General features: G+C 38.4%; 1 protein-coding gene across 1 annotated transcript; it reads right to left on the bottom strand.

The window, feature by feature from the left end:
- Window positions 1–16,374: 16,374 nt before the first annotated feature.
- Window positions 16,375–63,272, bottom strand: LOC119525941 (ribosome maturation protein SBDS-like). Its single transcript, XM_037824724.1, has 2 exons — window positions 63,121–63,272; window positions 16,375–16,982 (listed from the first exon to the last, which is right to left on the bottom strand). Exons 1-2 carry the CDS (start codon window positions 63,270–63,272, stop codon window positions 16,418–16,420), a joined length of 717 nt encoding a protein of 238 aa, XP_037680652.1. The 3' UTR covers window positions 16,375–16,417.
- Between the last annotated feature and the right edge of the window lie 8,817 nt (window positions 63,273–72,089).

The raw sequence follows: 72,089 nt of genomic DNA, 5'->3' as shown, positions 1-72,089 counted from the left end.
GGATTGATTGTCATTAAGTAATTGCCCATCTTTGGTCCAATTATAGCCACCCTTAAGGAATAGCCTAGAACCACTTATTTCAGAAAGGGATTATGAGAGGAATAATTTTCCTTACCTGGGAATAGTAGGCATGTCTGATACTGAGATTGATATATCTAATAGAGGAGAAGAGAAGCTTCCTTTCTCCATCATTGGCTACTCTACAGTATATTGGCGTAAAGAGGCCAACATGAAATTCACATGCAGGGTTAGATGAATTTTTCTTGGCTCTCTCACAAACATTTCAGATCTCAAACTTAACGTGTCCAAAATTTAACTTTGCCCTGCTCCAAAGTCCTCCACAACCCCCACCAGCCTTTCCCAATATCAATAAATGGCACCACCATCCACCCAATTTTTAAAGTCCAAAACTAAAAGTCATCCTTGGTTCTTTCTTCCTACCTAGTCCGGACTGTCTTCCAAACTTGTTCCCTTACTTCCATTCTTGGCTCCCTATAATCCATTCTCTACAAAGCAGCCATAGTAATCTTAGAAAAACATAAATTGGATTATGTTACTATTTGGCTTAAAACTCTTCAATGGCTTCCGATTGCTTTTAGTAAAGTAAGAGGGTCAAACTACAAAATAGACAATGTCTTCTCTGGACTAAAAATATTGCACTTCCTGTGAGGCAAGTCTTAGATGTGGTGATAAGAAAGGTATATTTGGGGGATAATGAGTAAATCAGCCCAGCTGGGAAGGAATGGACAATGACATAAATAATTTGAAACATATTCAAGGGTCAGGTAAAGGCATTTGACTTTATTCCATGGGGAGCCTATGAGGATTTCAAAGAAGAAAGATGTGATATAGTCTTTGGAAAAGACTTAGCTGACCACAATGTGTAGTCTATAGCAATCAACAAGGACTGAAAAATAGAGAAGTGACTGTGGGAATGAAAATAAAACAATTGATATTGTACATTATGAAGAAAGAACCAAATGATCTCAGGAATGCAAGAATAGTTCAACACTGGAAACTCTTTTAATATAAATCATCACATTAAAGGATTAAAGAGAAAAATATGCGATCATACCAATAGGTCCAGAAAAAAAAAAAGCATCTGATAAAATTCATCACTCATTCATGATAAAAACTTAAGCATGCTTGGAATAGAAGCTAACATCCTTATATTGGGAAAGGGCATCTATCAAAAGTTATGGCAAATAACATCCTTAATGTTAATACTTTAGACACATTTTCATTAATGTTGGATTTGTTGCTATCATTCAACATTGAACTGTGGGTCCCAGCCAATGGAGTAAACAAGAAACAAAAGCGGTTTAAGAATTGGAAAGGAAGAAAAACACTGCTGATACCTGCAGATATTATGATTCTGTACTTAGAAAATCCAAGACGATCCATAAACTATTGGAATCAATAAGGGAATTCATCAAGATTGCTGGATACCAGATTGACATTTAAAATTCAATAGTGTTCCATCCCAGAGTAATTTGGGCAGATAATAAAAAATATATTTACAGCCCCCCCCTCCCCAGCCCCGAGGATCTGGGGGAAGGGGTGGATGTGTTGGACATCCTCACCTGGACTGGTGTTGATGTTGTCACAAACATTGGGACTGGCGGTTTGATGTGCTGAGCCCTCGAGCATGGGACTTGCCCTTATGAAGCTCATTACCATAAAGGAGAGTCTAAACTTGCATGTAATGGTGCCTAAGAGTCTCCGCCTGAGTACCTCTTTGTTGCTCAGATGTGGCCCTCTCTCTCTGTAACTAAGCCATCTCGACAGGTGAACTCGCTGCCCTCCCCACTACGTGGGACCTGACTCCCAGGGGTGTAAATCTCCCTGGCAATGCAGAATATGACTCCCGGGGATGAATGTGGGCCCGGCATTGTGGGACTGAGAGTATCTTCTTGACCAAAATGGGGATGCAAAATGAGACGAAATAGTTTCAGTGGCTGAGAGATTTCAAATGGAGTTGAGAGATCACTCTGGTGGACATTCTTATGCACTATATAGATAACACCTCTTAAGATTTAATGTGTTGAAATAGCTAGAAGTAAATACCTGAAACTACCAAACTCCAACCCAGCAGTCTGGACTCCTGAAGACAATTCTATAATAATGCAGATTACAAGGGGTGACAGTGTGATTGTGAAGACCTTGTGGATCACACCCTCTTTATCTAGTGTATGGATGAGTAGAAAAATGGGGATAAAAACTAAAGGACAAATGGGGTGGGATGGGGGGATGATTTGGGTGTTCTTTTTTCACTTTTATTTTTTATTCTTGTTCTGGTTCTTTCTGATGTAAGGAAAATGTTCAGAGATAGATTGTGGTGATGAACGCATAACTATGTTATCATACTGTGGACAGTGGATTGTATATCATGGATGATTGTATGGTGTGTGAATGTATTTCAATAAAACTGAATTTATTAAAAAAATAGCTTTAAAAAATTCAATAGTGTTCTATAATCAACAATGACTAATTTAAAAATAATATAGAAAAAAGATCTTATTCACAATAGGACAAAAGTCATTAAATAAATTTAACAAAAGATGTGTTAAATTTTATGGTGAAAATTATAAAAAACCTTAATCACGAGAGATGTAAACCATGTTCAGTGATGGGAAGACTCATGGCATAGAGGTCACTTCTCCAATCAATCTATCAATTCAATACAATTTCAATGAAAATCCCTAAAGTTTTTTTTTTTTTTGGTGAAACTTGAAAAGTTGATCCTACCATTCATATGGAAGAGAAAAGTGCCAATAACCAATAGGTTGAAAAACAATATGTGAGGCTATTCTTACCAGATGTGGTGAATTATAATAAAAGTACAGCAATGAAGAAAGTCAGTGTGGTCTTGGAATAGAGATAGATAAGTAGTTCAATGGAATAGAACAGGGAACCCAGAAACCTACCCACCCATATGGAAACTTGATATTGACAGAGGTAACTTTAAAAATAAGAGGAGAAAGGATGGAATAACTGGTTATCCAAATTTAAAGAGATTCGTAATATTATACCACTACCACACACGTTGCACAAAAATAAATCCCATGTAAATTACATACTTACATGTGACAACAGAACTTCAATGTTTTTGAAAGAAAGGCTGATAATACCAAGTATTCATGAGAATGAGAAGGGGAATTTTCATGAATTGCTCATGGGAGTGTAGCACCACTTTGAAAAACAATTTGCCAGTTTATGGGAAAGGTAGAGATGGGCCTGTCTAAAATCATAAATTTTATTTGAGAGTCTAAACACCAAGTAAACTATTACATGTGTGCAAAAGGAAGCATGTACAAGCATGTTTGTTACAACATTTTCTGTAATGGTGAAAAACTGGAAATAATCTAAGAGTCAAAAGGAGAGTGGATAAATAAACTGTTGTAATATGCCTACAATGGCTTACTATATAGCAGTTCAAACAAATGAACTAGATATATATGTGTTAATATGAATTACACTCATAATCATAATTGAATTAAAAAAGTTATAAAATGAAATGTGCAGTACAGACATGAAAATGAGGGTTGTGCCAGTTTGTTTATTTATGTAGCCCAGAAAAAGCCACATTCTTTAATGCATTCTTGGGGAGCAGATGTATTAGTGTGGATTGAGTTGTAACCTATTGGTTCAGTGTTCATGGAGATATGATCCACCCAAACGTAGGTGATAACTCTGATTGGATAATTTCCATGGAGGTGTGGCCCCATCCATTCAGGGTGAGTCTGAATTAGTTCACTGGAGCGCAATATGACATCAGAGAGAAGGAGCTCATAGTGAGCTGGAGCTGAGAGATGTTTTGAAGACGTCCATTGGAAGCTGATGTAAACATTTTGGAGAACGCCATTTTGGAATACAACCTGGGATCAAGCAGACACCAGCCACGTGCCTTCCCAGCTAACAGAGGTTTTCCGGATGCCAATGGCCTTTCTCCAGTGAAGGTACACTTTGTTAATGGACACTTTATGGCCTTAAGACTGAAACTTTGTAACCAAATAAACCCCCTTTTATAAAAGCCAATCCATTTCTGGTGTTTTGCATTCCGGCAGCATTAGCAAACTAGAACAAGGGTGAACTTAATGGTATATGAATGGTCAGGTGTGACTATTGTTCATTAATGGGAATATAAGTATCAATGATGCATTGAAGTAGAACATATTTGTAAATGATTGTTTAAAGGCATGTAACCCACAGAATAGCACTACAAACCTAAATAACTGTTAGCGTATGCTTATAAGATATGACACTGGTGCAGATGGTTAACAATGGAAAAACTACCCATTATGTATTAAAGACTATATTTAATAGGAACAACTTACCAACAGTACACTAGTACTGGTGATGAATAATTAGCAGGTGATAAGAGCTCTGGGATGCATTATGTTAAGATAATTTTTTAAAGTTGCAAGTGATGATGATTATACAACTTAATAAATCAAACCCTCAACTTGAGGCTTGCTCTTGTGAAACTTAGGGTTGTAAATGGGAGGCTGAGCCCTCCTATAATTAGGCCTATGAGGCACATCCAGGGAAACTCTGAAGGAAATTGAAGGAATTTCCAAGGGATTGACATTTAAACTAAATTGAAAAGAGATGAGTGTGGTATGGGAAGGTATGTTTGTGGATTGAGGTGGAAATGTAGGATGAAAATAGTCCTCAGATGTGACCTTTCTCTCTCTAAGCCCAATCCAGCAAATAAATCCATTAATCTCCACCCCACAAGGGACATGATTCCCAGGGAATGAGCTTGGCCCTGGCAAAAAGGGATTGAAAATGCCTACTTGACCAAAGTTGGGTGGGGGAAGAGAAAGGTAACAAGCTGAGGTCACAGTGGCTGAGAGATCCCAAATAGAGTTGAGAAGCTATCCTGGAGGTTTCTCTTATACAAGCTTCAGCTAGACATCAAATGGCCACAGTATGCCATGCTCTTACCAAAAGTAGTCCTCAAATCCCTAGGTCCCTACCTGAGATTCTATAAAGTATTCAGCCGCTAAGTTTTATCTCTCAGAAATGTAAATCCACCAGAGTGTTCCTATGCCAGAAAAGTCCTAAGAGATTAAGTGAGAGGAAGGGGCAACAGCAAACAAGATAAGACTTAACAAAGGTCTCTGAACACTGAAACTTTATATAAATTTATAAAAAAAAAATATAGATAGATAGATGCTGGGGTGATGTAATAGCTGGAAGGAGATAAATAACATAGTGGAACTGTAACCTATAATATCCTTTGAAATTTGCTCTACAGCTACTCATTGAATTCTGATTTGAATGTCTTCACCTTTCTGTATATACCCTGCTTGTTGAACTATGTATCAGAAGTTAACACCTTTCTGTATATATGTTATATTTTACAATAATGGAAATGGCTGAAGCTGTGGAACAGTGGCCCATGACTTTCTTTGAAATGTGCTCTCAAACAGGGCCCTACTCAAGTGCCAGATCCCCTTCAGGGAATTCAGGCCCCAATGGCTGGAAAAAAAATACAAAACAGAAACAGTGTAAGCTTGGCTTCTGACTCACCCTAGGTCTAAACCCCACCCCAGGGAAAGACAGGGTCTGCTGAGAATTAAAGGCACTGCTCCTCTCTACACCAGTGAGGAGCTCTGGGGTGACAAGTACCACCTGCTAGCCAGGATGGGAAAAGCACAGAGTCTAGAGGCCTCACAGGAAACTCTGACAAGCTTCTGGGTCTCATTCTCAGGGAAACTTTTTGTTGATTACACTCTCTTCCTGAGACCTAGGCCTGTCTTGTCTGGGCAAATATGTTTGGGGATGATCATATGTGGGTAGACCCTCCTCAAAAAAAGTTTCCATATACGCAGGGCAAGAACCAGAAAAACAAGAGATGAATAATTCTGGTCAATTAAACAGAAGCTGGGCTAGAGGTCTAGTATAAGTTAAATTGAATGCCAAAGAACAGATAGGCAGCAAAGTCAACCAACAAGAAAACAGTAGGTAAAAGAGTGAAAACAACCTCTAGAATAAACTAATCAAGGAAACCAAATACCTAGACAATAATAAAAAATTATGAGTCACACTAGGAAAAAGGAAGATATGGCTCAGTCAAAGGAACAAACTAGCACTTCAAATGAGATACAGGAGTTGAAACAACTAATTAAAGATGGTCAAACATGCTAAATCAATTAAAAAATCAAATCAATAAGTTGAGAGAAGATATGGCAAAAGAGATGAAGGATATAAAGACGACATTGTGCGAACATAAGGAAAAATTTGAAAGCTTGAAAAAACAAATGACAGAACTTATGGGAATGAAAGGCACAATAGAAGAGATTAAAGACACAATGGAGACATACAACAGCAGATTTGAAGAGGCAGAAGAAAGGTTTAGTGAACTAGAGGACTGGACATCTGAAATCCTACACACAAATGAACAGATAGGGAAAATAATGGGAAAATATGAGCAGGGTCTTAGGAAATTGAATGACTACATGATACACACAAATTTATGTGTCGTCAGTGTCTCAGAAGGAGAAGGGAAAAGGGGCAGAAAGAATAATGGAGGAAATAATCACTGAAAATTTCCAATCTCTAATGAAAGACATAAAATAACAGACCCAAGAAGTGCAGACTACCCCAAACAGAATAGATCTGAATACACATACTCCAAGACGCTTACTAATCAGATTGTAAAAATGTCAAAGACAAAGAAAGAATTCTGAAAGCAGCAAGAGAAAAACAATCCATCACATACAAGTGATGCTCAGTAAGACTGTGAATTTCTCATCAGAAATCATGGTGGCAAGAAGACAGTGGTATGATATATTTAAAATACTGAAAAATAATTCTATATCTGACAAAACTGTCCTTCAAAAATGAAGGAGAATTCAAAACATTTTCAGACAAACAGATGCTGAGAGAGTTTGTGAACAAGATACCTGCTCTACAAGAAATACTAAAGGGATCACTATAGGCAGATAGGAAAGACAGGAGAGAGAGGTTTGGAGAAGAGTGTAGAAATGAAGACTCAGTGAGGGCAAAAGAAAGAGAAATAAGAATCAAATAAGATGGGGCATATAAAATTCAAAAGACAAAAAGGCAGACAGTGGCACAATATTCTATGTACACTGAACAAAGCTGAGTGTGAGCGGGATTGAGAGATGAAGCTTAGCAGCATGTATGACACCAGAAGGAAAGATAGAAGATCAAGACTGGGACTATATACCTTAGCAAAACCTAGAGTGGACACTGATGGTAATTAAATGTACAAATATAAGAGTGTTTTTATATGAAGGAGAACAAATGAATGGCAACATTGTAAGGTGTTAAAAATGGGATAGTATTTGGAAAAACACAATGCAAATTAGAGTCTATAGTTAACAGAAATATTGTAATATACTTCCATGAAATATAACAAAGGCAATTTGCAAAACTAAATGTCAATAAGAGGGGGATATAATGGAGGCATTTGGGATTCTTGGTATTATTGTTGTTTCTCTTTTTTATTTTTTAATCATTTTTTCCTCTTCTTTCTTTGTGAAAGAAATGGTAAAGTCCTCATATAGATTGTGGTGGCTAATGTATAATTACGTGATTATACTAGGAAACATTAATTGTTTACTTTGGATGAATTGTATGTTGTGTGAATGAAGCTCTTTTAAAAATAAACAGAAATGAACATTTGCACACTGGTGTTTATGGAGGCAGTATTCATGATTTGCAATGGGTGGAAGTGGCCTAAGCGTACACTGAGTGAGGAACAGAATGGTGAACTGTGGTGTATGCATACAATGGAATATTGAGCAACTATGAGAAGGAATAAATCTGTGAGACACATAACAAGGTGAATGGATCCTGTAGACAGCATGTTGAATGAAGTACACCAGAAACAAAGGCAAACACTATAATGCCTCATCAATATGGACTAACGACAATGTGTAAACTCAGAATTAAATCTTAGAGCACAGCCTAACAGTGAAATGGTTATTGTAATGGTCCCTAGATTGTAAGCTCTTACAGCAGTCAAATTTATTCCTGAATTGCAATGGCTATCTCCAAACTCTGAGATGTTGGCCCCTTAATGTATAACTTGATTGGTCTCTGGAAAATTGAGTATCTGTGTAACACCTGAAACTCAGAGCTAGATTTCGGCAGATATGAATATCAGTATTAACGCATACAGCAACTGTTAAAAAGAAAAACTGAAATAGAGCCCAGACTTCAATTAGAGATATGAATAAAGCAGATCTGGTTAAGACTAGAGCAAATTGGGCCAAAGAGTAAAGGTTGAAACTGACTGTGTTCAAGCTTCAACTTCCATGTGAGGCCAAGGGAAGAGATGTTTATTTGGTGTAGGATCTATATTTTCTAAACAATGTAACTTCTACAGTCAGTTTGTTCAAACACAACAATTACATGGAACTTTGAATAGGAAGTGAGCTATGGTAGGTCTGTATAGATTCAAATGAAATAGCAACACTTCCTAAAATAATTTGGCTGGAGAATAAAAATATATATTCAGGGCCTCCCTGAAGAGCTGGGGGAGGATGCAGAGGTGTTGGACTTCCTCACCTGGATTGTTGCTGATGTTCTCACAAACATTGGGGAATGATGGCTTGATGTGCTGATCCCCCTGTCTTGGGGCTGACCCCTACGAAGCTTGTTGCTACAAGGAGAGGCTAAACCTACTTATAATTGTGCCTGAGTCTCCCCCTGAGTGCCTATTTGTTCCTCAGATGTGACTCTCTCTCTCTAACTAAGCCACCTTGGTGGGTGATCTTGCTACACTTCCCCCTATTTGGGACCTGACTCCCAAGGGTTTAAATCTCCCTGGCAACACAGGATATGACTCCTGGGGATGAATCTGGACCCAGCATTGTGGGATTGAGAACATCTTCTTGACTAAAAGAAGTATGTGAAATGAAATGAAATAAAGCTTCAGTGGCTGAGAGATTTCAAATGGAGTTGAGAGGTCACTCTGGTGGACATTCTTATGCACTATATAGATAATACCTTTTATGTTTTAATATATTGGAATAGCTAGAAGTAAATACTTGAAACTATCAAACTCCAACTCAGTGGCCTTGATTCTTCAAGATGATTATATTACAATGTAGCTTACAAGGGGTGACAGTGTGATTGTGAAATCCCCGTGGCTCATACTCCCTTTATCCGGTGTATGGATGGATGAGTACAAAAATGGGGACAAAAACTAAATGAAAAATAGGGTGGGATGGGGAGGTGATTTGGGTGTTCTTTCTTTATTTTTATTTTTTATTCTGATTCTGATTCTTTCTGGTGTAAGGAAAATGTTCAAAAATAGATTGTGGTGATGATGCACAACTATAAGATGGTACTGTGAACAGCTGATTGTACACTATGGATGATTATATGGTATGTGAATATATCTCAATAAAACTGAATTAAAAAAAAAACAGAAAGACACAAGTGCTGGAGAAAATGTGGAGAGAGGGATATATTTATTCACTGTTGGTAGGGAAGTAGAATGGTGCAGCTGATCTGGAAGGCAGTGTGGTGGTTTCACAGGAGGCCCAGTACAGTGTTGCCATATGATACTGCAAATCTGTTGTTAGATATATACTTGGGAGAGCTGAAAATGGGGACATGAATGGACATTTGTACACTGGTGTTTATGGCGGCAGTATTCATGATTTGCAATGGGTGGAGGTGGTCTAAGGGCACATCAATTGATGAATGGAGGGGTGAACTGTGGTGTATGCATACAATGGAATATTGAGTGACTGCAAGAAGGAATGAAGTTGTGAGGCATGCAACTAGGTGAATGGACATTGAGGACAGTATGTTGAGTGAAATAAGCTAGAAAAAAAAAGACTAATATTATAATGCCTCACTAATATGGACTAAATATGATGTGCAAACTCTGAGAATTGGATTTGAAAGCATAGGTTATTATGGGAAAGCTTATTGTAATGGTCCCTAGATTGTAAGCTCTAACAATAGTCACATCTATTCCTGAGTTGCTACGGTCATTTCTAAATTCTGAGGTGCTGGGATCTTTGTATCCTCATCAGTCCGTGGAACTTCAGGGATCTGTGTGACACCTGACACTCAGAGCTAGAGTTCTGCAGCTACAACAATCAGTATCACTCCAAACATAAAACTATTTAAAAAGCTGAAAAAGAGATCAGACTTCAATTAGAGATATGACTGAAGCTTATCTGTTTAGGACCAACACAAATCAGACTAAAGGGTAAAGGCTGATATCGACTGTGTTTTTTTGTTTGTTTGTTTTTAATTAAATTCAGTTTTATTGAGATATATTCACATACCATACAATCATCCATGGTATATAATCAACTGTTCACAGTACAATCATATAATTATGCATTCATCACCACTGACTGTGTTTTAAAACTTCAACTTCTATGTGAGACCAAAGGAAGAGATGTTTATTTGGTGCAAAATTTATGTTTTCTGTAGCACATTATCTAATTTAACTTGTATGGTCAGTTTACTTGAACACCCTAATTACATTGAATCTTGAATAGGGAATGAGATCTTGTTGGTTTGTACAGGTTAGTGTGATGCCCTGATACATCCCAGAGTGATTTGGGCAGATAATAAAAAAATTATTTGCATAGCCCCCTTGAGGGATTGGGGGAAAATGTGGAAACATTAAACCTCTCCACCTGGAGAATTCCTGATATTCTCACAAACATTGGGGACTATCAATTTAATAGGCCAAGCCCTCAATATTGGCACTTGGTCTTATGAAACTTATTACTGCAAAGGAGAAGCTAAGCCAACTTATGATTACGCCTAAGAGTCACCTTCACAGAACCTCTTTTGTTGTTCAGATGTGGCGTCTCTCTCTAAGGCAACTCTGCAGGTAAACTCATCACCACCTCCTAGGGACATGACTCTGGGGATGAGCCTAGCCCTGGCATTGTGGGATTTAGAAAGCATTCTTCAACCAAAAGGGGGAAGAGAAATGAAATAAAATAGAGTTTCGGTGGCTGAGAGATTTCAAATAGAGATGACAGTTCATTCTGGAGGCTATTCTTATGTATTATATAGACATTTCTTTGTGGTTTTTAGTGTATTGGAATATCTAGAAGGAAATACTCATAATTATTGAACTGTAATCCAGTAGCCTTGATTCTTGGAGATGATTGAATAACTACACAGCTCTTAAGGTGTAGCTGTGTAGTTGTAAAAACCTTGTTACTGCTACTCCCTTTATCCAGTGTATGGACAGAAGAGTAAGAAAACAAAGATGAAAAATAAATAATAGGGAGGGATAAGGTGTATAGGTTGTGTTGGGTGTTCTTTTTTATTTTTAATTTTATTCTTATTGTGCCGGTTTGAATGTATTATGTCCCCCAGAAAAAGCCATATTCTTTGGTGCAATCTTGCGGGGCAGACAGAATAGTGGGGATTAAGTTGGAATGTTGGATTAGGTTGTTTGCATGGAGATGTGCCCCACCCAGCTGTGGGTGGTGACTCTGGTGGGATACTCCCATGGAGGCATGGCCCCACCCATTCGGGGTGGGCCTTGATCAGTGGAGCCATATAAATGAGCTGGCTCAAGGAGAAGAAAACGGAGTGCAGCTGTGAGTGATGTTATATGAAGAGGAGCAAGCTTGCTAGAAAGGAACGTTCTGGGAGAAAGCTGTTTTGAGGCCGGAGCTTTGGAGCAGACACCAGCTGCCTTCCCAGCTAACAGAGGTTTTCTGGACACCACTGGCCATCCTCCGGTGGAGGTACTCGATTGCTGAGGTGTTACCTTGGATGCTTTGTGACCTTAAGACTGTAACTGTGTAGTGAAATAAACCCCCATTTTATAAAAGCCTGTCCACCTCTGGTGTTTTGCATTCTGCAGCATTAGCAAACTAGAACACTTATTTTTATTTTTTCAAGGTAATGAAAGTGTTCAAAAATTGATTGTGGTGATGAATGCACAGCTATATGATGATATGTGAACCACTGATTGTACACTTTGGATGATTATGTGGTATGTGAATATATTTCAACACAGTTGCATTAAAAAAAAATTACTAGGGAGAACCTAAGAGGGCAGCTAGGAGAGACAGGGCAAAAAAACACCTCCATGAAAAATACTAGATAAAAGCCAGAAAGTGATCCAGAACACCAGTTCCAGAGATGCACCAGCTGGATAAGGCCTGCTAAATCCACAGGGACTGTGCACTTGATGAAATCGGGAGTCTGTGTTCTGAAACGAGTGGGTAAACCTGCTGAACATCCAGCAGCCACACTGCAGTGTGGGGAAACTGTGGGCTGGTGTTTGGAGATGGACTAGCTCTTTTAAAAAAAAAAAAAAACAACAAAAGCAGCTGCAGACACAGAAGCAAGAACTGCACAGTGAAGCGTGGAAGGAACAGGCTGTGCAGATGCCTCAATATCTGGTGTGAAAGATAGCCTTTCATGCACCTGCTGCTAATTGCCTTGGAGCGAGAAAGGCAGAGGTTAGGCAAAAGGGGAAAATAACCACAACCCTTGCAACCATCTTCCTGGTGGGCTGAGAATGCTCCTGCCCGGTGCAGGTGCCATAGCCCAGAGCTGCACCAAAAAAACCAGTGTGACAGGAAGTGTTTCCAGCAACATGCACACATGCCACAATATTGGGCATGGACAATAGCCTTTCGTGCACCCACAGCGAATTTTCCCAGAGCTGGGAAGGTGGAGCTGTGTGAAAAGGGGGAAATTAACACGTCTCATACGGCCATTCTTACAGCAGGCTGGGAACGAAACTACACAGCTCAGTGGCTGAGAACTTCCATTGAGGGATGGCGCACACTTGTGACAAAGCACAACCTTCCCTCAGCAGAGGCCCTAGAAGGGCGCAGCTTGGAAGAGGGACCCACTCAGAAATCCCAGGGACCATACACCAAAACCAAGGACTTGTGGGTCAGCAGCAGAGACAATCTGTGGCAAGACTGAACTGAAGGTTTCGACTCTTGCAACAACCTTAAATCTCCAGGAACACCTGGGAGGTTTGATTATTAACTCTGCCCTGCCTCCCTAACCACTCAGACACACGCCCCATATTCAGGGCAGACAACACCAACAACACACCCAAACTTGGTGCACCAATTGGACCCCACAAGAATCAGATGCCCACACACCACAAAGACAAAGTTGGGGAGAACTGACTTGAGGGGAATAGGTGACTCACAGGCACCATCTGCTGGTTAGTTAAAGAAAGTGTATGCCACGAAGCTGTAGATCTGACAAATTAGAGATTAGCCTTTGAATAATCCTACATGTCCTAAAAGAACCCTATCAAGCAAAGCAAATGCCAAGAGGCCAAACACAACAGAAAATTTTAAAGCATATGAAAAAACCGGACGATATGGTAACCCAAAACCAAACACCCAAATCAAAAGATCAGAGGAGACACAGTACTTGGAGCAATTAATCAAAGAACTAAAGATAAACAATGAGAGCAAGGCACAGGATATAAAGGACATGAAGAAGACCCTAGACGAGCATAAGGAAGAAATTGCAAGAGTAAATAAAAAAATAGATGACCTTATGGAAATAAAAGAAACTGTTGACCAAATTAAAAAGCTTCTGGATACTCACAGTACAAGACTAGAGGAAGCTGAACAATGAATCAGTGACCTTGAGGGCCACAGAATGTAAAATGAAAGAACAAAAGAAAGAATGGGGAAAAAAATTGAAAAAATCAAAATGGGCCTCAGGGATTTTACAGATAAAATAAAACATCTAAATTTAAGACTCATTGGTGTCCCAGAAGGGGAAGAGAAACATAAAGTTCTAGAAAGAGTATTCAAAGAAATTATTGGGGAAAACTTCTCAAAACTTCTACACAATATAAATACACAAAGCATAGATGCCCAGCGAACTCCAAATAGAATAAATCCAAATAAACCCACTCCAAGACGTATTCTGATCAGACTGTCAAATACTGAAGAGAAGGAGCAAGTTCTGAAAGCAGCAGGAGAAAAGCAATTCACCACATACAAAGGAAACAACATAAAACTAAGTAGCGACTACTCAGCAGCCACCATGGAGGCGAGAAGGAAGTGGCATGACATATTTAAAATTTTGGGAGAGAAAAATTTCCAACCAAAAATACTTTATCTAGCAAAGCTCTCATTCAAATTTGAGGGAGAGCTTAAATTTTTCACAAACAAATGCTGAGAGATTTTGCTAACAAAAGACCTGCCCTACTTCAGATACTAAAAGGAGCCCTACCAACAGAAAAATAAAGAAAGGAGAGAGAGATATGGAGAAACGTTCAGTACTAAAGAGATTCAATATTGGTTCATTAAAGGACAATAAGACAGAGAGGGAAAAAATATATCTGATAAACATAAACGAAAGGATAGTATGGCTGATTCAAGAAATGCCTTCATAGTAATAACATTGAATGTAAATGGATTAAAATCCCCAATTAAAAGATATACATTGGCAGAATGGATCAAAAAATATGAACCATCAATATGTTGAATGCAAGAGACTCATCTTAGATACGGGGTCACAAAGAAATTGAAAGTGAAAGGATGGGAAAAAATATTTCATGCAAGCTCCAGCCAAAAGAAAGCAGGTGTAGCAATATTAATCTCTGATAAAATAGACTTTAAATGCAAGGATGTTATGAGAGACAAAGAAAGCCACTACATACTAATAAAAGGGGCAATTCAACAAGAAGAAATAACAATAATAAATGTTTATGCACCCAATCATGGTGCCACAAAATCCATGAGACAAACACTGGCAAAACTAAAGGAAGCAATGGATGTTTCCACAATAATTGTGGGAGACTTCAACACATCACTCTCTCCTATAGATAGATCAACCAGGCAGAAGACCAATAAGGAAATTGAACCTAAACAATCGGATAAATGAATTTGATTTAACAGACATATATAGAACATTACATCCCAAATCACCAGGATACACATTCGTCTCTAGTGATCACGGAACTTTCTCCATAATAGACTGTATACTGGGACATAAAACAAGCTTCAGTAAATTTTTAAAAATTGGAATTATTTAAAGTACATTCTCTGACCACAGTGGAATACAATTAGAATTCAATAACCATCAGAGACTTAGAAAATTCACAAACACTTGGAGGTTAAACAACACACACCTAAAATAAATCATTTATAATGTAGAATGTAGGGGAATTAGCGATAGAGAGCAATTAATGAAGGGGGAACGATAACCCAATAAGAACAGATAAGCTATCATGGGTAAATTTAACATTCTGGGAATTCCCAGGAATGGATATGCTTTGTTAATCTCTGATGGTTATAATAGGAACAAGTTCACAGAAATGTTGCTTTATTAGGTTATTTTCTTGGGGTAGAGTAGGAACATGTTGGAAGTAAAGTAATTATTTTAGGTTAGTTGTCTTTTTCTTCCTCCCTTGTTATGGTTTGCTTGAAATGTTTTTTATTGTATATCTTTTTTTTTTAATTTTTTAATTTTTTAATTTTTTTTATTTTTACTTCTGTCCATTTATTTTGAGTGAAACCATAATTTACCTTCTAGAATATCTCTTTTGAGGATAAGAATATTTTTAAAAACTTGCATCTTGTCCATATTAGTGTTCAAATGCTAAAAAGTTATATTCAATTAAATCCCAAATAATATTAGCTAAGATTTATCAGGCGTTTATCTCAGAACAGGCCCTGTACTAAACAATCTGCATACTGCTGATTTATTTATTCCTAACAACTTCCCAACCCTATTAGACAAAAGACAGAGAAAAGAAAAGGAGTTATTAGGAAGCTGTCTAGACACACAAGCCATAGTTGAACAAAAATAAGAGTGGTTTTATTTATTACATATAGTTTTAGCTATTTTAATATATATTATAAATTTTAAGAATTAGAAGAAATGACTTTATTTTTACCAAGAATAATCTAAGTCATGGCAGCATGTTCAATGAAAATTATTTAAGTCCTGTACTGTTACCATATATCTATTTTTCAGATAATCAGGAAGTCTTCATTCAAACTTTTATATTAGGCTACAATTCAGTTAACCCTATATACACATTTCATTGAGCAGAAATAATACATTATGCTTTTTCTCCCAGCAAATGCTCCCTTCTTGTCACACAGACACATCCCCCAAATATTACTTACTGTAATGTGCAAACCTGTTGACTTTATACATCCACAAGAGTTGCCTCAAATAAAGGTTATGAGACAGCAGAATGTCAGTCTGGATTACGTATCTTGGATTTTTCATTTTACCCTAACACCCCAATTTATAATTAAAACTAAATTAATCCCACATTATTAAACTGATGTAGGAAAGTCCTCTTGTGTAGATGTTTAACCCAGAGATGGAAAATGTCAAACAGTTTGAACAAGTATTTGGCGGGCCACAGAAAGGAAACAGTACCATGGGAAATGAAAACACTTTTGTGTTTTATAGCTGAAGACACTGATGAATGTCATTCAAATTTCTCATCTCCTTCCTCCACATCTTTCAAATTGAGTACTTCCAAGGAACCTTTGCCTTTTGTCTCCTTTTTAATTAGCTCATCAATTTCTCTGAAGCAGCCTGGGTCAATCAGACATACAATTTCTAACTGTTGACTGTAGTCTTCACTTTCTATAACCTTGATCAATGGCTTGAGCTTTTCTTTCAGCTTCTTCCCTTCATTCACTGGAAGAATGAATCGAAGTCTCATGTGGGCACGTTCTATCTTCATTTTCTCTTTTAACTGTTTTATCACTTCCAAAGCCTGCTGTTTCGTACTTTTGTTGGGTTTGACTGAATAGTGGATATCCTTCATGGCTCTCTCAATAAGGATAACAGTGTATGGTCTCTTTGTTTCAGGATTCACACATTTGTCTGCTACAATTGTTGCAATGTCCCTAAACATCTGCTCCAGCTGCGTGTGCCGTTCTTTATCTGATACTTGAACCTCTCCTTTAGTCAAAATCTGCTTACAGATTTCAGTTTGGTCATCTGTTCCAAACGCACTGATGAGATAAGTGGGCCCCTCTTCCAGGCTGTGCACCCCGGGTCCTCTGTGGAGGGATGACTGTGCTATGTCACAGGTGAGTGCCGTCCCCCCAGGGCAGTTCTGGGCTGCTGGGCTGTGTAGGGAGGCTCCCAGTCTGCTCAAATGATGGCTGAATGGGGCTTTGTTAATTCACACTGCTCTACCTTCCCAACTCTGGGACAATCAGCTGAGGTTGCAGGGAAGGCTAATGTCCATGCCCAGTTTTGTGGTGTGTGCCTGTTATTTGAAGCCCTTCCGTCACACTGGGTTGTCTGGGGCAGTCTGGGTTATTGGGCTGGCGATGGGCAGGAGTGTTTCCTGTCCACCAGGATGATGGCTGTGAGCGGACACCCCCCTTTTCTTGGGAAGTTGTGGTGTTTAGTGAATTTTCTCAGCCACTGGATTATTGCGTTTTGTCTCAGAGCTCTCCTAGTTCTGCTCTTGACTTGACCTGCCCAAATTGCAATTCTTTGAAGCTTTCTGATTGGGCTTCTTAGAGTAATTGTTTTAGAAAAGGAAAAAAGGATTAAAAAAAAAAAAAAGGGCCCTCCTCAGAGATCTAATGGGTTATTGAAATGCTAATAGACAAAGCAACCAGGGCCATTAAGGAAAGGTCCACAGGGCAGAGAGATCAGCTTTACAGATTTCGCTGATCTCAGCAGTTCGACATTTTCATGACTGTTGTATGAAGTATGCCCAAAGACAGATTGCTCTGTGATGTCGAGTCCACACAGTTCCTGGCTTTTTACCTACTTTCCTGGAGGAGTAACTAAAACTTACAGCTCACCAGTCTGCCATCTTGCCCCACCCTATTGTATATCTTTTAAAAAATTTTTTTTTGGGATATAGTTAATTTAAAATAAAAGTTAATTAAAGAAAATGAAAAAAATATATGCAGAATCCCCTTGAGGAGCTGGCAGAGAATGCAGGGGTGTTGGGCTCCCCCACATCGATGGTTGCTGATGTGCTCACAGACATGGGGGACTGGTGGTTTGATGGGCTGAGCCCTCTACCACAGGATTTGCCCTTGGGAAGACTGTTGCTGCAAAGGAGAGACTAGGCCTCCCTATAATTGTGCCTAAGAGCCTCCTCCCAAATGCCTCTTTGTTGCTCAGATGTGGCTCTCTCTCTTTACCTAAACCAACTTGGCAGTTGAAATCACTGCCTTCCCCCACCACGTGAGATTTGATACCTAGGGGAGTAAATCTCCCTGGCAATGTGGAATATGATTCCCGGGGAGGAATGTAGGCCCAGCATTGTGGGATGTAGAACATCTTCTTGAACAAAACGGGGATGAGAAAGGAAATGAAATAAGCTTCAGTGGCAGAGAGGTTCCAAAAGGAGCCGAGTGGTCACTCTGGTGGGCACTCTTATGCACAATATACACAACCCTGTTTAGGTTCTAATGAATTGGAATAGCTAGCAGTAAATACCTGAAACTATCAAACTACAACCCAGAACCCTTGAATCTTGAAGACAATTGTATAAAAATGTAGCTTATGATGGGTGACAGTGTGATTGGGAAAGCCATATGGACCACACTCCCCTTTGTCTCGTTTATGGATGGATAAGTAGAAAAATGGGGGAAGAAAAAAAAAAGGTACCCAGTGTTCTTTTTTACTTTAATTGTTCTTTTCCACTTTAATTTTTATTCTTATTATTTTTGTGTGTGTGGTAATGAAAATGTCAAAAATTAATTATGGTGATGAGTGCACAACTATATAATGGTACTGTAAACAGTTGAATGTGTGCTTTGTTTTGTATGACTGCATGGTATGTGAATATATCTCAATAAAAATGAATTTAAAAATAAATAAACAAAAATAAATAAAAAAAGATTACTAAGTGTCAGACCTAGACATATTATGGTAAAAATTGATACTATTAAAAGCAAAGTGAGGAATGAGCCTGGCCCTGGCAGTGAGGGACTGAAAATGCCTATGGGACCAAAGAGGGGGAAAGAAAGGCAACAAGCTAAGGTCACAGGGGCTGAGAGATCCCAAATAGAGTCGGGAGGCTATCCTGAATGTTTCTCTTATGCAAACTCCAGCTAGACATCCCAAATGGCCACTGTATGTCATGCACTTACCAAAACTAGTCCCCAAAGATCTAGGTCCCTACTTGAGATTCTATAAAAGATTCACTCACTAAGTTTTATCTTTCAGAAACTTTTATCTACCAGAGTGTTTCTTTACCAGAGAAATCCTAATCTCAGAGGTAACAGCCTCTTTAAGATCAACTATCATATGAAGCCCCCTTCCCCATACTGTTGACACCCCCTTTCAATATGAACAAGTTAGGGTGCTCACTGCCTAGACACCCTGAAAATGGAGAAAAAGATTAAGTGAGAAGAAGGGGTAGCATCAGACAAGATAAGATTTAACAAAGATCTATGTATACTGAAACTTCATGTAATTATATATATACTTTTTTGGATGCTGGAGTGTTGGAATGGCTGGAAGGAGGTAAATGACATGGTGGAACTGTAGCCTATAGCATCCTTTGGGATTTGCTCTATAGCTGCTCATTGAATTGTGCTTTGAAAGTCTTCACTTTTCTGTATATACCTTGTATTGCATAATAAGGAACTAACTGAATCTGTGGAACTGAAAGCCATAATAATTTTTTAAATTACCTGTATAACTGCTTGTTGAGCTATGCATTGAGAGGTGACACCTTTCTGTATGTATGTTATATTTTACAATAATGGAAGTGGCTGAAGTTGTGGAACTGTGACCCACGATATACTTTGAACTATTCTCTCTAACTACTTGTGAAATTGTACTTTGAAAGTTATCATTGTTATGTATACATTTTAAAGTTCAAAATAAAAATTTGTTTAAAAAAAAGCAAAGAGAAATGATCAACACATCCAGGCAGAATGACGTGATTGTGTAGAAAGGAACAAGAATTAAATTAGCAATAAATGGCATAGCATTAACACCAGTACAAAAAGACAATGAAGTGATATTTTCAAGGTATTCTGAAAGAAAATAACTTTACAACTTGAACGCTTTATAGATAAAATATAATAAAATGAGAGGAAGCAATGCACATTCTAAATATAAAAGGCCTCAGAATTCCTGCCACTCAAAAACCTACACTGAAATTATTCTTGTGAGCATTCAAACAAGAAGAAAAATAAATCCAAATTTTGTAAAAGACAGGAGTACTAAATATATTATCATAAATTTTACTAAGATATTTTATCTTACATATATCATCAGAAATAGGAAAAAAAGATTATTTATTGAGGGAAAGATAGAAGCTACAGGTACACACATACACACACCACCACCACCATATATCCATAATAACCAAAAACTGAACCTTTAATATTTGCAATATGATGGAGCATAGGGGAAAAAGAAAAGGAACAGGAAAGCATGCTTAAGGCTGACTTGTTGGTGAGAAGTTATGGATTTTAAGTATAAGGAGTTAATATGAGAATAGAAAATGAATCTTAAGGGTAACAACCCTAAGGATAAAAGGTGATTAAAAATGAATGAATCAAGAAGACTAGGTGATTGATGGAATGTGGATGTGAAGTCAAGAAAGGAGACAAAGATGATTCAGGTTTTCACATCATTGTCAGAACAAGAGAAGCTAGGGAAGATCTTTATGGAAGATAATGAACTGTATTTCAGACATGTTAAGTTTGAGAGGATAGCAGAACATTCTGCTAGCTATGCACTTAAGAAACTGTGAAGCTAGAGGTAGGGACACAGAACTAGCCTGCAAAGAGGAAGGGGAAAAGCAGAATATTTGCCTTAGGCCCCACCCTTTCATCACATTACAGAGACCAAGCCAAAAACGTGTGTAATGGAGAAGAAATTCAAGAGGAAGGAGATGAGGAACAATGAAGGGGTTATATAATGAGCACTGAGGAGAGGTTACTGAACATGATGGTGTCATTTAGATGAGAAGATTTTGTCAAGCGGTGATGAGAGGCCAGGTGGCAGGCAGCTAAGGTAAGAGTGAATGACAAAGGCAGGGGAGCAGTGGCAGAAACCATTCATGTTAAAAGATGGGCAATGAACAAAAGGGTATGTGTGTGTACATGTATGTATATTTATATGTGTGTATGTGTATATATAATGGAATACGTGTTAGTCATTCAAAGCACTAATTAACAGACTTCAGAATCTGTTACGATGAACAAATATATCAATAAATATGTACAAATATGATATTCACATAACGATAAATATGTATGTTATATATGTATAAATTTTGGGCTGGTGCAAAGAGGGTCTAAGGGAAGAATTTAACATTTAGGATGACTTCAGTCACAGTTTTCAAACAGACTACCGGTCCAAATTACAGGGAAAGAAAAGCCTCAAAAAGATTTTCACATGAAACACTGTGAAAAAGACAAGAAGTAAAAAACAAACTGACTCGTTTACAGCTATTTCAAGATAAATCTGAAACCGAAGTCAATACCCGTTGAGGATTAGATACAAAGAGTGAATCCACTGAGAAGGAAAAAATGAAAACTGCTCTGTAACTACTACAAGAAAAGCAACACAATAGCAAGGCAGGAGTGATTTGGGCTCTCTTACATTCACAAATCATGGGAAGAAGAGCAAGTCATCCTACAAGGTTGCCGAATTGGAAAATTAATAAAGGACCAAGGAGATGGAGTAGTTTCCACAGAACAATAGACTAAGTAGCATTTCCAAGTATTTGAACAAGGGACACTTCAAAAATTATTGCTTATGGCTGGAATTCCAACAGGAACTCAAGACATAATGCTCATTTGGATTAAAGTAGATAACCATACAACAAAAATAGTTTCACTGGGAAATTAATTGCAACCAGAAATGATTACAATTGGATTCATGTTTTAAAATTTTTCATGCTATCAAAATATCTGTAACAATATTAATTATTTTTATTTTACAAAGAACAAAATATTTTTTGATTTATTATGAACTACTAAAACCAATTTTAATAAAGCCAGGTGCTATTTGGAATCAAGAACCAATGTACATATCCAGGTCCAAAGTAGTGAGTAGGGTTCTCAGCAAAAATAGCCAACTGAGATAAGCATTTCTTTCAGAAATATCACTTGCCTAGTCATTAAATGTTTCATTCTTTTGAAGTAAAAAAAAAAAAAAACACCTGTTCACAGGTAATTTTAAACTCCTCATTTTCTCTTTTCTAACAGAATAGATGCAATTATGATCACACAATCCACATTTCTACTTTGGGCCTTGATTGGTCTGAGCCAATCAGTATAAGTGCTTCCACTCCCTTGCTAGCCACAGGTTGGGTTCAGGGGTGCTCATTTAACCCAGTCTAAGCCACACAGAGGCGCATTGCTTCCCTGATCAGTGGGGGCAGACTGACTTACGTTTTTCCAATCTTAGTCAACTCAGGACTATTGTTCAGTGTTTGGAAAAGAGAGAAATGGAATTTTACTTCTCCAATTATGTATACATGCATGTTTACCTAATACTATAATGATTTGGATTGGGTAGTACCTATAAAGCAACAAAGAAAGTGGGGTTTTGCTAACCTTGAATGAATTTGAAAATACAGACAGCCAACTAAATAATTCAATCTCAGTGAAATGAAAGCAAAAATAGTTCTCTGCTTTCTTTGAGACTATCTAAATACAGATTTAATCAAAGCATCAATAAAAACCTCACTAGTCAAACCTGTTACCATTATAAAATTAAGTTTCTCTTTCTGCTACTAATATTTGAATAAATAATTTGATATTTTGTTAAATAATCTTGAATCAACACTGTAGGTCAGTAAAACTGTATTCAAGTATGACAATAGGTATCCATCTAGTATTGTCAATATCCACAAGCTTTGCTTATACTGTTTTATTTGAGAAGATCCATGATAAGTGTTGAAACAATACATGGATTTCACTTCCACACTCATTAAATGAAATTCCTGGACATCATAGTGTGGACAAAGTGTTCAAAAATAATAATTTCTTGCATTGGCAAAGATAGCAGTAAAAAATAAAGCCATTGGATATACCTGTTAAATATTTTTGCTTGGTAACAGCAAGAATATTGGAAGTTACACGATCTATCAATTTACTAGTTTTTCCCCCACTTATTCAGTATTAAATATATCACCCATAGCAGAACAATATTTAAGGTTTCCTTGATTCTTCAAAATTATTCAAACACCTTTCTTATCACCATGCCATTTCAGAAAACACAAAACCCATTATCTTTTCCTCCAGACTCTAGTTTCTGTAATAATCTGGACTCATTTTTTTGCATTTTTAAAAATTCAGTTTTATTGAGATATATTCACATACCATACAATCATCCATGGCATACAATCAGCTGTTCACAGGACCATTATATGGTTGTGCATTCATCACCACAGTCAACTTTTGAACATTTTCCTTACACCAAAAAGAATAAAAATATGAATCAAAAATAAAAGTATAAAAGAACACCCAAATCATTCCATCCCTCCATCCTGCCTGTTCCAGGTTGCTAATGCTGCTGTTTTGTAAAACACCAGAAATGAATTGGCTTTTATAGAAGGGGTTTATTTGGTTATACAGTTACAGTCCTAAGGCCATAAAGTGTCCATCAACAAAGGGTACCTTCACTGAAGAAAGGCCATTGGCATCTGGAAAACCTGTTAGCTGGGAAGGCACATGGCTGGCATCTGCTTGCTCCCATGTTGTGTTTCAAAATGGCATTCTCTAAAGCATCAGCTTTCAATGGCCATCTTCAAAATGTCTCTGTAAACTACAACTCTGAGCTCCTTCTGTTTGTCAGCTGCTTTATAGGGCTCCAAAGATTCAATTAAGACCCACCCTAAATGGGTGGGGTAACACCTCCATGGAAATTATCCAATCAAACGTCTTGCCCACAGTTGATTGAGTCACATTTCCATGGAAACAATCAATAGGTTCTAACCTAAGCAACATTAATATGTCTGTGCCACAAGGTTGCAACAAAAAGCATGCTGTTTTGGGGGACATAATACATCCAAACCTGGACACCACCCTATTTTTCATTTAGTTTTTGTACCCATTTTTCTACTCAGCCACCCATACACTGGATAAAGGGAGTGTGAGCCACAAGGTTTTCACAATCTCACAGTCACACCATGTAAGCTACATAGTTATACAATCATCTTCAAGAATCAAGGTTGCAATCAAGTGTTGCAGTTTGACAGTTTCAGATATTTCCTTCTAAGCTATTCCAGTACACTAAAACCTGTAAAGGGATATCTTATAGTGCATAAGAATGCCCTCCAGAGTGACCTCTCAACCCCATTTGAGATCTCTTAGCCACTGAAACTTTATTTTGTTTCATTTTTCCCCCTTTTGGTCAAGAAGATTTTCTCAATCCCACAATGCCAGGTCCAGATTCATCTCTGGGAGTCATATCCTGTGTTGCCAGGGAGATTTACACCTCTGGGAATCATGTCCCACCTAGGGGGGAGGTTACTGAGTCCACCTGCCAAGTTGGCTTAGAGAGAGAGGGCCACATGTGAGCAACCAAAGAGGTTCTCTGGGGGTGACACTTAGGTACAATTATAAGTAGGCTTAGCCTCTCCTTTGCAGTAACAAGCTTCATAAGGGCAAGTCCCAAGATTGAGGGCTCAGTCTACTAAATTGTTAGTCCTCAGTGTTTGTGAGAATACCAGTAATAACCCAGGTGTGGATGCCCAACATTTCCACATTTTTCCCCAGTTCCTCAGGGGGGGCCAGTAAATATTTTTTCATTCTCTGCCCAAATTACTCTGGGATGTATCAGTATTTCTCACTAACCTGTACAAACCTACCAGATCTCACTTCCTATTGAAACAGAAAGAACAAAATAGATTAAGATAAAATCAGATATCTTGTATTTTTACAGTTTGTTGTAAAATATAACATATGTAAAGCAATTTTTAAAAATAAGAACAGTGCCTTTGTGTCTTTTTATTGCATACTTTCTTAATATTATTATAAACAATTCTGACGAATTTTGTATTATTCAGTCAACAAATATTTATTGAGTGCCTACTAGGTGCCAAGCACTGTCCTAGGTGCAATGGATATAGAGATGAACAAAACAAAGAGAAAGCCCTCCTCGCACAGAACATTTATATTCCACTGGAGAGAGACAAACACTAATCAATATATAGGGTAATAAAAGTGCTATGGGAAAAAAAAACAGGAAAGAGAAAAAATAGGGAATCTAGGATATGAGAGAGGGTTGGAACTCTAAATAGCATGATCAGGGAAGGCCTCACTTCAGCAAAGACTGAAGGAAGGTAAGGGAGGGAGAATGAGGATAGCTGGAGTAACAGCATTCCAGGTAGAGGGGAGAGCAAGTGCAAGTGCCTTGAGAATGGAGCATGCCTGGAATCTTTGAGAAATAGCAAGGAAGTTAGTAAGTCTGGCAGGGAGCAAGCTGGGGAGAAGAAAGATGAGAGCAGAGAGGTCACTGGAGATGAGGTCATGTAACTTTGACTTTTGAATGAAATGAGGAGCCATGGAAGAGTTTAAAACCACATACGCATTATCTTTCTATTGGACATTACTGGCATAGAGGGTATGTAAAGCGATGACACTGGATAAGATGATCAAGGGAGTGAGGGGAGTAGCTAGAGAAGAGATCCAAAGATCGATCCCTGGGGCATGCCAACAGTGATGAGAATTATGTTTAGATATAATATATATTGAATATGTAAATATATTCAACTTCATTGAGCTATACACATCACAAAGAAGAAAACACACCCGTTTTAGATGTATAGTTTGATGAGTTTACAGATATATATATTTATATACCACCCCAGTATATATTGTTTTAATTGCAGCTTAATATGAAGAAACCATTTTGAATAGATTCATTGGCGCAAAAGGAGGAACACAAATACCCTGTGTTCTGGGGTGAATGGTGTCCACTGAAATTCATGTCCACCTGAAACCCTTGTATATGATCTTATTTGGAAATGGGATCTTGGCAGACGTGATCGAGTTAAGATGAAGTCATACTGGATTAGTGTGGGCCCTAAATCCAACATGACTGGTGTCTTATAAGAAGTGGGAAATTTGGACACAGAGACAAACAGAGGGAAGACGGTCATGTGAAGATGGAGGCAGAAATTGCCGTTATGCTGCTACAAGTCGAGGAACGCCAAGGACTGTTGGCAAATACCAGAAGCTAAAAGAGGCAAGGAGATTCTTTTCTAGAAACTTCAAAGAGAGCATGGCCCTGCTGACCTTGGTTTCAAATTTATAGCCCCCAGAACTGTGAGAACAAATTTCTGTTCTTTTAAGCAACCATTGTGGTGCTTTCTTATGGCAGCCTTAGGAAAAAATACACTCTGTTTTACAATATTGAGGTATTCTTTTCTTAAATTAATGAACTTTATTTTTTAGAACTATTTTAGATTAATGTAAAAAAAATGAGCAGATAGTAGAGAAAGTTCCCATTTTCTTCCTGCTCTCCTTGCTCCCACTGTCCTACTCTCCTGGCAAAAGATTTTCCTATTATTGACATCTTGCATTAGTGTGGTACTTTTCCTAAAATTCATGAACCAATATTGATACCATATTAGTTTACATTAGGGTGCACATTTATGTGTTGGACAGCGCTATGGGTTGGACAAATGCATAATGTCATGTGTCCACCATTACAATATCATACCAGATAGTTTCACTGCTACAAAAATTCTCTGTTGTTCCCATATTAATCCTCCCCCCCCACCAAACCTGGCAGCCACTGATTTTTTTTTTACTATTTCTATAGTTTCATCTTTTCCAGAATGTCATATAGTTGGCAGACTTTCTTTCTCTTAGCAGTATGCAATTAAATTTTCTCCATGCTTTTTCATGACATGATACCCTTGATTCTTGTGATGCTAAATAATATTCCCTTGTGAGGATGTACCAAAGGTTGTTAATAAATTGACCTATAGAAGGGTATCTGGGTGGCTTCCAGTTTTCAGCAATTAGGAATTAAGTTGCTATAAACATTCCTGTGCAGGTTTTTTTTTTTAATTTGAAAACTTGTGAATTTATAGAAAGTTGTGCATAAAATACATGGTTTCCATATATCACCCTGTTATTAACACCTGGCATTGGTATGGTACATTGGTAACAAGTGATGAAAACACACTTTTATAACTGTGCTATTAACTATAGACCATGGTTTAACTTAGGGTTCACTGTGTTGTGCAGTTCCCTGGATTTTTTTAAAGCAGTTTTATTGAGATATATTTACATACCATACAGTCCATCCAAAGTGTACAAGCAATGGCTCCTATTTTTATTTATTTATTTATTTATTTTTTAACATCACAGTGTTTTTTTTTAATTTTTTTATCTTCATTTTATTGAGATATATTCACATACCACGTAGTCATACAAAACAAATCGTACTTTCGATTGTTCACAGTACCATTACATAGTTGTACATTCATCACCTAAATCAATCCCTGACACCTTCATTACCACACACACAAAAATAACAAGAATAATAATGAGAGTGAAAAAGAGCAATTGAAGTAAAAAAGAACACTGGGTACCTTTGTCTGTTTGTTTCTTTCCCCTATTTTTCTACTCATCCATCCATAAACTAGACAAAGTGGAGTGTGGCCCTTATGGCTTTCCCAATCCCATTGTCACCCCTCATAAGCTGCATTTTTATACAACTGTCTTCGAGATTCATGGGTTCTGGGTTGTAGTTTGATAATTTCAGGTATCCACCACCAGCTACCCCAATTCTTTAGAACCTAAAAAGGGTTGTGTAAAGTGTGCGTAAGAGTGCCCACCAGAGTGACGTCTCGACTCCTTTTGGAATCTCTCTGCCACTGAAGCTTATTTCATTTCCTTTCACATCCCCCTTTTGGTCAAGAAGATGTTCTCCGTCCCACGATGCCGGGTCTACATTCTTCCCCGGGAGTCATATTCCACGTTGCCAGGGAGATTCACTCCCCTGGGTGTCTGATCCCACGTAGGGGGGAGGGCAGTGATTTCACCTTTCAAGTTGGCTTAGCTAGAGAGACAGGGCCACATCTGAGCAACAAAGAGGCATTCGGGAGGAGGCTCTTAGGCACAACCATAGGGAGGCCTAGCCTCTCCTTTGCAGCAACCGTCTTCCCAAGGGTAAAACCTGTGGTAGAGGGCTCAACCCATCAAACCACAAGTCCCCTATGTCTGTGGTCATGTTAGCAACCATGGAGGTGGGGTAGGCGAATACCCCTGCATTCTCCACAGGCTCCTCAAGGGGGCACTGCATCTTTTTTTTTTTCCCTGTTTTTTTTTTTAACTTTCCCTTCTTTTTTAAATCAACTGTATGAAAAAAAAAGTTAAAAAGAAAACAAACATACAATAAAAGAACATTTCAAAGAGACCATAACAAGGGAGTAAGAAAAAGACAACTAAGCTTTACTTCCAACCTCTTCCTACTTTACCCCAAAAAAGTTACCTAATATAGCAACATTTCTGTGAACTTGTTCCTACTATATTCATCAGGAATTAACAGACCATAGTCATTCCAGGGCATCCCCAGAACGTTAAATAGCTTATCTGTTCTTCTTGGATTATTGTTCCCCCTTCCTTAATTGCTCTCTATTGTTAGTTCCCCTACATTCTACATTATAAACCATTTGTTTTACATTTTTCAAAGTTCACATTAGTGGTAGCATATAATATTTCTCTTTTTGTGCCTGGCTTACTTTGCTCAGCATTATGTCTTCAAGGTTCATCCATGTTGTCATATGTTTCACGACATCGTTCCTTCTTACTGCCATGTAGTATTCCATCATGTGTATATACCACATTTTATTTATCCACTCATCTGTTGAAGGACATTTGGGTTGTTTCCATCTCTTGGCAATTGTGAATAATGCTGCTATGAACATTGGCGTGCAGATATCTGTTCATGTCACTGCTTTCCGATCTTCAGGGTATATACCGAGAAGTGCAATCGCTGGATCGAATGGTAACTCTATATCTAGTTTTCTAAGGAACTGCCAGACTGACTTCCAGAGTGGCTGAACCCTTATACAGTCCCACCAACAATGAATAAGAGTTCCAATTTCTCCACATCCCCTCCAGCATTTGTAGTTTCCTGTTTGTTTAATGGCAGCCATTCTAATCGGTGTTAGATGGTATCTCATTGCGGTCTTAATTTGCATCTCTCTAATAGCTAGTGAAGCTGAACATTTTTTCATGTGTTTCTTGGCCATTTGTATTTCCTCTTCAGAGAACTGTCTTTTCATGTCTTTTGCCCATTTTATAATTGGGCTGTCTGTACTACTGTCATTGAGTTGTAGGATTTCTTTGTATATGCAAGATATCCGTCTTTTGTCAGATACATGGTTTCCAAAAATTTTTTCCCATTGAGTTGGCTGCCTCTTTACCTTTTTGAGAAATTCCTTTGAGGTGCAGAAACTTCTAAGCTTGAGGAGTTCCCATTTATCTATTTTTTCTTTTGTTGCTTGTGCTTTGAGTGTAAAGTCTAGGAAGTGGCCACCTAATACAAGGTCTTCAAGATGTTTTCCTACATTATCTTCTAGGAGTTTTATGGTACTTTCTTTTATATTGAGATCTTTCATCCATTTTGAGTTAATTTTTGTGTAGGGGGTGAGGTAGGAGTCCTCTTTCATTCTTTTGGATATGGATATCCAACTCTCCCAGCCCCGTTTGTTGAAAAGACCATTATGACTCAGTTCAGTGACTTTGGGGGCCTTATCAAAGATCAGTCGGCCATAGATCTGAGGGTCTATCTCTGAATTCTCAATTCGATTCCATTGATCTATATGTCTATCTTTGTGCCAGTACCATGCTGTTTTGGCAACTGTGGCTTTATAATAAGCTTCAAAGTCAGGGAGTGTAAGTCCTCCCACTTCGTTTTTCTTTTTTAGAGTGTCTTTAGCAATTCGAGGCATCTTCCCTTTCCAAATAAATTTGATAACTAGCTTTTCCAAGTCTGCAAAGTAGGTTGTTGGAATTTTGATTGGGATTGCATTGAATCTGTAGATGAGTTTGGGGAGAATTGACATCGTAATGACATTTAGTCTTCCTATTCACAAACATGGACTATTTTTCCATCTTTTAAGGTCCCCTTCTATTTCTTTTAGTAGAGTTATGTAGTTTTCTTTGTACAGGTCTTTTACATCTTTGGTTAAGTTTATTCCTAGGTACTTGATTTTTTTAGTTGCTATTGAAAATGCTATCTTTTTCTTGAGTGTCTCTTCAGTTGGTTCATTTCTAGCATATAGAAACATTACTGACTTATGTGCATTAATCTTGTATCCTGCTACTTTGCTAAATTTGTTTATTAGCTCTAGTAGGTGTATCGTTGATTTCTCAGGGTTTTCTAGATATAAGATCATATCTTCTGCAAACAATGACAGTTTTACTTCTTCTTTTCCAATTTGGATGCCTTTTATTTTTTGTCTTGCCAGATTGCCCTGGCTAGCACTTCCAGCACAATGTTGAATAACAGTGGTGACAGCGGGCATCCTTGTCTTGTTCCTGATCTTAGAGGGAAGGCTTTCAGTCTCTCACCATTGAGTACTACGCTGGCTGTGGGTTTTTCATATATGCTCTGTATCATGTTGAGGAAGTTTCCTTCAATTCCTACTTTTTGAAGTGTTTTTATCAAAAACGGATGTTGGATTTTGTCAAATGCTTTTTCAGCATCTATTGAGATGATCAATTGATTTTTCCCTTTTGACTTGTTAATGTGTTGTAATACATTGATTGATTTTCTTATGTTGAACCATCCTTGCATGCCTGGAATGAACCCCACTTGGTCATGGTGTATGATTTTTTTAATGTGTCTTTGGATTCGATTTGCAAGTATTTTGTTGAGGATTTTTGCATCTATATTCATTAGGGAGATTGGCCGGTAGTTTTCCTTTTTTGTAGCATCTTTGCCTGGTTTTGGTATTAGATTGATGTTAGCTTCATAAAATGAGTTAGGTAGTGTTCCATTTTCTCCAATGTTTGGAAAGAGTCTGAGTAAGATTGGTGTCAGTTCTTTCTGGAAAGTTTGGTAGAATTCCCCTGTGAAGCCATCTGGCCCTGGGCATTTATTTGTGGGAAGATTTTTGATGACTGATTGGATCTCTTTGCTTGTGATGGGTTGGTTGAGGTCTTCTGTTTCTTCTCTGGTCATTCTAGGTTGTTCATATGTTTCCAGGAAATTGTCCATTTCCTCTACATTATCCAGTTTGTTGCCATACAGTTGTTCATAGTATCCTCTTATAATTTTTTTAATTTCTTCAGGATCTGCAGTTATGTCACCTTTTCAATTCATTATTTTGTTAATATGGGTCTTCTCTCTGTTTGATTTTGTCAGTCTAGCTAGGGGCTTGTCAATCTTGTTGATCTTCTCAAAGAACCAATTTTTGGTGATATTTATTCTCTCTATTGTTTTTTTGTTCTCTATGTCATTTATTTCTGCTTTAATCCTTGTTATTTCTTTTCTTCTACTTGGTTTAGGATTGGTTTGCTGTTCATTTTCTAGCTTCTTCATTTGATCCATTAGTTCTTTGATTTTGGCTCTTTCTTCCTTTTTAATATATGCACTTAGTGCTATAAATTTCCCCCTTAGCACTGCTTTTGCTGCATCCCATAGGTTTTGGTATGTTGTGTTCTCATTTTCATTCATCTCTATATATTTAGCAATTTCTCTTGCTATTTCTTCGTTAACCCACTGATTGTTCAGGAGTGTGTTGTTTAACCTCCAGGTATTTGTGAATTTTCTAAGTCTCTAATGGTTATTGACTTCTAATTGTATTCCATTGTGGTCAGAGAATGTGCTTTGAATAATTTCAATCTTTTTAAATTTATTGAGGCTTGTTTTATGTCCCAGCATATGATCTTTTCTGGAGAAAGTTCCATGAGCACTAGAAAAGTATGTGTATCCTGGTGATTTGGGATGTAATGCCCTGTATATGTCTGTTAAATCTAATTCATTTATCAGATTGTTTAGGTTTTCAATTTCCTTATTGGTCTTCTGTCTGGTTGATCTATCTATTGGAGAGAGTGATGTGTTGAAGTCTCCCACAATTATTGTGGAAACATCAATTGCTTCCTTTAGTTTTGCCAGTGTTTCTCTCATGTATTTTGTGGCACGTTGATTGGGTGCATAGACATTTATGATTGTTATTTCTTCTTGTTGAATTGCCCCTTTGATTAGTGTGTAGTGGCCTTCTTTGTCTCTCAAAACATCCCTGCATTTGAAGTCTATTTTATCTGAGATTAATATTGCTACACCTGCTTTCTTTTGGCTGTAGCTTGCATGAAATATTTTTTCCATCCTTTCACTTTCAGTTTCTTTGTGTCCCTGTGTCTAAGATGAGTCTCTTGTATGCAACATATTGATGGTTCATTTTTTTTGATCCATTCTGCGAATCTATATCTTTTAATTGGGGAGTTTAATCCATTTACATTCAACGTTATAACCGTGAAGGCATTTCTTGAATCAGCCATCTTATCCTTTGGTTTATGTTTGTCATATTTTTCCCCTCTGTCTATTAATATCCTTTATTGTACCCATACCGAATCTCTTTAGTACTGAACCTTTCTCCAAGTCTCTCTGTCCTTTCTTTGTTTCTCTGTCTGTAGGGCTCCCTTTAGTATCTCCAGTAGGACAGGTCTCTTGTTAGCAAATTCTCTCAGCATTTGTTTGTCTGTGAAAAATTTAAGCTCTCCCTCAAATTTGAAGGAGAGCTTTGCTGGATAAAGTATTCTTGGCTGGAAATTTTTCTCACTCAGAATTTTAAATATATCGTGCCACTGCCTTCTCACCTCCATGGTGGCTGCTGAGTAGTCACTACTTAGTCTTATGCTGTTTCCTTTGTATGTGGTGAATTGCTTTTCTCTTGCTGCTTTCAGAACTTGCTCCTTCTCTTCTGTGTTTGACAGTGTGATCAGAATATGTCTCGGAGTGGGTTTATTTGGATTTATTCTATTTGGAGTTCGCTGAGCATTTATGATTTGTGTATTTATGTTGTTTAGAAGATTTGGGAAGTTTTCCCCAACAATTTCTTTGAATACTCTTCCTAGACCTTTACCCTTTTCTTCCCCTTCTGGAACACCAATGAGTCTTATATTCGGACGTTTCATGTTATCTATCATATCCCTGAGGTCCATTTCAATTTTTTCATTTTTGTCCCCCATTCTTTCTTTTATGCTTTCATTTTCCATTCTGTCATCTTCCAGGTCACTGATTTGTTGTTCAACTTCCTGTAGTCTTGTACTATGACTTTTAATTTGGTCAACAGTTTCTTTAATTTTCATAAGATCATCCATTTTTTTATTTAGTTTTGCAATGTCTTCTTTATGCTCTTCTAGGGTCTTCTTGATATCCTTTGTATCCCATACTATGGTCTCATTGTTCATCTTTGAGTAGCTGCTCTTGGTGCTGTGTCTCTTCTGATCTTTTGATTTGGGTGCTTGGGCTTGGTTTATCCATATCGTCTGGTTTTTTCATATGCTTTATAATTTTCTGTTGTTTTTGGCCTCTTGGCATTTGCTGAACTTGATAGGGTTCTTTTAGGATTTGTAGACCAATTGAAGTCCTTATCTCTAATTTATCAGATCTACAGCTTCGTGGAGTACACTTTGTCTAACTAACCAGCAGGTGGTGTCCACGAGCCACCTGTTCTCCACAAGCCAGTTCTCCCCTGCTTAGCCTTTTTGGTGAGTGGGGGAGTGAGTCTTGTGGGGTCCAATTGGTGTACCAAGCTTGCGTGTGTAGTTGGTGTTGCCTGCCCTGTATATGGGGCGTGTTTCTGGGCAGTCAGGGAGGGAGGGTGGCTCTAACAATCAAATCTCCCTGGTGATCCTAGAGTTTTAAAGCTGCTGCAATAGTCTAATCCTTCAGTTCAGTCCTGCCACAGTTTGTCTCTGCCACTGACCCACAAGTCCTTGGTATTGGTGTATGGCTCCTGAGACTTGCAAGTGGGCCCCTCTTCCAGGCTGTGCACCCCGGGTCCTCTGTTGAGGGATGACTGTGCTATGTCGCAGGTGAGTGCCATCCCCCCAGGGCAGTTCTGGGCTCCTGGGCTGTGTAGGGAGGCTCCCAGTCTGCTGAAATGATGGCTGAATGGGGCTTTGTTAATTCACACTGCTGCACCTTCCCAACTCTGGGACAATCAGCTGAGGTTGCAGGGAAGGCTAATGTCCACGCCCAGTTTTGTGGTGTGTGCCTGTTATCTGAAGCGCTTCCGTCACAGTGGGTTTTCTTGCGCAGCTCTGTGCTATGGGGCTGGTGATGGGCAGGAGTGTTTCCTGTCCACCAGGATGATGGCTGTGAGCGGACACCCCCGTTTTCTTGGGAAGTTGTGGTGTTTAGTGAATTTTCTCAGCCACTGGATTGTTGCCTTTTGTCTCAGAGCTCTCTTAGTTCTGCTCTTGTCTCGACCTGCCCAAATTGCAAGTCTTTGAAGCTTTCTGTATTGGGCTTCTTAGAGTAATTGTTTTAGAAAAAAAAAAGGATTAAAAAAAAAAATGAAGGGCCCTCCTCAGAGATCTAATGGGTTATTGAAATGCTAAGAGACAAAGCAACCAGGGCCTTTAAGGAAAGGTCCACAGGGCAGAGAGATCAGCTTTTCTTCGGGATTTGCATATGCGCCTCAGGGCCTGAGCTCTGCCCTTCCCCTTTCTATGTTCACCAGAACTCCAAAAATCCTCCGCTTTTATTTTGGAGTTTTTCGTGTTGTTTTTTTTCTATGCCTGTCTCCTCTTTGCTGGGCTGGCTGCTCTCAGATTCTCTGGTGTCTGGTCTCAGTCTATCTATGGTTGGAGTCTGGATCAGCAGAATGAGTTTCTGATAAGGGCTGCCACTGCAGTTCTCCCTTCTCCTTCCCGGAGCTGACAGCCCCTCCTCCTACGGGACTGAGCCTGGCAGGGAGGGGCGCGGGTCCCCTGGCCACAAAAACTTACAGATTTCAGCAGTTCCACGTTTTCATGAGTGTTGTATGAAGTATGCCCAAAGTCAGATTGCTCTGTGGTGTCCAGTCCACGCAGTTCCTGGCTTTCTACCTACTTTCCTGGAGGAGTAACTAAAACATACAGCTCACCAGTCCGCCTGGCTTTTAGTATAATCACAGAGTTGTGCATTAATCACCACAATCAATTTTAGAACATTTTCATTGCTCCAAAAAGAAAAATCCTATTCCCCTTAGCAGTCAACTCTCAATCCCTAATCTTGCCCTAGGCCTACACAACCATTAATCTAATTCTATCTCCATAAATTTATTTATATTTATATTTTAAATAAATGGAATCACACAATATGTAGTACTTTGTGTCTGGTTTCTTTCACTTAGCATATTTTTTTAATTAGAGAAGTTGTAGGTTTATACAAAAGTCGTATAAAAAATACAACATGCCCATATACCCCCAATTGCTGACATTTTGCATTAGTGCGTTACTGTTACTATTGACAAAAGAATATTAAAATAGTACTGTTAACTATACTCCATAGTTTATATTAGGTGTATTTTTCCCATATACCACCCTAATATTAACACCTTGTAATAGCGTCTATTCATTTGTTATAATTCATGAAGGAACATTCTTCTATTTGTACTATTAACCACAGTCCGTCATCCACAACAGGGTTCACTGTGTTATATATCCCCATACTTGATCTTCCAACTATCCTTCTAGTAACATAAATGACCCAAAATTTCCCCTTTCAACCACATCCACAAATGTAAATCAGTGCTGTTTATTACACCCACAATAATGTGCTACCAACACCATTATCCATTTCCAAACATTTACAATAAACTGAAACAGAAATTTTGCACAAATTAAGCATCAGCTCGCTATTCTCTACCCCTGTTCTATCCCCTAGATTCTAACTTTATGAGTTTGCTTATTATAATTAGTTCATATGAGTGAGAGCATGCAGTATTTGTCCTTTTGTGTCTGGCTTATTTCACTCAGCATAATGTCCTCAAAGTTCACCCATTTTATTGCATGCATCAGGACTTCATTGTTTCTTACAGCTGAATAATACTCCGTTGTATGTATATACCACATTTTGTCTATCCATTCATTGGTTGACAGACCTTTGGGTTGCTTCCAACTTTTGGCAGTTGTGAATAATGCTGCAATGAACAATGCTGTGCAAATATCTTTTCGACTCTGTGCTTCCAGTTCTTATGGATATATACCTAGTAGTGGGATTGTCAGGTCAGATGGCAATTTGATACTTAAATTTCTGAGGAATCACCAAACTGTCTTCCACAGTGGCTGCACAATTTTACATTCCCACCAATAGTGAATGAGTGTTCTAATTTCTCTACATCCTCTTTAACACTGTTAGTTTTCTGTTTTTATAAAAGTGGCCAATCTAGTAGGTGTGAAATGATATCTCATTGTGGTTTTGACTTGCATTTCCGTAACTGCTAGTGATGCTGAGCATCTTTTCATGTGCTTTTTGGCCATTTGTATATCTTCTTTGGAGAAATGTCTATTCAAGTCTTTTGCCCATTTTTAAATTGGGTTGTTTTATATTTTTGTGGTTGAGGTGTAGGATTTCTTCATACATTCTGGATATTAAACCCATATTGCATGTGTGGTTTCCAAATATTTTCTGCCATTGTGTAGGCTGTCATTTTAATTTCATGAAAAAGTCCTTCGAGGTGCAAAAGTTTTTAATTTTGATGAGGTCTCATTTATATATTTTTTCTTTTGTTCCTCATACTTTGGTGTCAAGTCCACGAAACCATTGCCTAAGGCAAGATCTGGAAGTTTCTTTCATACATTTTCTTATAGGAGTTTTTTTAGCTCTGGTTCTTATATTTAGCTCTTTGATCCATTATGAGATGATTTTTTTTATATGGTGAGAGGTATGGATCCACCATCATTCTCTTGCAAATTGAGATTGAGTTTTCCCAGCCCCATATGTTGAAGAGAATATACCTTCCCAATTGAGTGATTATTGCCTCCTTGTCAAAAATCAGTTCACCATTCCTCACCCGGATTGTTGCTGATGTTCTCACAAACATTGAAGTCTGGCAATTTGATGTGCCAAGCCCTCTATCTTGGGGCTTGCCCTTATGAAGCTCGTTACTGCAAAGTAGAGGCTAAACCTGCTTATAATTGTGCCTAGCAGTCTACCCTTCAGTACCTCTTTGTTGCTCAGATGTGGCCCTCTCTCTAAATAAGCCAACTTGGCAGATGAACCCACTGCCCTCCTCCCCATGTGGGAACTGACTCCCAGGGGTGTAAATCTCCCTGGCAATGCAGGATATGACTCCCGGGGATGAATTTGGACCTGGCATCATGGTATTGAGGATATCTTCTTGACCAAAAGGAGGATGCAAAATGAAATGAAATAAAGTTTCAGTGGCTGAGAGATTTCAAATGGTGTCAAGAGGTCACTCTGGTGGACATTCTTATGTGCTATACAGATAACCCTTTTTAGGCTTTAATGCATTGGAATAGCTAGAAGGAAATACTTGAAACTATCAAACTGCAACCCAGTAGTCTTGACTCTTGAGGAAGATTGTATAGCAATGTAGCTTACAAAGGGTGACAGTGTGATTGTGAAAGCCTTGTAGATCACACTCCCTTTATCCAGTGTATGGATGGATGAGTAGAAAAATGGGGACAAAAAACTAAAAGAAAAATAGTGTAGGATAGGGGGATGATTTGGGTGTTCTTTTTAACTTTTATTTTTTATTCTAATTTTCACTTTTTCTGGTACAAGGAAAATGTCCAAAAAATAGATTGGAGTGATGAATGCACAACTATATGATGGTACTGTGAACAATTGTACACTTTGGATGATTGTGTGGTCTGTGAATATATCTCAATAAATTTTGAACTCTCAATTTGATTCCACTGGTCTGTATGATTGACTTTGTTCCGGTACCATGCCGTTTTGATTACTGTGGCTTTGCAATAAGTTTTAAGATCAAGTAGTGTGGGTCTTTTTCAGAATGGCTTTGGCTATTCAGAGCACCTTAATGTTCCATCTAAATTTGATGATTTGCTTTTCCATTTCTGCAAAGAAGGTTGTTGGAATTTTGATTGGGATTGCATTGAATCATTAAATCTCTGACATCTTAACCATATTTAGTCTTGCAATCCATGAACACAGAAGGTCTTTCTTTAGGTCTTTTATTTCTTTTAGCAAAGTTTTATACTTTTTCTGTGTACATGTCCTTTTCATCCTTGGTGAGATTTACTCTAAGATATTTGATACTTTTAGTTGCTATTCTAAATGGAATTTTTAAAAATTTCTTCTTCTGATTGTTCATTACTAGTGTATACAAACACTACTGATTTGGTGGTGTTGATCTTGCACCCTGACACTTTGCTGAATTCTTTTATTAACTCCCAGAGCTTTGGAGCTTTGTTGTGGATTTTTCAGGATTTTCTGTATATTAGATAATGTCCTCTGCAATTAGGGAAAGTTTTTCTTCTTCCTTTCCAATGTGTATGCCTTTTCTTTCTTTCTTCCTCTTTCCTTTTTTTTTTTTTTTTTTTTTTGCTCAATTGCTCTGGCAAGAATGTCCAGTACAATGTTGAAAAACAGTGGTGACAGTGGGCATCTTGTCTTGTTCCTAATCTCAGAGGGAAAGCTTTCAATCTTTCACCATTAAGTATGATATTAGCTGTGGGTTTTTCATATATGCCCTTTTATCATGTTGAGGAAGTTTCCTTCTATTCCTAGCATTCTGGGTTTGTTTGTTTGTTTGTTTAATCAAGAACGGGTGCTGGATTTAATCAAATGTCTTTTCTGCATTGATTGAGATGATCATGTGCTTATTTCCTTTGATTTATTAATATGGTGTATTATATTAACTGATTTTCTTATGTTGAAACACCCTCTCATTCCTGGGATAAATCCCCCTTGATCATGGTGCATAATTCTTTTAATGTGCTGTTGGATTCTGTTAACTAATATTTTGCTGAGGATTTTTGTATCTTTATTCATAAGAGATATTGGACTGTGGCTTTCTTTTCTTGTGGTATGTTTATCTGGATTTGGTAGGATGGTGATGTTGGCTTCATAGAATGAATTAGGGCGCATTCCCTCCTTTTCAATTTTTTGGAGGACTTTGAGCAGAACTGGAGTTAACTCTTCTTGGAATGTCTGGTAGAATTTTCCTGTGAAGTCATCCAGTCCTGGGCTTTTCTTTGTTTGTAGGTTTTTGATTACTCATTCAATCTATTTACTAGTAATTGGTTTGTTGAGATCTTCTATTTCTTCTTGAGTCAAGGTATGCTGTGTGTTTCTAAGAATTTGTCCATTTCTTCTAGGTTACCTAATATATTGTACAGTTTTTCACAGTATCATTTTATAGCCCTTTGCAGGGTTCATAGTTATGTCCCCCTTTTCATTATTTTAGTTATTTGCATCCTCTCTTTTTTTTTCTTTGTCAGTCTAGCTAAAGGTTTGTCAATGTCATTGATGTTTTCAATGAATCAACTTTTGCTTTTGTTGATTCTCTCTATTGATCCTTTTGTTTTCTATTTCATTTACCTCTGCTCTAATCTTTGTTATTTCCTTCCTCTTGCTCGCTTTTGGTTTAGTTTGTTCTTTTCCTATTTCTTCAAGTTTTGAAGCTAGTTCTCTGACTTGAATTTTCTTCTTTCTTTTTTTTAAAAGATAGTGGCAGGAAATCTTTCTTCCTTTCTAATGTAAGCATTTAGAACTATAACTTCCCTCTCAGCCCTGCCTTTGCTGCATCCCGTAAGTTTTTTTTCCTTAAATATGGTTTAATACTCTTCTCCATTTCTGTACATCACAACACCAAGATTTCACCGCTTAGGATCTCTCTGCAGAGGCTATAGAGAATGCAAAGGCTATGTTTTTCACCCCCTCTTGTTTATGTGTTTGCATGTGTAAGTGTAGTACATATCAGTATATATGGCTACACACATCAATATATAATGCAATATATATCACAAAAGAGAACACATTGATTAAAGAAATACAAAAATTTGGCATCATTTCCAGACTTAAATAGTAGGAGCTGCATAACCTAAATGTATCATGTGAAACAACAAGCATATTCAAAAATGTAAATTTATATCCAATTTCTGTGGTCTTATATCACATTAGACCCGTTTACAATGGCAAAATCCAAGGGTACTGCTGTGAAGAGAGCATGTTTACTTGCTCCTGGGTTTTCTGCAAACAAACAGCAGAGCCCAAAGCAAAAGTCTCTTCAGGCAAAGCCTTCTGCTTTAGTAAATACCAAAGAATTGACTCTTTTCACTGGGTGTTGAGACATCAGGTTACACATTGACAGTCATTTAGACCTCAGAATACATTGTGAGAACCAGAAGCTTTACATTTTAAGACATAATCCCTTCATTAAAGTGAAACAGGATTATTGGAACTATAGGCAGGTCTGTAACCTGGAAATAAGGAGCTGGTTCAGACCAATAAAGCTACAAGTGACTGAGTCAAAAGTCAGTGAAGAATAGCAGTCAGACACTAAAGTGTTTAAAGTACCCAATTTGAAAAACAGATACACCCCACTACCTGAGTCAGTGTGGGGGTGATACCAACTGACTTTTTAAACCCTTGGTCCTTTGAAGTCCATTTGGTATACTTTTCCATTGCTACCACTGGGCACATCCTATACACTTTGTTCACTGTCACCATCTCAGGCTGCATCCTGTAAGTTTTGGTATGTTGTATTTTCATTTTCAGTCTCCTCAAGATATTTCTAAATTTTGATACTGATTTTCCCTTTGAGACATTGGTTATTTAAGAGTATGTTGTTTATTAAAGCCTCCAAATTGTTCCTATGCCAGATAAGCCCTGAAAACCAGATGTACCAGTTTCTCCAAGAACATCAACCAGTTGCATTCCTCTACCCCATAAGGTCAACACCCGTTTCCAGCCCAAAGAAGTTAAAATGGTCATTGCCCAGATATCCCTGAAGATTGAGAGAATGATCAAATCCGAGGGAGGAGGTGTAACTGAGAAATTAGGATTTAACAAAAGATTATGACTACTGATTCATTATATAGATATTTCTTTTCAGTTTCTAGTATTAGAATAGCTAGAAGGAAATACCTTAAATTGCAGAACTGTAATACAGTAGCCTTGATCTTTGAAAATGATTGTATAACTGTATAGCATCTATCATATGACCATGTGATTGTAAAAACCTTTTGACTGACACTCCTTTTATCTAGTGTATAGGTAGATGAGCAATAAAATACAGACATGCATGAAAAAAAGAGTATGTTATTTAATTTCCACATGTTTGTGAATTTTGCATTTCTTCTTCTGTTATAGATTTCCAGCTTCATTCCTTTGTGGTCAGGGAATATACATTGTTTAATTATTTTTTCAGATAAATATTTATTCATGTAAATTCACAAAGGAAAGGCCTTTCCTGGAACCTGTTTATAGCAGTTACATTAGCTACATACTTTGCCAACTTCAAGGCTGCATTAATGCCACTAGTTCAATATCTTAATTCTTGCACAACTGTTCCATCCCAAGTACCCTATTGCCTGGTTAGCTTTCTGATTCTCTCATCTATCATGAGCAGAAAAACAGCCATTCAAAGATGTCCAGGTCCTAATTCCTTTTCTAAATCTTCCAAAGACTGTAATTAGAAGCAAAGATGATGGGGGTGGAAGTGGGGTTGGCAGGAGATGTCATTGTGACTATTGTCTAGCATTTTTTCCTGTCTTGAATTATTGTGCTACTATCATCCAAAATTGTGCTCCAAACCTCTCACTCCTATCTATCTTTTCCTGTCTATCTGTAGCACTCTTTTAAGTATTTCTTATAGAACAGGTATCTTGTTCACAAACTCTCTCATTGTCTGTTTGAGAATATTTTAAACTATCCCTTATATTTGAAGGACAGTTTTGCCAGATATAAAATTCTGGTTTGGCAGTTTTTCCTCTTTCGGTATCTTAAATATACCACAACACTGCTTTCTTGCCTCCATGGTTTCTACTGAGAAATCCGCACATAGTCTTATTGAGCTTCCCTTGAATGTGATGGATTGTTTTTCTCTTGCTGCTTTCAGGATTCTCCCTTTGTCTTTGACATATAATAATCTGATCTATTCTGTTTGGGGTATGCTGCACTTCTTGGATCTGTAATTTTATGTCTTTCATAACATATGGGAAATTTTCAGTGATTATTTCCTCCATTATTGTTTCTGCCCCTTTTCCCTTCTCTTCTCCTTCTGGGACACCCATGACATGTACATTCATGTGCTTCATGTTATCATTCAATTCCCTGAGATGTTGCTCATATTTTTCCATTCTTTTCCCTATCTGCTCTTTTGTGTGTAGGATTTCAGGTGTCCTGTTCTCCAGTACATGAATCTTTTCTTCAGCCTCTTGAAACCTGCTATTGTATATATCCATTGTGTTTTTCATCTCTTGTGTTGTGCCTTTCATTTCCATAGGTTCTGCCTATTGTTTTTTCACACTGTTGAGTTCTTTCTTATGTTCACCCAATGTTTTCTTTATATCCTTCATCTCTTTTGCCATATCTTCCCTCAACTCATTAAATTGGTTTTTGAATTGATTTAGCATATTTATTTGAAGATCTTTAATTAGTTGTTTCAATTCCTGTATCTCAGTTGGAGTGTAAGTTTGTTCCTTTTACTGAGCCATCCTTTCATTTTTCCTAGTGTGATTTGTAGTTTTCTGTTGTCTGGGCATCTGGTTTCCTTGATTATCCCATCAGATTTTCCCATACCAGAACAGGCTCAGGTTTCAGGAGGAGACTGTATTCAGTATCAAGATTCCCTGAGGGTGTGTCCTAGAAGATTGAAAGACTTTCCTGTGATGCCTCTAAATGCTGTGCTTTCCCTCTCCTGTGCAGCAGTTGTGCACCTGTCAGCCTGTCACTCCCCCCTGGTGTAAAGAAGTGTGGTTCCCTTAATTCTCAGCAGACCCTGTCCTGGACAGAGACCAAGGGTGTCAGAAGCCAAGCTTAAGTTGTTTCTGGTTTGATTGTCTGTTTTCCCCCAGGCCCTAGGGTCTGAGTTCTGAAGGGTGGGCAGCCACTTGATCTAGGCCCCACTCCCCTCCTCATAGGGAAGATACACCCCCTAGGGAATTATCATCTATACCTGAATTCCTCCTTTGTCTTTCTGACTCTGTTAACTCCACCTTGACCTGGGTGAGCACTGAGAACTGAAAATTCCTAAGGCTTTCTCCTATGAGCTATTCAGATTGAGAGAAAAAAAAAGAAGAAAGAGAAAAAGCCCCTTTTCAGAGCCAGTCCCCAGTCCTTTAATTTTGCCTGTCAGCTAGAGATAGTACTCAATCCTCTGTATTCCTTTTCTTGGGACACCACCATTTTCCAGTATTCTAAGCTCAGCTGTCTCCAAAAGACTCTTTATTTTTTTCCATCAGCCCCACCCGCTCTCCACTAGGAGTGACCTCACAGTACTTTCCTGCTGGTTAGGGGTTTGTCTGTGCCCTGGCAGGGACTGCTTCTTTCTCCCACAGTGAAGTTTTGCAGCTCAGACTGCTGTGGGGGGAGGGGTGCCAGCTCTGCAGTTTTTAATTACAGTTTTTATGCTGCAATCTCAGCCATTTCACCCATTGCAGGCTGGTGTATGATGTGTGAACATTCACAGATGTCCCGCAAGAGCTGTTCCAGACTATTTACTAGTTGTTCCTGGCTATTTACTAGTTGCTCTAGATGACTAACTAAATTCCACACCCCTCTATGTCACCATCTTGCCACACTAGCCTTGTTTAATTTTCTTAATGCAATTTCTATTGTGTACTGTAAACATATGTGCATAACAGTAACAACTTTCCAAGTATGATTTAACAAGTAGTTAGAGAGCAAATTTCAAAGAATGTCATGGGTCACAGTTCCACAACTTCAGCTATTTCCACTATTGTAAAATACAAAATACATACAGAAAGGTGTTAGCTTTCAATGTACAGCTCAACAAAAAGTTATATAGGTAACTTCAAAAATAGTTATGGGTTACAGTTCCACAGTTTCAGTTTTTTCCTTATTATGCATCATAGGGTATATACAGAAAGATGAAGACTTTTAAAGCACATTTCAATGAATAGTTATAGAGCAAATTTCAAAGGATATTATAGGTTAAGTTCCACCATGTCATTTACTTCCTTCCAGCTATTCCAACATCCCAGCATCTATATATATATTTTTTCAATATTCATAGACTTTTGTTAAATCTTATCTTGTCTGTTGCTACCCCTTCCTCTCACTTAATCTCCTTCTCCATCTTCAGGGGCTTCTAGGCAGTGACCACCCTAAATTGTTCATAATGAAAGTGGGTGTCAACATTATGGGGAAGGGGTCTGCATCTGATTGCTGTTCTCAAAGAGGCTGTTGCCTTTGGGTTATAGGACTTCATTGGCACTGGAACACTGCAGGCTATAAGTTTCTGAGAGATAAAATGTAGTGAATCTTTTATAGAATATCGGGTAGGGATTTAGGTATTTGGGGACTACTTTTGGTAAGGGCATGGCATATGGTGGTCATTTGGGATTTTCCTGCTTGCTAATGCTACCATTATGCAAAACACCAGAAATGGATTGGCTTTTATAAAATGGGGTTTATTTGGTTACACAGTTCCAGTCTTAAGGCCATAAAGTGTCCAAGGTAACACATCAGCAATTGGGTACCTTCACTGGTGGATGGGTACTGGCGTCTGGAAAACCTCTGTTAGCTGGGAAGGCCCATGGCTGGCATCTGCCCCAGAGTTCTGGTTTCAAAATGGCTTTTTCCCAGAACATTCCTCTCTAGGTTGCAGCTCTTCTTCAAAATGTAACTCTCAGTTACTCTGAGTTCCTTCTGTCTGTGTATTCCTTAATATGACTGCAGTGATACAATTAACACCCACCCTAAATGGGTGGGGTAAAACCTTCATGAAAATTATCCAAACATTTCACTCACAGTTGATTGAGACACATCTTCATGGAAACACTCAAAGGATTCCAGTCTAATCAACACTAATAGGTCTTCCCCCACAAGATTGCATCAAAGATAATGGCATTTTGGGGGACATAATACATCCAAACTGGCACAGATGTCTAGTTGGAGATTGCATGAGAGAATCCTTCAGGATAGCCTCTCAACTCTATTGGGGATCTCTCAGCCACTGTGACCTTAGCTTGTTGCCTTTCTTTTCCCCTGCTTTGGTCAAGTAGGCATGTTCAATCCCTCACTGCCAGGACCAGGCTCATTCCTGGAAGTCATGTCCCATGTCACCAGGGAAATTCATTCCCCTAGGAGTCATGTTCCTCATGGTGGGGAGGTTAATGAATTTATTTGCTGAGTTGAACTTAGACAAAGAAGGGCCACATCTGTGCAACAAAAGAGGTTCGCTGGAGATGCCTCTTAGGCATAATTGTAGGAAGGCTCAACCTCCCATTTACAGCCCTAAGTTTCACAAAAGGAAGCTTCAAGACAAGGGCCTTATTTATTAAGTAGTAGATTCCTAATTTCACTTAATATATATATGCTATTGCAAGATAAACAGTTTCTTACATTATCTTCACTTGTACTATCATCATCATTCTGAACTTTAAACAATTATCATCACATAGTATGTCCCAGAGCTCTTATCAGCTACCAATGATTCATCCCCAGTATTAGTGTAGTGTTGGTAAGATATTCCTATTAAATACAGTCTTTAATATGTAATGGGTAGTTTTCCCATACCACTCTGTTGTTAAACATCTGCACCAGTGTCATACCTTATAAGTATATTATTCTAACACTCTTTTAGGTTTGCAGTACTACTCTGTGGGTTACATGTCTTTAAACAATCATTTACAAACTTGTTTGCCTTCAATGCATCACTGATACTTATAATCCCATTAATGAACCATAGTTACACCTTACAATTCCCATGCTATTAAGTTCACCCTCATTATCATATCTGTACATATTAGGTTATCATTCCTCCTTCACTAGCTTCTGTCTATCTCTAAGTCCCCTATATTCTGCAATATAAGACACTTATTTTACATTTTTCATGGAGTTCACATTAGTGATAACCTACAATATCTCTCCTTTTGTGTCTGGCTTATTTCACTCAGCATTATGTCTTCAAGGTTTATCCATGTTGTCGTATGTTTCAGGACTTCATTCCTTCTTACTGCTATGCAGTATTCCATCATATGTATATAGCACATTTTGTTTAATTCACTCATTTGTTGAAAGACATTTGGATTGTTTCATCTCTTGGCAATTGTGAACAATGCCACTATAAGCATTGGTGTGCAAATATCTGTTCCTGTCACTGCTTTCAGAGCTTCTTGGTATATAATGAGAGGTGAAATTGCTGGTTCATAGGGTAACTTGATATCTAGTTTTCTGAGGAACTGACAAACTGTCCTCTACAGTGGCTATAGCATTATACACTCCTACCAGCAATGAATAAGTGTTCCAATTTCTCCATATCTTCTCCAATATTTGTAATTTCCTGTTTGTTTAATAGCAACCATTCTTATTGGTGTGAGATGATATACCATTGTGGCCTTGATTTGCATCTCTTGAACAGCTAGTGAAGATGAACATTTTACATGTGTTTTTTAGCCATTTGTATTTCTTCTCCAGAGAAATGTCTTTTCATATCTCTTGTCCATTTTATAATTGGGCTGTTTGTACTATTGTTGCATTGTAGGATTTTTTTATGTATGCAAGATATCAGTCTTTTGTCAGATACATGGTTTCCAAATATTTTCTCCCATGGCTTTGGCTGCCTCTTCACCTTTTTGACAAATTCCTTTGAGCTGCATAAGCTTTTGATTTTGAGGAGTTCCCATTTATCTATTTTTTCTTTCAGTGCTTGTGCTTTGGGTGTAAGGTCTAATACTAGGTCTTGCAAATGTTTCCCTTCATTATCTTCTAAGTGTTTTATGGTACCATCTCTTATACTGAGGTCTTTGATCCACTCTGAGTTAATTTTTGTTTAGGGTGAAAAGTAGGGGTTCTTTTTCATTCTTTTGGATATGGATATCCGGTTCTCCCAGCCCCATTTGTTGAAGAGACTGTTCTATACCAGTTTAATGGATTTGGGAGTCTTATCAAAAATCAGTCAACTGTAGATCTGGCAGTCATTTCCAAATTCTCAATTTGATTCCATTGATCAGTATGTCTATCTTTATGCCAATACCATGCTGTTTTGACTACTGTGGCTTTACAGTAGGCCTCAAAGTCATGAAGTGTAAGTTGTCCCACTTTGTTTTTCTTTTTTAGAATGTTTTTAGCAATTCAAGGCCCCTTTCCCTTCCAAATAAATTTGGTAACTAGGTTTCCAAGTCTGCAAAGTAAGTTGTTGGAAATTTGATTGGAATTGCATTGAATCTATAGATCAGTTTAGGTAGGATTCACATCTTAATGACATTTAGCCTCCTTATCCAAGAACGTGGAATATCTTTCCATCTCTTTAGGTCCCCTTTTTTCTCATAATAAAGTTATGTAATTTTCTGTGAAGAGATCTTTTACATCCTTGGTTAAGTTTAGTCCTAGGTACTTTATTTTTTTGTTGCTATTGTGAATGGAATCTTTTCTTTGACTGTCTCTTCAGTTAGTGATTTCTGGTGTATAGGAACATTACAGACTTATTGCATTAATCTTCTATCTTACCACTTTGCTGAATTTGTTTATTAGCTCCAGTAGCTGTGTTATCAATTTCTCAGGATTTTCCAAATATAAGATCATATCATCTGCAAATAATGTCAGTTTTACTTCTTCGTTTCCAATTTGGATGCCTTTTATTTCTTTGTCTTGCTGGATTGCTCTGGCTAGGAGTTCTAGTACATTGTTGAATAATAGTGTTGGCAGCAGGCATCCTTGTCTCATTCCTGATCCTAGAGGGAATGCTTTCAGTCTCTCACTATTGAGTATTAGGCTGCTTTGGGTTTTTCATATATGCCCTTTATCATATTGAAGAAGTTTCCTTCAATTCCTACCTTTTGAAGTGTTTTTATCAAAAAGGGTTGTTGGATTTTGTCGAATGCTTTTTCAGCATCTATTGAGATGATCATTTGATTTTTCCCTTTTGACTTGTTAATGTGTTGTAATACATTGATTGATTTTCTTATTTTGAACCACCTTGCATGCCTGGGATGAAGGCCATTTGGTCATAGTGCATGATTTTTTAAATGTGTCTTTGAATTCAATTTGCATGTATTTTGCTGAGTGTTTGTGTGTCTATATTCATTAGAGAGATAGGCCTGTAGTTTTCTTTCTTGTGGAAACTTTTTCTGGTTTTGGTATTAGAGTGAAGTTAACTTCATAAAATAAGTAAGGTACTAGGTACTTGCTCCAGTTTGCTAATGCTGCCATTATGCAAAATACCAGAAATGGATTGGCTTTTATAAAGGGGGTTTATTTGGTTACAAAGTTACAGTCTTAAGGCCACAAAGTTTCCAAGGTAAGGCATTAACAACAGGTACCTTCACTGGAGAAAGGTCACTGGCATCCGGGAATCCTCTGTTAGCTGGGACGGTATGTGGCTGGCATCTGCTTGCTCTCAGGTTGTGTTTCAAAATGGCATTCTCCAAATGTTGTTCATGGGGCATTTTGTCCTCTCTTAGTTGCAGCTTTTACAAAATGTCACTCACAGCTGCTCTAAGCTCTTTCTGTTTCTCAGCTTGTTTGTATTGCTCTGGTGATTTAATTAAGACCCACCCTGAATGGGTGGGGTAACACCTCCATGGAAATTATCCAATCAAACATTTCACTCACAGTTGATTGAGTCACATCTCCATGGAAACACTCAAAGGATTCCAATCTAATCTACACTAATACGTTTGCCCCCACAAGATTGCATCAAAGATAATGGTGTTTTCAGGGTGATAATACATCCAAACCAGCACAGTAGTGTTCCATTTTCTTCAAATTTTTGAAAGAGTTTTAGTAGGAATGGTGTTGGTTCTTTTTGAAAAGTTTGGTAAAATTCCCTTTTGAAGCCATCTTGCCCTGGGCTTTTATTTGGAGGAAGATTTTTGATGACTGTTTGTATCTCCTTACTTGTGATTGGTTTGTTGAGGGCTTCTATTTCGTCTCTGGTCCATCTAGGTTGTTTATGTGTTTCCAGGAAATTATCTGTTTCCTCTAACTTATCTATTTTGTTGGCATACAGTTAGTTGTTCATAGTATCCTCTTAAGATTTCTTTAATTTCTTCAGAATCCACAGTAATGTCCCCCCTCTAATTTATTATTTTGTTTATTTGGGTCCTTCCTCTTTTTTATTTTGTCAGCCTAGCTATTGGTTTCTCAATCTTGTTGATCTTCTCAAGTAACCAACTTTTGGTTTTATTGATTCTCTCTATAGTTTTTTCATTCCCCACACCATTTATTTCTGCTTTAATCCTTGTTATTTCTTTTCTTCTATTTTCTTTAGGATTAGTTTACTGATCATTCTCTAGCTTCTTTAGTTGTTCCATTAGTTCTTTGATTTTAGCTCTTTCTTCCTTTTTAATGTATGCATTTAGAGCTATAAATTTCCCCTTTAGCACCACCTTTGCTTCATGCCATAAGTTTTGATACATTGTGTTCTCATTTTCATTCATCTCTAGATATTTAGCAATTTCTCTAGCAATTTCTTCTTTTACCCACTGATTGTTTAGGGGCCTGTGTTTTAATCTCCAGATATTTGTGAATGCTCTAGATCTTTGATGGTTATTGACTTCTAGTCACATTCCATCATGGTCAGAGTATGTGCTTTGAATAATATCAAATTTTTAAAATTTATTGAGGCTTCTTTTATGCCCCAGCATATGATCTATCTTGAACAAATTTCTATGAGCACTAGAGAAGGATGCATATCCTGGTAATTTGGGATGTAATGCTCTATATATGTCTGTTAAGTCTAATTCATTTATCACATTGTTTGGATTTTCAATTTCCTTATGGGTCCTCAGTCTGGTTGATCTATCTATAGGAGAGAGTGATGTATTGAAGTCTCCCACAATTATTGTGGGAACATCTATTGTGTCATTCAGTTTTGCCAGTGTTGGTCTCATGTACTTTGGAGCACCTTGACTGGGTGTATGAATATTTATGATTGTTATTTCTTCTTGGTGAATTGTGCTTTTTATTAGTATATAGTGTCATTTTTTGTCTCTTATGACATCCTTGCATTCAAACTTTATTTTATTTGAAATTAGTATTGTTATCCCTGCTTTCTTTTGGTTGTAGTTTGTTGGAATATTTTTTCTATCCTTTCACTTTCAATCTCTTTCTATCACTGGGTCTAAGATGAGTCTCTTGTAAACAGCACATTGATGTTTCATATTTTTTAATCCATTCTGCCATTCTATATCTTTTAATTGGGGAGTTTAATCCATTCACATTCAATATTATACCTGTGAAGACTTTTCTTGAATCAGCTATCTTATCCTTTGGTTTTTGCTGTCAGCTGTATTTTTCTCTCTCTCTTCAGTTCCTTTCATTTCCTGTTCCAGTTTGCAAATGCTGCCTTCATGGAAAATACCATAAATAGATTGGCTTTTATAAAGGGGATTTATTAAATTACAAATTTACAGTTCTGAGGCCATAAAAGTGTCCAAACTAGCCAACAATAAGATGATACCATTACTGATGAATGGCCAGTGGTGTCTAGAACACTTCTGTCACCTGGGAAGGCATGTGGCTGGCATCTACTCTTCCTTTGTTCCAAAGTTGTGTTTCATAATGGCTTTCTCCAAAACATCTGTGGGTTTCTCTTAGCTTCTTTAGCTCCTGTGCCTCTAAGAATCAGGGTCCTTTCTTAGCTTCTCCAGAGCAAACTCTGAGCTAGCTTCTCCAAATATTTCCAAGTATCTCCAAATATCATTGTCGGTGTCGGCTCTTCGATTCTCTACAAAATGTCCCTCTCAGCTGCTCTGAGCTCCTTCTGTTTGTAAGCTCTTTTATAGGTCTCCTGTGATTAAATCAAGACCCACCCTGAATGGGTAGGGTCCACATTTCCATAGAAATAATTGAATCAAATATTTCACCCACAGTTCACTGACTCACATCTCCATGGAAATACTCATGAAAAGATTCCAACCTAATCAGCACTGATACTTTTGCCTCCACAAGATTACATTAAAGAATATGGCTTTTGGGGGGACATAATACATGCACAGTGGCACAGCACCCCTTACTAATACTCTTCGGTTCTGTACCCTTTTCCAGGCCTCTCTCTCTGGTCTTTTTAGCAAGTAGAGCTCCCTTTAATATTTCTTGTATGGCAGGTCTCTTGTTAACAAATTCTCTCAGCATTTGTTTGTCTGTGAAAATTTTTAGTTCTCCCTCAATTTTGAAGGACAGCTTTGCTGAATAAAGAATTCTTGGCTGGCAATTTTTCTTTTTCAGAATTTTGAATATGTCATACCACTGCCTTCTCACCTTCATGGTGCATGCTGATTAGTCAGTACTTAGTCTCATGTGGTTTCCCTTGTATGTGTTGAATCATTTCTCTCTTGCTGCTTTCAGAACTTTCTCCTCTTCAGCATTTGACAATTTGATCAGAGTATGTCTAGGAGTGTGTTTATATGGATTTATTCTATTTGGAGTTCATTGGACATCTTTGATTTGAATATTTAAGTCATTTAGAAAGGTTGAGAAGTTTTCCTCAAGAATGTCTTTGAATACTCTTCCTAGCCCTTTACTTTTCTCTTCACCTTTTGGAACACCAATGATTCTTATATTTTTGTGCTTCATGTTGTCCATCATTTCCCTGAGAACAATTTCAAATTTTTAGATTTTTTCATCATTCATTCTTTTGTGCTTTTGCATTACATTGGTCTGTCCTCAAATTTGCTAATTCTTTCCTCTGCCTCTTCTAATATACTGTTATTTGTCTCAAGGATATTTTTTTATTTATTCAACAGTTCCTTTTATTTCCATATAATCAGGTATTTTTAAATTTACTCTTGCAAATTCTTCTTTATGCTCTTCTAGGGTCTTCATTTTTTCCCCTAGGGTTTTCTTGATTTTCTTTATATCCTTAGCCATGACATTGATATTTGTTTGTACTTCTTTGATTAATTGCTCCAAGTTCTGTGTCTCCTCTGTCTTTTTAATTTGGATGTTTGGGTTATATTCAGATTTTCTGGTTTCTTCATATGCTTTACAATTTTCTGTGTTTAGCCTCTTGGCATTTACTTATCTTGATAGTGTTCTTTTATAATATGCAGGATTATTTGAACATTTATCTATAATTTGGAAGAGATACAGCTTTGTGGAGTGTACCTTCCCTGTCCTACCAGCAGATGGCGCTCGTGAGCCACCTCTTATCCTCAACCCAGTTCTCCCCCAACTTTGTCTATACACTGTGGGTCCAAACTATGTGGAAATCCAATCAGTGTGCCAATTTTCCGTGTGCACTGGGGACTGCCAGCTCTGCGGGTGTGGGTCATGTCCTGTGCAGTTTGGCAGGGATTCCCCTCCAGGAGACAGTGGTCCCAGCCATTCTGAGGGATGTGGACAGAGAATTCTGTGGCTGTAGAGCTGCATGTCTCACCTTCTAGCTCAAATGCCCCACAGTCCCTGGCTGCTGTGCACCCATGGGTCCCTGGGATTGGGCAAAGTTTCCTGGCACTTCTGTGAGGTGCCCTTGCCTCTAGGCTGTACACACTGAGGACCTCCTTTGAGGATGCTGTCACAAGATGCCCGAATCCCAATTTCTCTTGAGGGAGCTCTCAGATGCAGGGCTGTTAAGGATTATCTCCACTGTGAACTGCAGAGATGGGGCTTAGAAAGCTGCTTGCTCCCTCTGTGCTCAGTGGCCAGGTCACCAGCTTGGCAGCTGTAGGGCTGTGAAGGGTCATCTCTCCCACCAACTGCTAAGATGGCTGCATGGGGCATGGAATGTTGCCCACTTCCATGCTCATCTGCCTGCTCCAACCACCAGTCCCTGGCACAGGGGCTGTTGGCCATGGGTCTGTGAAGGGTTATCACCCCAGCCAAGTATTGAGGATGATGCATGGGACATGGAAGGCTGCTCCCATTTGTGCCAGTCAGCCAGCTCCAAGTGCCTATTCCCCAGCAGCTTTCCAGGCCAAACATGCACCAGTCTTAAATGCAGTCTCTTGGTTTCTCCAGCTGTGTACTCATTATGTGGTGTAGAAGTCTCTGCCTAGGTGGTGGAAACCTGGAACTGCTGTTCTGGAGCACTTTCTGTCCTTTATCTAGTGTTTTTCATGGAGGAGGATTTTTCTCTGTCTCTCCTAATCTGCCAGCTTCCCAAAAGACTTGGGTGTTCATATTCACAACTTTTTCTTGAGTTTGGGAAGTTTCATGTCATTATTTCTTGAATATTCCTTCTGTCTCTTTCTGTCATCCCCTTCTGGGACTCCCATAAAGCATATAATGGTACGCTTGATTGTATCCCAGAGGTTTCTTAGGCTATTTTTGCTTTCTATATTCCTTTTTTCTTTCTGTACCTCAGTCTGACTCATTTCAATTTTCTTGTCTTTGAGTTTGCTGATTCTTTCTTTTGTCAACTCCAATTTTCTGTTGAAACTCTCCTGGGATTTTTCATTTAGTTATTGTGGTCCTCTACTCCAGTTTTTCTCTTTGGCTTCTTGTAAAATTTCTGCTCTTTACTGAGATTCTTATATTGTTCTTCATTGTTTTCCTTTTATCCTTTAGTTCTTTCTCTGAATATTCCTTCATCTCTTTGAGCATACAGACTGTCTTCCTGATATTCCTCAGTTTATTTAGATTTTTTAGTTTATTCTTTAGTTCTTTCAGGTGATTTTCCTTCATCTCCTTGAGCATATTGAAGATCATTTTTTAAAAAGTCTTTGTCTGGTATGTCCACAGTCTGGTCTTCTTTGATGTTGTTTTCTTGGTTTTTATCTTTGTTCTAGTTTGCTAATGCTGCGGAATGCAAAACACCAGAGATGGATTGGCTTTTATAAAAAGGGGGTTTATTTGGCTACACAGTTACAGTCTTAAGGCCATAAAGTGTCCAAGGTAACACATCAGTAATCGGGTACCTTCACTGGAGGATGGCCAATGGCGTCCAGAAAACCTCTGTTATCTGGGAAGGCACGTGGCTGGCGTCTGCTCCAAAGTTCTGGTTTCAAAATGGCTTTCTCCCAGGATATTCCTCTCTAGCAAGCTTGCTCCTCTTCAAAACATCACTCACAGCTGCACTGAGTTCCTTCTCTTGGAGTCAGCTCATTTATATGGCTTCACTGTTCACGTCCCACCCTGAATGGGTGGGGCCATGCCTCCATGGGAATATCTCATCAGAGTCATCACCCACAGCTGGGTGGGGCACATTCCAAGCAAATCTAATCAGCACCAAAACGTCTGCCCCACAAGACTACATCAAAGATAATGGCGTTTGGGGGACACAATACATTCAAACTGGCACAATCTTCCTTTCAATGGGCTAACATTTCCTGTTTTTTTTACATCATGTAGTCTTTGGTTGCACTCTTATATTTTAATATTTTAAAATGTTAACTCTGGGATTTATCCTGAGAAGTCTTTTTCTTGAGTTTGTAACCAGCTAGTGGTATGAGAGAGATTTTCTTTCAGAAGCTAACAAAAAACAGGCAAACCTAAGCAATAAACACCTTTCACCATCTTTGCAAATGGGCTTTGCCTTTTCCTGGTGCTCTTTGTCAGAGTTCAGCCATTCTACCATGAATTGTGGGAGGGCTGTGACACTGGAGAGGAGATTTCCAAGGCAGTTTTTCCCAGCTGGAACAAAGCCAGAATCCCACAAAAGGAGCACTGGTTATCTCCAAACTGTCCTGGGGAGGGCATGAGGGAAGAGCTAGGAAGAGCTCCAGGAGCTTCTTCCATGACTCCCCAAAGCTGTTTTTCTTGACCTGCCCAGAAAATGCAGTCCTTCAACTAACTGTCTGATGCAGCTCTGAAGAAGCATACTGTCCTTAAGTCTCCTCCACTGTCTTTGACCAAGGAGAGCTGAACGATGGCCACCCTCAGAGCTGGGACCATTGTGATCCGAAATAGCTAATCAAAAGCAGTAATCAATTATCTGCCCATGTCCCCACTCTGGATCTTAGGGTGGATTTTTGTGTCCTCCTCTGGTACCAGCAAGTATGCCAGGAGCTGGCCCCTACTGCTGTCTGCTGGGAGAACAGGTGATTGTCCTCAGTAACCACCATGCAGAGAGAACAGTTTACTGGTCTTTACCATAATTTACCAGCCTCTCCCTCCTGCTCTTCCCTGGATGCTGTTCAGTGTTCTATTGGACTCCGGAGTTTTGAAATAGTTGATTTAGACAGTTCCTACCTGTTTAACAGTTGTTCTGGTGGAGGTACTGATTCCTGGGGTTTCCTACTTTGTCATCTTTCCATAGTTCCTCCTCTTAGGTACTCCTGAATTCTACTATTTCAGAAATTATTAGTTCATTTAAGAGAAATCAACTGAGTTTTAACAAATAAAAGACTCTCATTGTTTATAATCACTTTTAATTATGCTATCTCTGTCCTTGTTAGATTCAGACCCAGTTTTATCCCCATAACTCTTTTTTTTTCATAACCAAATATCCTTGGGGAATGAGAAGAAGGGATTTTTATAACACAGGGCCACTTGCATGCAGCTCAATAGGCTTTCCATGCACATCTCCAGGGTGGTTCTTTTCACTTAGTCTATGATGTGATCAGTGTTTTCTAGAATTGTTTAGTGTGGAAACCCTGGTGATGTACATGTTTAATACATAATACTGAATAATATCGCAGAAACAGCAATCACTGGGGAGATACCATATTTCAGTAAGTGTGCTGGTTTGAATGTATTATGTCCCCTAAAATGCCATTATCTTTGATGTAATCTTGTGTGGGCAGATGTTATCAGTGTTGATTAGATTGTAATTCTTTGAGTGTTTCTTTGGAATGCACCCCATCCAGCTGTGGGTGATGACACTGATTGGATAATTTCCATGGAGCTGTTGCTCCACCCGTTCAGGGTGGGTCTAAGTTGAGTCACTGGAGCCATATAAATGAGCTGATGGACAGAGGGAACTCAGTGCAGCTGTGAGTGATGTTTTGAACAGGAGCTACAGCCAAGAGGGACACTTTGAAGAAAGCACAGGAGCTGCAGATGAGAGACAGTTTGAAGATGGCCATTGAAAGCAGACTTTTGCTCCAGAGAAGCTAAGAGAGGACAAATATTCCAAGTGCAACTACGAGTGAAATTTTTGAGGAACTGCAGCCTAGAGAGGAACGTCCTGGGAGAAAGCCATTTTGAAACCAGAACTTGGAGCAGATGCCAGCCACATGCCTTCCCAGCTAACAGAGGTTTTCTGGATGCCATAGGCCATCCTCCAGTGAAGGTACCTGAGTGCTGATGTGTTACCTTGGACACTTTATGGCCTTAAGACTGTAACTGTGTAGCCAAATAAACCCCCTTTTATAAAAGCCAATCCATTTCTGGTGTTTTGCATTCAGCACCATTAGCAAACTAGAACAGTATGATATTTATTGGTAAATTAATTCCCTGAATATTGTGTTTTCATTCCTCAGGTGGCCTTTTGTGGATTTTCAGGAGTTGTTGGGCATGGCACACCATTTTAATCTGTAGATTATCAAATAATAAGAATATGAATGTGTTCCCCTAGATCTCATCTTTTCTCAATAACTTTTGGCTTCCTTGATGCTGAGTCTTTTTTTGCCACCTTATACACTCTAAACCAGCACATGCAAACAGTTTATCAGGGCATGATTGCCTTTTAGATAAGAGTGAGGAAATTTCTGAAAACTGAAAATATGTAGTATATTGCTGCAGTTTTACAAGAGCAACTCTGTTTTTCTTTTAATTATGGAAATTTTATAGACAACAAACACAAAAGCAGAGAGAATAATACAATAAATCCTCACTCAGCTTCAATAACTATTGGCTTTTTGCTAGTCTTGTTTTATCTACTCTCCCTCATTTTTTTCTTGCTAGGTTATTTTAAAGCAAATCCTAGATATTATGTTGTTTCAACTTGATAGACTTTTTGAAAATATAGCCACTATGCCATAATCACATCTAACAAAATGAATATTTATTATCATCTAATGGGTATTAGATAAATATTCCAATATTCCCTATTGTCTCAAAATTCTCTCATAGCTGGTTTGATTGAAACAGAATCCAAACGAGATTCACATATTCAAGTACAGTTCCTTTCATTCTGATATGTTGATTATGACCTGAATCCCACCTCTGTCACCACAAATGACAGGTGAAAGCAAGCATGCACAATATAATCTTCCCATTCCTGACACTCATCACTATCATTTCCTTGTTTTAATAATGATAGTGCTCAGTTATCAATTGGCATGTAACAAATAACCCCCAACATTTAGTGACTTAATAGAACAGCAGTCATTTTATTATCTTTCATGATTTCTGTGGGCCAGGAATTTCATGAAGGGCTCAGCTTGGTGGTTTTGGCTCAGGGTCACACATGTGATTGCAGTCAGATGGTGGCTGAAGCTGGAACTGCAGGGGCACTGAAGCAACTCGGGGCTGGCCAGATATCCCTCTCACTTCATGTAGTCTCAGAGCCTCACCATGTGGTCTCTCCAGGAGGGAAAATTTTTGGATTCTTTACTACACAGCAACCTTAAGGCAGTTGGACTACTTCCATGGCAGCTCAAGGCTCCAAGCCAGTAGCCCAAAGAACCAGGCAGACACTGAAACACATTTTACAACCTAGCCTTAGAAGTCACACTGTGTCACTTTGCCATAGTCACAAGCCCACCCAGATTCAAGGGGAGGCAACATAGATCTCTTTCCTTGAAGTGGGGTTGGTCCCATGCTTGTACAACCTTTGCAGTCCCACGGGCCCTATACTTAGAAGGGTTCCATACTTGGTTTAACACTCTGATGTCCATCTTGAAACTCATAAAAAAAATTTTTAACAGGTGCCCTGTATTTTCACTTCACACTGGACCTGGGAAATTAGGTAGCGAGTCCTATCTTGAAGGGATGAGTGTCAAAGTCTCATTGTGAGAAGAACATGTGGTATGGGAAATACTGTTGCCACCATCTTTGGAAAACAATCTGTCACACATGGCTGATGCTTATTGAGTGTTTGCTATGCAACAGGCACTTTTTCCTCAAATTTCCACAATCCTGCAAACCAGGTACTATTATTACTCCCATTTTGCATATGGGGAAAATGACCTGCTCCATGCTTAGTCTGTTAGAGAGTGGAGGAACCAGGATTTGAACCCAGTTCAGTTTGATTCTTGTACCCTAGTGCTTACCCACTATGCTATCCTGCTCATGTTGCCATAAACCCTGACCATTTGGTTCTGCAGGGTGGTCAGATACCAGAAGTTATCATCATGCTTGGCACATAGTAGGAGCTCAATAAGTTTTTGTTCCTCTCCTTCTTTCCCCTTAGCCTGCCCCACCCTCTCAGTCTTGGTTGCATTTAATTCCATTAGACCCTCTCTGGTATCAGTAGAAGACCCCTTTTATTTAATAAATGTTGATTGTACACCTACTAGGTGCCAGGCTGGGTGCTTTCCACCCCTTTTCTCTGGCCTGTGATATTGCCCCATCTCCATGGTGGTTTGTTTTCCTGTATTTGAATTAAACCTAGTTTTGCCTTCTGTACAATGAAGTAGTTTGAACTGGAATCTAGCCACTCGGTGGTTTCTAAGGTCTGCTCAAGCTCCAAGTATATGTCCTCTTTGTCCTTGTCCTTGCTCCTGCTCTGATCCTAGTCCCTGCAATTCTCTGGGCACAACCTATCTGTCCTTGAAAGCGCCTGAAAGTCTTCCTTGGCTCTTCAACTCTGCCCTAGGGATAGCTTCCACTTACTTGCCCAGTGCCAAGTCCTCATCTTCTCTCATCGGCCTGAACCATTTGGAATCTTTATGAGTTTCTCATTCAGGAATATGTATTTACATACTGAAAAGTAACACTCTCATGATTTCTACAACTTCTGAAATACTTTTACATTTGCATTTTCACAGATATAACATTAGCCTCCTGTGGGGAAAGGGTCATCCTTAAATCCACAAACACTTTCTGGGTAGAGAGTATTTTTTTTAACACCCTTTGAAGGAGGTGAGTTCAGAAAAAGTAAAACAGAGGGTGACATGCAGCTTTGCCTGGGAAATAAGAAACCTTTCATTATTCCAAGTGGTGTAATAGGCTGTCAATATAGACTCAATAAGATTTATTATATATTATAATTACAATAGGGATTTAAAAAATTTTCAAATACTTATGTATTGTATATATTATTGTATTCAGTCTCACAACATTACTATAAATTCATGGATGGTGGCTCCATAATGAGATAAAAATAAAGTGGAGTTTCTCTTACTTCAGGATACTTGACACTATCTGTTGCATCTTAAGACCTGAGTTCTATTCTTGGCCCTGAAAATTACTGTGTGACCTACCTCTCTGTTTCTTCACCCGTAAAATGGGAAGAATAATCTTGGTTCTTCCTACCTTTCAAGACTGTTCTGAGGATTGAAAGAGATAATGGATAAAATGTGCTTTGGAGACTACACAGCTCTCTACAATTACACAATCTTATCATCCCCAACACTATTATAAAGGCCTCAACAACACAAAGAAATAAGTATGGGGTCATGATTGCTCTTGTTTTATTTATCCAAGTAATCATGGATATATCCTCTTTAGAAAAGCCTCACACAATAAAATTTTAATGCAATTTTATTGAGATGTACATCATATAGCCCATCCAAAGTATAAAATCAATGGCACACAGTATCATCATACAGTTATGCATTCATCACCACAATCAATTTTCAAACATTTTCATTTCTCCAAAATGAAGAAAAAAATATAAAAATAAAAAAGAAATAAAAAAGAACACCCAAACCATCCCTTATACCTTATCCCCCTCTATTATTTATATATTTTTGTCATTATTTTATTACACATCTGCCATACACTGGTTAGAGGGAGTTTCAGTCACTAGGTTTTCACATTCATACAGCCACACAATAAAAGCTATATAGTTATACAATTATCATGAAGAATCAAGTCTTCTGGATTACCATTCAACAGATTCAGGTATTTCCTTCTTGCTATTCAAATACACTAAAAACTAAAAAGGGATATCCACATGATGTGTAAGAATAACCTCCAGATTGACCTCTTGACTCAATTTGAGATCTCTCAGCCACCGAAGCTTTATTTTCTTCCATTTCTTTTTCCCCTTTTGGTCAAGAAGGCTTTCTCAATACTATGTCAGATGCAGGCTCATCCCTGGGGGTCATGTCCCATGTAGGGGGGAGGGTAGTGAGTTGGCTAAGAAAGAGAGGCCACATATGAGCAGCAAAAGAGGTTATCTGGGGACACACAGAAATTTTTATATGTTAATTACAGAATGAATCCTCTGGGCAGGGGACTGTTCTAGGCCTGCCTGGTCCAATACAGTAGTAACCATGAGTCCCATGTGATCACTGAACACCTAAAATGTGGCTAATGCAAATGAGGAAGTGAATTTGTAATTTTATCTGATTTTAATTTGCATTTATATATAAAAACTGTTACTCAGTGCAGGTATTAGAAAACTTTTGGGTATCTTTGGAACAATAGGGATAGGTAGATTTACTCTTTCAATGATAATTTTATGATATATAAATACAGATTAAGGATTTTCAGTGAAAACTTAGCATACTGTAAGGGCAAAATACACAAGCTTTTGAAGACTTATTGTGAAAAAAAGGAAGTAAAATATCTCATTAATTTTTTTATATTGCTTACATTTAAATAATTGTATTTTGGATATATTGGTTTAAAGAAAATACATTATTAAAATTAATTGTGCCTGTTTCTTTTTATTATTTTGATGTGGTTACTAGTAAATTTTAAATTTAAAGGAAGTCTGTGGCTCCCATTATATTTCTATTGGACAGTGCTGTTCTGGGCATTGAAAATAAAGCATCGCATAAAACAGACAGAAAGTCCTTGCTTCATGGAACTTAAATTTTACCGTGGCAGACAGAAAACAAGCAAGACAAATATGTAAACATATAAAGTACATCAAATGATGATAAGTGCTCTGGAGAAAAATAAAGAAGAGTAAGTGAGATAGGGAAGGCCTTATTGGAGTAACACTGGGGAAACTCATGACGGACGTGAGGGAGTAAACTATGACACTTTCTTCCAGGTAGAGAGAAGAGCAAGTGAAGATGCCTGGCATTTCAAGAAACCACAAGGAAGCCTGCATGGCAAGCAGCTCCATGATCATTACTGAGATTGTGGATTGTGCAGCCTGTGAGCAAGGGGGCAGATAATAGGAGATGAGATCAGGCAGGTAATGGCAAAGGGGATGTAGTGGGGCAGGTCACTTAGATTATGGTAGATAGCTTCTGATACGGCTCCCAATGATCTCTCTCCCTGCCTGTGTTTATATTTCTCTTTCTGCCTGTGTGTGTGTCTCTCTTGGGCTTGTCCCTCTTGCAATGTCAAGGTAATCATAGGACTCCTTCCCAGAAATGGGTTTCTAAAACACATCATTGGAGAAGCAGAGAGATGGACTAGAAAATCTCTCTGAATTCCTTCTGGCTTGTTATTTAAATTGAGAGATAAATTGAAACTTCCTGTCTCTATCAAATCCATTCGCTGCCGTCTTAGAGACACATACGGCAAAAGCTTCCTGCTGATCACAATTGCACTAGCCCCACTCATACTGGCCAGTGTAATGTCCATGATGATAATGGGGGCTTGCCACTCTGAGCCCTTAACTTTCTCTGTGAGTGGTTCCAATCAGGGCTGGCCTCTTCTCACTGAGTAGGTTTTCTCCACCAGTTTGCTTTCTTCCCTTTCTACCTTCTACTACCCCCTCCCCCAGTTGTGCTCCCATCATTCTGGTTTTCTTCAACTGCTGCTTCTGGTGGTCACCTGTCTATACTGCCACGTTCCTAGAAAATCATCTGTATATCTGGCTCCCTGGCCCAGCCCCTCCACCACAGTGTCCCATAGCCAGCCCCTTGGCTTCTCTCCCTTCCTCTATGCTCTGGAGAACTTTGTTCTACTGTGTACAAACTCCCACTCTCCCCTTTTCATCTTTTTATTTCACCTCTTGCATCCCTCTCGAGACTCAGAGTTTAGCCAAAAACTGTTCTCCGTGGGACAGAGCAATCACTGTACTACTTCTATTATTTTTAAATCTTTTCTTTAGCCAAGGATGGAAAATTCCAAAGGCCTGAGCTAGTGATGGCTGGGTGCCTTTTCGGGAAATCCAGTGGCCTGGGTGCCAAGGGAATGTCAAGGAGCTATGCATCTGGCAAGGTTGTCCCCTAAAACATCCTGTTTTTGGATTTAGTTCAAACTAAAAGAAGGGAAGGTTCTAGCTTCAGGATTATGGAATAAGAATGAAGAGGTTGAGAGACAGTACGTAACTACAGCCCAGTTTATGTCACTTTGTTGTTTTTTTTTTTTTCTACTGGGTTTAATTGGGAAAGAGTAGCATTTGGCTTAGTAGAGCTTTCAAAAGTGAAACCTTTTGCTTGAGTGACAAATGAAGTTCCTGCAGCTCAATTTAATTGAGAATTTTTCTTTGTTGGGATAGTTATTTGAGGGGGCCAAATACTTTCCAGAGCAACACAAGTGGGTCCTCTGGGAAGCAAGAGCATCCTCCCAGGTATTACTAGGTGGGGTTTAGTAGGTCTACCCCACCCTCAGATTTCTTGATCCATCCCTGGAGAAGTAAATTGGGCAGGGTTTTATCCAGGTGTCTCTATGGGTACAAGAAGTTAGAATCAACCCCATCTTGACAGTGAGCAAAAACATCATTCTGCTGCCTCTCAGGAGTGGGTTGGAGAAAATAACAAAATCCCCAAACCTGTAAAATACCAACTTCATGTGCACTGGTTCTATATTAACTAAATGAGCACCCAGATTTCCTAGTGGGGCCCGTAAGACCCATCCCACCTTTGAATTCTCTTCTCCTACCACATCCTTTCCTGTGGCCTGTACTCTAGCCATGCTGGACCCAAACACCTACTGTATACTTTCTTACCTGCATACATTTGCTCATGCTGACTTCTCATCCCGGAATTGCCTTTCCAGCCCATTCCCTGCCTTAGGGAATCCTATCTGTCCTACAAGGCTCAGGTCACGTGGCCTCCTCCTCCACAGTCCCCTATTTGGAGCAAATAGCTCCTTCTTCTGCAGGCTTACAGCATTATACTAGTTGTATTAGTTTCCTAGGGCTGCCATAACGAATTACCACAAACTTGGTGGTTTAAAAAAACAGAAATATATTCTCACCATTCTGGAGGCCTGAGGTCCAAAATCAGTTTCATTGAGGCCACACTGTGTCTTGGAGACTCTAGGGGAGAATCCATTCCTTGCCTCTTCCAGCTCTGGTGGCTGCCAACATTCCTTGGTTTATGGCCCATCATTTCAGTCTGTGCCTCCATGGTCACATTATCCTCTCCTCTCAAGGCTCTGTCAAATCTCCCTCTGCCTCTCTCTTATGAGGACACTTTTGAAGGAGTTTAAGGGGGCCACCCGGATAATCCTGGAACATCTCTTTATCTCAAGATCCTTAATTTAATCACACCTGTAAGGATCTGTACAGGTGTGATTAAATTAAGGGCATGGACATACCTTTTGGGGGCCATTTTTTCAACCTACTGTGCTAGTTCTTCAGTTTTAGAGAGGATTGATTTCATTCTGCCTCATTTTATGGTTGTTGACAGCCTCTTGTCTATTAGAATGTAAATGCCTTAAGGGACTGGCAGGAAAGTGGAAATTGCTAATGCTTGGTAGTCAGAGCACAAAAAGGGCCCAGCAGTTTTACCAAAAATCTGTGTTACTTTGGGCAGGCTGTTTAACTTTTTGTAACCTCCTTGTGTTTATTTGTAAAATTGAAATAGTAATTTCTACCTCAATGGGCCTTGTGGATTTGTTTATAACAGCAAAATTTAACAACCTCAAGTTTTGAAAGTAGGGGATTGGGCATATGTACATCTAGAAAACCACCCAGTCATTAAAATGAAATCTAATTTATTCCATGGAGAAATGTTTAGGTTATGAAACAACATGTAAAGTATGATCCTGTTTTGTAAAACAATGAATTTGTGATGTGTGTGAATTTAGTTACTTAATCACACTGCACCCTAGTTACTTATCTATAAAATGGAGATAATAATACTGACCTCACAGGGTGATTGTAAAGATTAAGTAAAATAATACAATAAAGCACTAAGAACAATGCTGGCACATAGTAAGCACTGAATAAATGTTAGCTATTTGTAATATTATTATTACATTCCAACAAAATATTTGAAAAGGGTGTGTGTGTGATGCATATATATATATATCAATCTGTATGTATATAATGTGTGCCTGTATAACTGTTAACAGAGCTTATCTCTGGATGGTGGAATTATGAGTAAATTTTATCCTTTATACTTTCTGTTTTAAAAATATTTATTTTACATTGAGCATGTAATATTTTTATGCTCAGAAAAATTAGACAAGTCTTTACTTACCTTTCAGTGTTACTTTATTTACGTGACATATAGTATCTCTATGGTAATTAGGTCAGAGCTGGTATTATTAGGATAATAATCTCCTGTAGTTCTGAAGCTTCTTGCCCAGTGTTTTGTATATTCCAGATATTCCTTGTTGAACAAATAAAATTTTCTAATAGACATTAGCAATGTCTAGTCCTATTTGTTTTCGATTCCTGTCTGCTTAAGTAGTCCTCCAATTTTAATCACAATATGTTCTCTATAAAGTGAGGTTTTAAAGTGTTTGTGTGTGCATATGTCTATATAATGCATATATGTATTTATTTATATGTATACATTATATATACACACATACATATTACATATATACCTATACAACTGCATATATCTATATAATGTTTCATATTATCTTTGCAATTTTTGAGAAGCAAAAATGCCCACCCAGAATTTTCTGGAATGTAAATTAAAATTAGTCTCCTCTTTCTTGCATGTGAAATGTGTCTCAAGTTGTTGATACTGCAGTCCTCATTTGCTGCCATTAATAAGATGAATCACTAGAGGGACTTACATTTCAGATAAAGCTAATAAATATGTTATATGCATTGTTACTGCAAGGGTTTCTGGTCGTGATTTTCCTGATTTTTGAAATACATTATCTTTATTATTATTTAAAAAAATCCTTGGACTTGTGGACTTAAAAACAAGTGGGAGAATTTCTGATGAAATAGGAGCTTTGAAATGGGAGGTCTTGCCTTTGACATTTAAGACAATTAGATTACAATATACCTCTTGGTAAACCGGGTCTCTTTTCCTCTGTGCACCTCTTTTTTTTTTTTTTTTTTGTAACTGTTTATACAACTTTGAATTCATTTCTTTCTTCTTGCTTCTGTTCTTCAGTCTGTCTTCTTGCCATTATGTTTCTTACCCTTTTTCTTTCCAAGGCCCTCTCTGATCTTAATATTAAACTGGTATATAAAAAGTGATTTGTCATATTTAAATTGAGTTTTGGATATTTCTTCTTTATAACTTAAGTCAGATGCATGAAATAGTCTAGTCTTTGTGAAAAAAACTAAACTAAACAAAATGTAGTTCTTCTGTGCTTATGTGACCCTTTACTTTTTCTGCCTGTCATTATGTCCTAATATTTTAAAACCAATTTTTTTTCCTTTACCCCTAGTAGTTTGGGAGGTTGTGCTCTCTCGCTGACTTGTATGGTCTAATTATGAAGACTAACTAGCAAATGTGGGTTGAACACTTTGAGCTTTGGATGAAAGGTGCAAGGTAAAAGCAAAGCAATTTTATAGTCAGAGTGGAGGATCATGAGTCAGCAGTTTTCAGATTTATTCCTCACTGTGTGACCCTGGAGGCAACACATGCATGAAATGGGCATGTGACCTGCCTAAACCAGGCTTTGGTAAAGCTGTGTATTCTCAGTGCAGCCCATGTGTAAATGAAATTTGGGTAAATCCAGTTATTTAACAAATACCAGAGGAATCTGATTTTTAAAAAATTGTGTTAACCTATATATATATAAAACACAAAGCTTCCCATTTTAACCATTTTTAAGTGTACACTTTAGTGGAATTAATTACATTTCCAGTATTGTGCTGCCGTCACCACTATCCATTACCAAGTCTTTTCCATCATCCCAAACAGAAACTCTGTATTTATTAAGCAATAACTCCCCATTCCCCCATCCCCATGCTGGCCCCTGGTAACTTTTATACTTTCCGCCTCTGAGCTTGCATAGGAATATGTGTTTTTTTTTTTAAATAAACTTTATTGGATTCCTTTGGCAAAGGAAAAAATCCCTGTGTAATGCTAATGACCACCCCCTAATTTATTTTTTTTTGTAAGGTAGGATTGGATGATTTAGGTTTTTATAACAAGCAACCCTCCCATGCCTTTTAAAATCAGATTGTTTTGGTGCCTGGGAGAGAATAGTCACTCTGGGAAGTTGTGTTAACTCCTTCAGGCCTGAAGAAGCCATTTGGTCAATTATTGTTTCTGGAAACTAAATAATACCTTTGACACCTGAAAGATTTTAAATAGCCTTTGTAAATGACTCCTTAGTCTCTCAGAGACCATGACTTATCCCTTCATTGGAACCTGAAAGAAATCCAAGTGTCAGAAGACACCAGGAAATGGACTTGTTATACTTTTAAACATCAGGACCAGAGGTTTTAAGTGTTAGGAAACCAATATGATATGGGTTAAAAGCAGATGGTTGGAGCCGCTATATTAGAAAGTGGCTGAAAGGGCAAGGAGTAGACTGGCAGTCCTTTCTAGAATGTCCTTGGGGAAATTCTTGCTGGCGGCATTAATGGGTCTTGTGCTCTGGCTGTACTCGGTGTACCATAAGTTGTCTTATTCTTTTGTCCAGTGGGCTCACCCCACTATCCCCCACATTTCTGACTGCGCTGTGTTTAAATGGTTTAAATGTAGCCCTTAATGTCTCTTCTGCCAGCTTTACTTAGGGTTGCTTCCCCCTCAAGCAGCCTTTGGATCCATCTTATGCACATGACCAGTGAAAAGAAACCAAGTGTATTAAAACACGTCTTGCATTAGTGCTGGGAGATAGATTGCATTCTTGTACCTGTTTTAACCCATGCTCTTGACAATATAAAATGGGGCTGTAGAGGGTGACGTTCTTCAAGAATGGGTCAACCTTTGCCTTTCATTGACCTCAGTGGACTCTAGTTAATGGAAAAATATGATCAGGGTTCACCCTATGGAATCATTGCTTAATATTGTAGATAACTCATTGGAATTAGTGTGTTAGAAAATCACTTCCAGATGTGTAGCAGAAACCTTTCCAAAAGGAAGAAATAAACTCTGGAAAACTGGGTTAGTTTATTTTTTTTCTTTATGAGCTTAGGGTCAGAATCAAATCTCCCTCTACATGGTGAGTCAACATATATTTGGGGTTCTAAGGAGTATGATAACAGTTCACTTACTTTTAGATGCAGGTGGGGGGCTGCCTTCATTCAGCCTGCCTTCTTATGCCATATAAATTTCTGCCCTCTCCGTGCCTCACAATGTCTTCTCACAATGATGAACGGTCTGGAAGCCTTACCTACTCCCTCAGGCTCTGGCGTCATTCCTTATCATTATCAGCAAACATTCATTGAGCATTCCTATGTGAAGGCACTTTGCTGGGTACTGTGAAGGATGGGATGAACATAATCTAGTTGGAGAGCAGCAGATGTATGGGTAATATAGGAGAGTGACTGAGAATGCAAACTCTAGTTGAAATGCCACTTTCTAGCTGTGGAATATTGGAATTGTGACATAACCTTTCCAAGTCTCAGTTTCTTTGTCTGTATAATGGGAGTGACAGTAGTAACACCTCATTCATAAGGTGAATGTGAGGTATAAATGGGATAATCCGTGGTAACTACTTGGCACATGCTAATTATGTTGTCTATTATTATTCAGCTAATTTGTCTCTCTGCGTTGTGTGTGTGTGTGTGTGTGTGAAGGGGGAACATGAGACATGAGTTGTAGACTGAGGTTCTCCAAGAAACAACCACAGTATTTTGTTGGGATTCTCTTCGAAATTATTTCACTCCAGCAGAGAATTCATGGGCCTCTCGTATTCAGTGAGTTTTTAGTTTGGCCCCAACACAAGCTAATGTGTTGTCATCTCTCTGGAGGCAACAGATGACAGATCTTGCAGCTTGTGCAATAGTCAGAAGGAAAGTATTTACTAGTAGCACAGCCTGAAGCCCTGGCAAAAGGCAAGTCTGCTCTAATAAGGTGTTTTTGGTAAATACAATCTTATATTTTCCATCCTATTTGTTTTTTCACAACTTACCTATTATCATACTGTATTTGAGCAGTTATCTGTTGAATGTGTATCCTTCTCCCAGAACTCAAAAGTAACATCAGTGTGTTTCTTATATTAGGACATGATGAAAGCTTTCCTAAAATTTGAAAACTGCATCATAAGAGAGAAAAAAAAAATACTCTTCGCTGTTATACTTCCAGAGAGGTTTGTGTCTATTCTTTTTGAAGAGTTAAAAATGGTTAGAAATTTGTGAAACTACTGCAGAAACTACTATAGTGGTTAAGTGTGTGCACTCGGGAGTCAGACTGCCCTGGCTTTGAATCCTGACCATATTAGTTTTTGCTGCATAACAAATTACCACAAATTAAGCAGCTTAAAATAACACAATAACAAAAGTGTGGGCAGGCATCAACTGGGTTCTTTGCTCAGGGTTTCACAAGGCTGAAATCAAGATGTTGACAGGACTGCATTCTCATCTGGAACCTTGGGTTCCTTTTCCAAACTCATTCAAATTGTTGGGGCAATTCCATTCCTGTGGTTGTAGGACTGAGGTCCCTGTTTTCCTGCTGGCTGTCAGCTCCTAGAGGAGCTCAGGTCCTAGCCATATGGCCCCCTCATGATGTGGCATTTTACTTCTTCAAAGCCAGCAGGTGAATCTGTCTCTTCAGGACGGGCCCAGTTCCCCTTTTAGAGCTCACGTGATTAGGTCAGGCCCACCCAGGTTTGATGAACTTGAAATTGAATTGTGGGAGTGGTATCCCATAATGTTCACAGGTCCCACTTTCATTCAAGGATAGGGGATTATCCAGGATGAGTAGACCAGGGGGTCAAGAATCTTAGGGGTCATAGAATTCTGTCTACCACACTGACTGTATTGTTTACTTGGGCAAGCTGCTGAACCTCTCTTAGTCTGTTTTCCCATTGATAAATTGTGAGTGACAATATTTTCTACCTTCATAGAGTTGTTGAGAGGATTAAATGAGATAGCACCTAGTGTTTAGCAAGCTTTCAATAAATGTTGGAATCTTAGTAGAGAAGAGCTGCTTTTCTTCCTCACCTACTCCTCTCCCTCCCCAACCATGAACTGACTTTGAAAGCAGAGCATATGAGCATCTGAAGGAGTTGAGGTTTGTGGTTTTTTCCTGTTGATTTGAGTTAAATACAAAAAAGGATTTCCTAAGAATAAAGGTTATTTAAAAAAACACATAGGACTGTACAACACAAATAGTAAATCCTATTGTAAACGATGGACTATTTAGTAATACTATATATAGTATATGTATATGGTAATACTATGTAGTTGTACAGTTATATTATTGTACTATTAATAGTATACTTATGAAAATGTTTTTTCATGAATTGTAACAAATGTACCACACTAATGCAAGGTGTTAAGAAAAGGGTGGTATATGGAAAGTGTATTTTATGCATGATTTTTCTGTAAACCTACAGGTTCTCTAAATAAAAATAAAAGAATAAAGGTTATTTGATAATAGAGCTTCTAAGCTAGTTGCCTTGGAGTGTCTAGGTGTAGGCCTTCCTATAGATATCCTTCTAATTTGATTCTTTGCTGAATGAATGTATGTCCAATACTGATGCTTCAGTTCATAGTCTCTCCTGCTCTGGAGTTCAAGATATGTTCCCTAGATAAGGGTAAAAGGTTTCAGATATTAATCTACATATGAAAAAATGGTTTAGTATGTCAGTGAGCTATAATTGAGAGTACCAAATTGGTACTTTGTGGAGCAGGAAATATTAGTTTACGGGGCCTGTGCTGGGTTTCTAACCTTCCTTGGATTTCTCATATCCAAAGATATTCAACAGTTCAGCCTCACAATCATCCTGCAACTTCAACTTAATTTATTTTCAAGTAAGCTGTGAAGGCACAGTCATTTAAGGGGACTTTTGAGTATGGTTCCAGGGACAACCCTAGAAGAAAATGAGTATGCACTGCTGTTTTTGTTGCCTGTAGAAATTGATTATATTTCAATACTGCTCAGAAAATAAACTCCCACATGACAGATAGTTGTTTTGAAGCTCCATTTTGCAGATAGGAATGTTGAGGGAGGGAGGCAAAGAGAAAAGAAAAGAAACAGGGAAAAGAAGAGGACAGAGAGACAAGAGAATACCTAAAATTTACGGAGAGTCTCACTTCTGGGAATTTGTTTCTTTATGAACTGGGCTTGGATGTTACTTCTCAGAATAACTAAATATTCCACTCCATTTAGTAGTAGCAAATCTGTATGTTTATCTTCCACGTGAGAAGCGTGGAAGTTTGAGCATGCAATTAAGATCCAGCTCCAGAAAGGTAGCTTGTAGAATGTCCGCCTGTTGAGCTAGGGAACCTTAAAATCCTACAGGGTCCCATATCCCCACTAGCCCCTCCTACCTCCACTAAGCTTAGCTACCACACCCAAAGTGGGTTCCCTTTTTGGGACTCTCACTAGTTTACAAGTGTCCTTCAGCATCAACTGCCTGAGGAGGAGCCTAGTTGGAGTTGGCGTCACGAGTTTGTGACCTCAGTGAGAAGACCTCAGTTTCTGTTCCTTTACCTGCAGAAGGGAAGTCTAGAAAGAGGTTTATGTCTTTTCTTCCCATCTGTGCTTTAGGCCATCTGCCTGCTTGCTAAACATTTATATCTGTGCCATCTTTGAAAAATAAAGCTGTTCACATGTTTTTGGATTATGACAGCAATACTAGCTTATTCTAGGAAAAATCTGGGGGAAGAGAGAAGAGGAAAAAAAATCACCTGTGAGTCCACCACTCAGAACTCACAAATGTTTTGACATTTTAATTTGAACATATTTACTTTTAGCTACTTTGTACATGTCAGTAAAAATGACAGTCCCTTTCTACCACTTCCTGTATAGGTGGTACAATAACACCTGCTTCTCCCCTGGTCAAATTTTGGGCACCTTAAACTATCTGCAAGCAGAAGAGCAATGAAAAAGGCCTCAGTAGTGAGAAACATAGCTGTCATGCCAAACATTCTGTGGCAAGGCATTTACTCAGCACTTCTCAGGTCATGGCCACATCACAGGGCCAATTGCTGGGAAGAGCACAAGGACCTAGGTCAGTAGGTCTGGCTTCAAGCTACAGTTTTATGAAAAGTATGTAAAAGGGCTTTAAAGTCTTTGGTCATACTCATGCTGCTAACTGAGCCCCAGAGCAACGTCGCATTGGTAATGGTAGTGGTTGATTCAGGACCTTCTTATGCAGAATGTGGCTCCTGCTTTAAGAAACATTGGAGGCTCTTATCTCTCGTGTCTGCTCTCAGCTAATTAGGTCAGGCCCTGTCCACTGCCTGCCTAAAGGAGTTCTGGCCAAGGCCTCTGAGGGCCAGAAAGACACTGGGACTTTGCAAGTGCTTGCCTCTGCCTGCTTAATTGATGACTACCTTGCATAAATATTGAAAGCAGCTGCTTTCAGATTGTGGCGTTTGCAAGACAACAGGGGCAAGCCTATGACCTGGCCGGAGGCTGCGGCTTCCATAATAGGAGCTGGTATGTTTCTGGGATCTGGGAAACTTATTGGGCTTGGCCTGGATTGCTGCCCCAGAGAAACCTCCAAGTGGTCAGAGGAAAGAGGAGAAAAGCTCAGTGGTTTAGCAAAGATGGGGTGACTGATAGTGAATTGAAATGCTTAATGGCTTCTCTCTGTCTTCAATTCTGGAAAGACATTTATTTGCTTTCCTGCTTGAAGATGGAATGTTATTTAAATGCAGGATGAAAATTGTTTTGGAGAGAGCGGACTTAAATGGCAAGAAATCCTTCAGTTGTCCCATCCTCTGCCTATATATATATATATTAAGCAGAGAAGCAATAATTCTTTTTTGCCAGAATGATCTTGATTCTGAATTATGTAACCAGTGGCACTGAAGAAATTATACCAATTTTCCTCCATGAACATAATAAAAATTCCACATGCAAACAAGTATTGCCCTTTGTTATCCACCATGGGAGGCTACA

The sequence above is a fragment of the Choloepus didactylus genome, assembly GCF_015220235.1.
Source record: "Choloepus didactylus isolate mChoDid1 chromosome Y unlocalized genomic scaffold, mChoDid1.pri SUPER_Y_unloc2, whole genome shotgun sequence".
In the NCBI taxonomy this organism is placed as follows: Eukaryota; Metazoa; Chordata; class Mammalia; order Pilosa; family Megalonychidae; genus Choloepus; species Choloepus didactylus.
Note: the sequence above shows the minus strand (reverse complement) of the source record. Positions and strands in the feature narration are given on the sequence as shown.

Coding starts and splice junctions, on each gene's coding strand:
- LOC119525941 (XM_037824724.1), bottom strand. CDS start 63,272: ATGGAGGCACAGACTGAAATGATGGGCCATAAACCAAGGAATGTTGGC. Junction 16,983..63,120: donor GACCTCAGGCCTCCAGAATG/GTGAGAATATAT, acceptor CGGGGTGCACAG/CCTGGAAGAGGGGCCCACTT.